General features: G+C 38.4%; 4 protein-coding genes across 6 annotated transcripts in view; 1 reads left to right on the forward strand and 3 right to left on the reverse strand.

Annotated features, from left to right (window-relative positions):
• OTOP1 (otopetrin 1) overlaps nucleotides 1-5,357 on the reverse strand; it is a 13,393-nt gene extending 8,036 nt beyond the window's left edge. Inside the window, exon 1 of the mRNA XM_010402197.3 lies at nucleotides 5,072-5,357. Coding sequence (XP_010400499.2) covers nucleotides 5,072-5,357 — 286 coding nt within the window. The remainder of the gene's footprint in view (nucleotides 1-5,071) is intronic.
• Nucleotides 5,358-6,661: 1,304 nt separating this feature from the next.
• TMEM128 (transmembrane protein 128) lies at nucleotides 6,662-14,224 on the reverse strand. 2 transcript variants are annotated; one of them, XM_039551480.1, is made up of 5 exons: nucleotides 14,107-14,224; nucleotides 12,878-13,019; nucleotides 10,921-11,082; nucleotides 9,731-9,839; nucleotides 6,662-8,389 (listed from the first exon to the last, which is right to left on the reverse strand). In XM_039551480.1, the coding sequence occupies exons 1-4, from the start codon at nucleotides 14,222-14,224 to the stop codon at nucleotides 9,740-9,742; spliced, it is 522 nt and encodes a 173-aa protein (XP_039407414.1). In that variant the 3' UTR covers nucleotides 6,662-8,389; nucleotides 9,731-9,739. The 2 variants fall into 2 exon arrangements, with proteins under 2 accessions (XP_039407414.1, XP_039407415.1); XM_039551481.1 differs by lacking the exon at nucleotides 6,662-8,389 and adding an exon at nucleotides 8,396-8,775.
• Nucleotides 14,225-22,450: 8,226 nt separating this feature from the next.
• LYAR (Ly1 antibody reactive) lies at nucleotides 22,451-32,594 on the reverse strand. Its single transcript, XM_039551214.1, has 9 exons — nucleotides 32,534-32,594; nucleotides 31,529-31,694; nucleotides 31,119-31,233; nucleotides 29,083-29,190; nucleotides 27,600-27,683; nucleotides 25,395-25,731; nucleotides 25,029-25,127; nucleotides 24,051-24,136; nucleotides 22,451-23,737 (listed from the first exon to the last, which is right to left on the reverse strand). The coding sequence occupies exons 2-9, from the start codon at nucleotides 31,648-31,650 to the stop codon at nucleotides 23,603-23,605; spliced, it is 1,086 nt and encodes a 361-aa protein (XP_039407148.1). The 5' UTR covers nucleotides 31,651-31,694; nucleotides 32,534-32,594; the 3' UTR covers nucleotides 22,451-23,602.
• Nucleotides 32,595-32,696: 102 nt separating this feature from the next.
• ZBTB49 (zinc finger and BTB domain containing 49) lies at nucleotides 32,697-51,153 on the forward strand. Of its 2 annotated transcripts, none has more exons than XM_039551284.1 (8): nucleotides 32,697-32,747; nucleotides 34,145-34,318; nucleotides 36,342-37,447; nucleotides 42,908-42,954; nucleotides 46,775-46,848; nucleotides 47,588-47,670; nucleotides 47,759-47,920; nucleotides 49,790-51,153. In XM_039551284.1, the coding sequence occupies exons 2-8, from the start codon at nucleotides 34,167-34,169 to the stop codon at nucleotides 50,458-50,460; spliced, it is 2,295 nt and encodes a 764-aa protein (XP_039407218.1). In that variant the 5' UTR covers nucleotides 32,697-32,747; nucleotides 34,145-34,166; the 3' UTR covers nucleotides 50,461-51,153. The 2 variants fall into 2 exon arrangements, with proteins under 2 accessions (XP_039407218.1, XP_010400201.1); XM_010401899.3 differs by lacking the exon at nucleotides 32,697-32,747 and adding an exon at nucleotides 32,754-33,124.
• Nucleotides 51,154-52,197: the final 1,044 nt, after the last annotated feature.

The following is a 52,197-nucleotide window of genomic DNA, read 5'->3' on the forward strand; positions in this document are numbered from 1 at the left end:
CCCAAGTGACAGTGGCACTGAAGCAGCCACACAAAGCATGAACTACTGCCCTGGCAGCCCCACAGCAAACTGGGCAGTCCTGGGCAGCTGAACAATCCCCTTACAGTCTCCCAGCCCAAACCTCCAGTGGGAAATAACACAATCACTCGGTGTGCCCTACCCATGGCTCAGAGGGTCACACTTTAACCCAGAGACCACAACTACAATGAGCTGTATGGTTTATTCTCCTAGAAAGGAACCAAAGCATCTACATTTCACACTCACACAAAAATATCCTAATATACTACTCTAAATATCCTAAAGAACTTTGAAATACATTTCCCCTTGTTTATTTTTTTAAATGATTATTATTGGGTTTGTACCTGCATGACTAAGCACAACTGGCAACAAGATTACTGAACCAAACTCTAAGGCCTTAATTTCCTTGGTTTTGGTTTGTTTTGAGGGTTTTCTTTGTGGATTGGGGTTTTTCTAATTTTTTTAGGTTTTTACTCAAACAAGCTTTCCCTGGATTTAATTTGGACTTACTTGAATGAAGACTAGATAAAAATTTATTCACGGACCTTAACCAGACCTTAAGATATAAACCAGCATCAGTATCTCAATTGTTCTTTGCAATTCCTCACAGAGTAAATAACACCACTAGTGTTGACTTTGAAGAATATTCATCTTTTATAAGAGGCACAACCTCACTTCCATATAAGTACCACATGTTCCACTTGACTTGCGACAATAAAAAAAGAACACTAAAATGAAAGTTCATTTAATTAATAATACCTTTATTGTCAAAGTTGCAGTGATACAAAGTAAGTAGAAATTATATAAGCATGCTGTAATTTTGTTTATTATTTCATTGACCCTTTAAAATTAAACAAAAATAGACTTCAGAAACCTTTTCAATCATAAGGGTATGAATTCCAGTAGGATTTTATGTTTCTGTTTTACAATCTCTCTATAACAAAAACAGTGTCAAATTACCAGTTGAGTGTAATTTCTACCAAGAGCTAAAAACTTTTGCTTTAATATTGCAAAATCTAAAGCCTCAGATCTGCACTTCATGCATGTGCATAATCCCATACAGTATGTTAACTTACATTTCTTAGGTCAGCTAATTTGTATTCTAACACATGTAATGGGACTAGAGCCCACATTTAAATAGATGTGCCATTTTCATTATGTATGAAAGTAAATGTTACCACAAAATGTGAAGCCATAGGCTACTCTTGAGATCAAATTATATGTTTCCTTCCTTGTCTAAAGAATTTAAATAATTCTGAAATAAATTAGAATTGCTAATTCTGAAATAACTCTGTCTGAGGTAACTAGACATGCTCTGAGCAAGATGTTAGACTAGATGACCTTCAGAAGTCCCCTCCTAACTGAATTATTCTATAATTGATTATGTGATTTATGGTTTATTTAGAAACTATGCAGGAAACCGCCTGTTTGTCTGAAATACATCTGTGTTATGATTGTTTCAATAAGAAGGCAAAAGCTATCTTCTGAAGTAAAAAGATATAAATCACTGTCTTCCAGGGACTAGAAGACTTTATATGACTCTTTTGATGTTAGATTGTTTCATTTATTCAAATGGTCACTACATGCTTCTGACAATTACTCAGGTGGTAATACAAGTGTATACAAGGTCTCCAACATGCTTATTTATGGGCTTCAAAAGAGAATGATTGTGCTAATTTGCTTAGTCAAAAGCCAAAGCACAACCATAATGACCATGCACATGGTATGTTAATAGTTTTTTTGTTAACATTTTGTGATGGAAACTTCAGTAGTATGTGCTAGTACTAAACAGACACCAGTAATTTCAAGGAAGATAATTCCACTGCTTAGCTATTTCCATTTGAAATTTTAAGAAATGTGAAATGATTGCGACTGAGTGCTGTTTCATCATTTTTCCTTTTTGAACATTTGTTGAAACCTGCATATCTTAAGGGATTAATAATAGGATTTTCAATATTGCTAAGTGCTGGCTCATTTCTTCCTACTAACCATCAAGAAGAACAAAAACCATAATGACACAGTTGCACAAATACTACTCTCACCTTAAAATATTGTTCAAATAATTGGCAATCCAATGCGGGCAGTAAAAAGATACAAGTTGAAGTCTGTCAAGAGCTTTTTAAGTTGACTCGTTGTCAATATTTTAAACAGAAGCTGTGCTGATAAAGAATGTGATAAAATAAAGCTGTTTGTGAGGCCAACTGATTTTTGTTTTGAGTTCTCTGGCTCACTTCACTGAACTTTCCCAAAAAATGATCAGAGAGCTTTTCCTAGCAGGAGACCATACTTAGGGGAATAACTTTTGGGTAAGTCAAGGGAAGACTTCCTGAGGTTCCCTGTGGTTTTTGGGTCAGGATAACTGTGTTGTATTAAAGACAGAGGTCTCCCACAAACTTTCCCCACATTCAGACTAGGAGTGGTTCTTGGTCAACCATGCAGGCGGGAAGAACCGAGCTCAAGGGTTCACACAATTGACACCTTGGTGCAGAAAAGCTTGAGGAAACCTTCCTGTGAGCAATTATTACAAACTGATCATCTGTCCTTCTAGCATTGCTAAACATGTACAAGGAGTCAGTTACAGGAGGTTTTTGTTAAATCATTCCATTTCAACATTTGTCAGAGCAAAACGGTCTAAGTAGGCAATTGCCACCACTTTTACTAAAATTATATTCACAGTTTGAAAGGATTCATGAAAATACACTCATTTTATACTGTTTAATACAAGGACATTTGCTCTCACAATTACAGCAAGGAGATGTTCTTCAAAAGTAGCTGAGAGCGCTAGTAAAAAATTGCAGAAAGCTTTCTGTGGAAAAACTCAAAAAAATATGTCTGTCCCACTCCACCCTCCCCTTTCGTTTGGACTTTTAATCTTTGAGATAAAAGATTTCTATGACAAAAGCACTGATAAAGAGGAGGGCAAGGGGTATCTTGGCAGAGGAATTGCCACCTGGGTTTTTCCTTAGCTCAAATAAGTTTTCTTTTACCAATAGAGGATAAAGGAGTTGTACAGACTTGTTGTAACTACAAGAAACTCCCAAGAATAGGAAAGTGTAGGCCATTCCCTAAGGGCAAATTTGTTGAATTGCAGCCTAGACATCCAAGAGAAGCCATGGAAGCCGCACCACTTGAGAAGCCAGTACAAAGAACCATCCTGTGCTGGTAAAAGAAATGGATAAGGTAACCAGCAGTTCAATCCAGGATCTTATTTCTAAGTTTCTGTGACTCCTTATATTCTGTAGGACAAATGAAATGCTGTGAATGCGGCGCCAAAAGAAAGAGGGCAGGGGATCCTGCTATACTTACCCATGCTAGGCAGTATTTATTCCATATTTAGGAGGGGAAAGCTACCCTCTGTGTAACAAAAGCATAGCTTGGTCCAAGGTAGGATCAAATTAAGCCTTGCACGAATTTCAGGAGGTTGTAAGCCACATAAGCTAATAAATGAAAAATGCCTGAGAGATGAATATTGACTTAGAAATTATTAAATAATCAAGAGGAACAATTCAACACTTGGTATGTGAACTCCATTCATTTCAGGAAAGAGACTACAGACCATGGCTGTACATTAGACATTAAAAAAACCCAGGTTTTCTGTCAGCAGTTCATACACAAATGTCAACAGTTGCAAAGAAAATAAACAATACACAAGCACCAAAATTGAGAACAAACTACACTTCCACAGCACAACCTTACTTTTCAAAATAATCAGGTGTCAGGTGTTCTTGGAATTTTCATTTAGATACTTCATTAGCTGTTGTGAAAACTAACTGTTGTGTCATTGTTAGGAATGAAACATTGTTAAGAAGTCAACATTTTATGGAAAAGTTTTCTTATAACATTCCACTTAAATACTTTCTGATCTATCATTTACAGTGCTGAGACTGAAAGAGGAAGAGGCTGGTAAAACTGGGGTTGCCTATTATTCCACAAGCACTGATGTATGCTGTTTCTTTTTCTTGGTACCCAGAAACACAGCATTCCTGTCACTACGACTCTGTGATGTGCTCCCCAAACACCTTCTCTCAATATACCTTTAGATCCTTACTCTGGTATGCACCTGACTCTGCAGACAAGGGCCAGCACATCCCAGCACTACCCTGGCAGACTTGCATACTTTTTTTGCAAGTGAACGGTCATTTTAGATTCCTTGCTTAACTGCTTTATGTTCTAATCTACAAACTGATCTGGTCAGGGATTTTATTCTCTTCTGTCTAAGTCTAGATGTTTCTTGTAGATAAAAAAATGCTGCTAGCAAGGATTTTCTTGCTATTTTCTAAGTCTGTGAGAGACTTTTCTCTCTCACAGAAGAGGTAGCAGAGCTATGTAAACACCCAAGCCACCTGCAACCTTGAAAAGTCTTGTTTATGGTATAGTAGAAAAATATTTTGACAATGGATGTTTTAGGATTTTAGCCAATCGCCCCAAGGGGTGGCTGGTCCTTTGTCCAATTAGACTATGAAGAAAAAAGTCTATAAAAGAGTTTGTAAAATAATTAAATAAATCAATCTTGCTGCACAATTCCTGCCTGCTGGATCTTCTCTCCTCCTCCTCCCTATGGCTGCGGGACATGGTGATATACCCTAGGGCCCAGGCCTGCAGTAATAGTTTCTAAAGCATCACTGTACACATATAAACAGGAATCTCTGTTATACATTGGTATAGAGAGCACTTGAGGACCTTTCTGACTGGAACTACCATAAAGTAAGTTGCATTATACCATCTGGAAAAGGTGATAATTGCCTCTTCCACTGGCTGTATTTCATTTTTCAAGTTTCACCAAACCAGTCTGGTAAGGAAAAAAGGCTCCAGAGCTTTCAGCACTATAAATGGTAGGTTGGAAAGTGAGGATGTTTAACAAACAGCTTCCCCATGCAATCTCCTCGTATGTTCAGCTTATGCATATATTTACTTTAGAGTGCACTGCATGTGCATTGAGTCTGTGATGCCTCCCGGTAGGGATGGAGAGGGTAACAAAGAGGTAGCAGACACAGGTGATGGCACAGGTGTCTCTTGTGCAGTACCATCCTTTGTGCCATCGGCCCGTACTTACACTTCAGCCAGCGGGCTCCGGCGTGTGTGTCCTTGTCCCGGATCAGCCTCCTCTGCGTGCAGCTCCTGCAGAGGTACCACAGCATCCACAGCAGCTGGATGAGCATCAGCGTGATGAGGTAGGAGAGCAGGTGGCTCTTGCTGATGCCCACGGCATGCACAGCCCAGGCGAAGGTGAGCAGCAGCCCGGCCAGGAAGAGGTTGATGCCGTACTGGCTGCTGAGGATCTCGGCGTTTTTCTGCGGGTAGCTGCCGCCCACCGCGGGGCACCCGGCGGCTTGCTCCATCTCCCACGGCGCCGGCCAGGTGCTGCACCAGGCGGTCCCGTTTCCCCCGGGGAGCCCCGAGGCCGCCGCTGGCCCGGCCCCCATCGCGGCGGGGGCGGAGCGGGACCGCCGGCCCTGGCCGTGCCGTGCCCGCGGGCGGGGGCTCCCGGCTGCCGGGGCAGCCCCGCGCTCCTCGCTAGGGGAAAGGCTGCTGAGGCTTTTGCGGGACAGTCTTGCCTGAGGCTGACAGCAGCTGGGGTCCAGACCAGGGTAAGGAGAAGTCACTCGGACGAAGGTTAGTCCGGAGCCAGGCAGTCATGTTCCTTGCGGAGGGGCAGGTGAGCCCTGTCCGGCTGGCTCTGGTGAGGGACATGGGGTTATGTCTTTGTTGAGAGACCTGTGCGGTGTAACCCATTCCTGACAGGGAGATGGGAAAGACAGCGTGTGTTGAACAACCCCCCGGCCCGCTGGCTGGAAAGCCGAGGAACAGCCACTATCTGGGAGCGGCGCGGCTGCAGCCTGCCCTGCAGCCCAGGAGCCACAAGCTGCGGCTGGAGCTCCTTCGCACGGTGCGGCAGAGGGACCACCCACGTGTTTCACGCTCTGGGCCCCACAGGCCATCTTCTTTTGGGCAATCGGTACTTTCACTGGTAGTACAGAACCTCGGTTTTCAGGAATTTTCTAGACCTTTCAAAAGAGGCAATTTACCTTTTTTTTTTTTTTTTTAGGAAATCCCTTCCTGACATCACAGTATTATAGCAATCGCTAGCTGGAGAAGCAACTACTGAGCTCAAAGTAGCAAAAACTTCTGCAGAATGTAGTCCACTTCTTATATATTCATTTTCCCAATATTTATACACACTTTCAGTATCGACCCTTTTCTACTTAAACTAAATTCTCTTAATTTTAGGTATTTGGGTGCCGAGCATAGGTTGGAGGCCAAATACCAAGACAGACTGGTCCTTGTTCTGGCCAAGTAGGTCTTATACTTTCCTTTTGAGCATGTAGTGAATGAGTATTGTGTTGGATACTCAGAACTGTTACTGAAACACTTTGCAGGACTTTGTACAACGAGCATATCTACCTGGGATTCTCAGAAAGACATCAAAGTACTCAGAGGGCAAGCAGCTCTCCAAAGATAAACAGAGTGGAACACTTCCAATAAACCCACTGAGGGGGCATGAAAGACAAAGATATTTCGAGTCAAGTACAGTATTTAAAATTTACATGAACATCTATTTTACAGAAAAAGCAATAGGATGAGCTGAAGTCTCCAAGAAAGTGTAATTAGACAGTTAAACAATTAAATACTGAACAACAATTGATCACTTTTGTACAAAGTTTATTAAGATGTTCAGAAGAACAAATTTGAAAAATCATGTAGGAAAGAGTAATTTTAATTCAAGATCACAAAGCAACTTAAAACACCAAGCTGACAAATAAAAATACAGCTATAATAACCATCCCTGAGCAATACTGCATTTTAAATATTATAATAAAGTTATTCAAATGTACCTGCATATGCAGACAAAAAATTGTTAAAACTTTTTGAAAGATGAAGACCTGAAGATAAGCAACTTGCACTTTGAAGATGCGAAGCACAACTGGTTTTGGCAAACTTAAATATTACATTTTAAAAAATCAAGCTGTTAACTTACTCTACAAACTACTTAAAGTAGTGCTGAATGCACTTTGTTTTGGTTTGTCTGATCCTTTGTATTACACACTTATTAGGATGCAACCTTTTTGCTTAATGGAACAGCCAAAGACAATGTGTATCTTTTTCATTACTAAACATTTCAGGTGTTCAGCAATGGTGTGAATTTGGAAGTCAGAATGAAGAACACAGTATCCTTTGACAGTCCAGACTTTAAGCAACAGTCACAAGGGGTAGATTTTAACAAGTTTCAATACCCAATTTCTACATTCTCCTATTTTCCATAAGGTGTGGGTGGGAAAGTATTTACACAAGGATCTACATAAAGTGGTCTAGCAACTAGATGGTGCCCAGGTCTTCAGACAGTTAAGTATCTCAGCCAACATGAACAGACACCTAATAAAAATAAAATGCTATTTTATTTTCCCAACTGAGTATAACTAGTAGCTTTTAAGTTAATATCAGCCTCTTCATTGCTGAGGAAGAAAAATGGTAACTTCATTTACAGGCACTGCTAAGAATGAAAAGTTAATTTACAGAAGAAAAAACAACCTGAATACTGAAAAACAGTGCATACATCAAAATAATTTAATGTGTGCTCCAAATCTTTTGTGTAGTGTTAATATTGTTCATTGTATTGCTGGTTATTCACAGCTTGATCATCCATTTTTGGCTGTGGACAAACTGTATGAGCACAAGTAGAATTTATTTGTTTCATTGATGGCACTGCCAAATGTCAACCAGCTTTCCCTTACCCCTATCCATACTTTATTTTTAAACACTAGCAGATCTGAATTCAAGACATTAGGTAATAAAGTATTTCCTACAAGGTAACATATATAACATCAGAAATTTAACAGATCAAGAAATGTCTCCTATAAGTAAGTTTACAAGTACAAACACAGGTTCCAGATAACAGTATTTTACCTGTCAATTCAAATGGAAAGAATATAGTATTAAAACCACACGACACTTGATCTAAGTATCAATTACTTCCAAATCAAACAACATGATTTGAGCAGGAAGCTGGACTACGTGACCTCTGAGGGCCCCAGAGATAATATTTAAAGGTCCCTTCCAACACTAACTATTTTATGTTGCTATTACTTACTACCCATGTGCTTAATATTCAAATATAAATAGAAGCTTTACAAAGCTTTACAAAATGAAAGGCCTCATGTTACTAGGAGATGTAAAACCTATTTATCTTTCAATTATTCAGTAATCAGTTGCTTTTTCCTATGGTTATGTCCATTAATCTATAAATCAAGTAGATTAAGAATTATTGTATCAGTTAGAGCAAACAGGCAGTATTAGAAACAACAGAAGTACTGGAATGTAACAAAAGTGACATACACTTTGCAGGATTACAGTTACTTGAGTCCTTCACATGAAGCTGAAAGAAAAGAAAAGAAAAAAAACCAACCCAATTTAACAAAAATCTTTGAAGGTTCTAAATACTGCACAAGCTGTATCTTGTACTAAATAAATTAATGATTTTGCAACCAAGTAATAACATTATTACACCAAGTAATAACTTGGCCCTAATTTTTAGGCAAGTAATTATTTGACCTAATACAGAATTTTCCCACATACTTCCAGCGCTCAGATAGAACACAGCCAATGATAGAACAAACAAACAAGAATAAGTTTGTATCAGCAAGTGTGACTCAAGTTCCCACAGTAAAGAGGTTCTGAATTAAGTACTGTATTTTTCAGAAGTCTGTGAGTTTTGTCAGAATAGAAGTTAATAACTTCCTTAAAAATCAGGCTTCTTGATATCTAGGAAAAAAAAAAATCTGAGTTTCACCATCCCGGCATTAAACACTTTTTGCTTACAACTTTGTCAGTACAAGAGGCTACACTCTAAATCCAGCACAGTCTTCTTGCTGCACTCCTAAAAATGCTGAGGGATCTGCTCACCAGAAAGGATTTGTGATGGCAAGCAAAGCCAAACAGGCTTCCTCCACATTCCCTTGAGAAGTACAACAAACAAGACCTGCTGAAAGAGTAGCTTCCTTGGCTGGTATGAGACCCCTGTGATACAGGGGACATCCTTTACCCCATTTACTGACTTGTCTTTGATGTCTTCCTTAGCTTTTCACATTTCACAGGATTCATTTGGTAAGTATAGCCTAACAAAAGATGTGGGAACCCACTTTCAATGTGGCAGTTATTGAGAATGTGTTTTTCAAGTCAACAAAACAGATGGGTTTGCCTTTGAAAAGTTCTTTTTAGAAAGAACAAAGAACTTCTCATATCTGGCAATTTTCCAGATAGCAGGTTGATCTGGACTGTTCATCACAGAAAATGAATACAGCATATTTAAAGACAAAGATATGACAAAGATTTTGAATTTTAAAAAATAAAGAAGGCACTTGCACACAAATGTTGGTATCTTCTCCCCTTTACTATCAGGTCAAGCAGCTTTGCTAAGAAGTTCTCCCAGTAAAAGCTGCAGGTTTTTGGCCTATACCAAACCCAGACCATACACTCTCACTAATGTTTCTTTTCAGCGTCTTGAATGGAATCTTAGAGAAGTGAAAAGGATACTCTTCCCCTTTGGATAATTGCATGTTGTCTGGTTACTCTATATGCCACAAAATGTGAAAATGCTAAGAATGTACACAAAACATAGAGAAGGAATCCCTGAATGGTCATCCAATCCTTAAATGTCTAACAAATCAGTTCCCACGAGATAAATACTTTTATGTGCTTAGGAAATTCAATTATTTACCTGTAGGGCTTATCCCAGGAGTGATACAAGCATCACAACACCCATGAACTGAATGAAGAGCAACACAGGTGTCAAAAATGACCAGACAGGCCACAAGGCAACATTGAAACTGGGAATAAAAGCAGAAATTATTTGGTAAGTTCAGTTGTCATATTACGGAAGCATCAGGAATACAAAGAAAACATGTCACAAGAGGAAAGAAGATTTAAATTACTTAATCTGGAAGAATACTTGTTTGTTTCTGAAAACAAAACCCATCAAGGGTAAAGGGTAAAGATACCTTTTACTTTCAGAAAATCTGTATCTGAAGCCCCTGAAAATGACCTACTCTTTGATTTTTCCATGGGCATACATGGCAGCTGAGAGAAGCCTTGATATAAACTTCCATCCAGACAGATTTCAGTTAACTGAAGAGACAGGGGGAAAACCAACTTATTTTACAACTGAATTACAAGAATTACAGATTTGACTAATTATAAACCATAGGGAACCTTTATTTTCTTCAATCTTCCTTTTTTTTCACCATCGCAACAAATGCTGACTGATACTCTGATACAACAGCAAAACAAGAGGAAATCAACTTTCAAAGGGAGAGTAAATAAATACTTGCACAATAAATAAAAATACTGGCACAATGCCTGTAATTTTCTTCATTCACATGCAGATTTGCTCAGTTCGGATGCATATAACCTCATAAGTCTCTTATTAAAAGTACCATTCTCAGACAAAATATAAAACCTTAAAGCTTATATAGCAATAGTCAGAAGTTTAACATTTTGTGTATGTTTGCTACTTACAGATTGTTTGATAATTAAGAACTCTGACAGAAACTGATCAAGCTGAATTTTTTCTCAGATGGAGAATGCACCTTTGTCTTAATTTGTAAACTGCACAAGTAGTTGTCAGAGTTGAAAAATTTACACTAACAAAGATAACTACTTCAGTTTTCCCCTAAATTTTCAAGACAAAAAAGATCCAGTACATCTCTAAGTACACAATATACAGTTTCAACTGCTGCAACTCTTGCTTTGTGGATGAAAGTTGAAAGTGCAAGAAATTATGCTACACAGAACTGGTATCGTCACCAATACACATAGTAGAATTACAGAAATTATACTTATTAAATGAGCCCATTAACACACAGGTTTTGCACAGGTTTAGCAAAGTTTGTACATGGTGTTTGAACTCACCAAATTGCTGCTGCTATAAAGGTAGCTGTTGTGATAGGAATCAGTGCAGGGTACTGTTCATCATAGTCCTGAATTCCACAGTACCACTCAAGATACAGTATGCAGTAAAAGGCAACAGATAAACATGCAGCCAGTAAACAAGAGCCACAGGCAAGCCACCAACTGTGGGAAGAAAAGCACATTAAACCATGTTTGGCACAGTCACATTGCAGTTTGCACAGTAATCTTCACTCCAGTCTACAAACAGAACAGACAGTATCTGTTAGATACACAGATTGTGGCCTAGAGTTCCTGTAGGTTTTACAAAATTTAATTTTACAGAACACTTCTTGCACTTCAAAGCTGTCTAATATAAAATAGGCTCCACTGCAACTGTGCTTTACACTATAAATTAGACTGGTGATCTTTGTGCAACAGAAATATTGCCAAAAGCTTTAATATGGTTTCTGTTTGTGAACTCTCAAATTTAACAGACAAGAAGCATGAAGATTTTTCTTTATAGCTGCTGAAGAAAACCACGGAGAAATCCAGAATTTTAAACTGAGAATCATAAAAACACAGGGTATGTGATTATTTGGGAAGACACTTTTGAGCCTCTTTGAGGACATACTTCAAGAATAGTTCAGGAAAGGCAACTTGGGAGGAAGATGCACTTTAATAAAATCTTATCTGAATGTGTATAACAAATAAAAATTTTGAAAAGTGAATTCTCATTACCATAACTTGATTACTAAATTACAAAGGGTAATCAAGGATCTTTCTACTCAGGTAACATTTGCTCTGGAATGGTACAGCGAACATAATGTGCTACTTTGGAACCTTGGTACTGCTACTTGAGAGTTCTGCACTAAGAGAACTGTTGTCATGGCCTACCTAGACAAACAGCGCAGGAAGACAGGGTCCTGACCCCAAATTTTGATTACATCCTGGAATCACCAGTTTTGCTTTCACAGTCAGCTGTGTGAAGGGTGTAGCCAGCCTGGGAGAGCAGCTTCAGAGAACCTCACAGCACAGAGCAAGGCCCTGTGCAGCTTCCACGTACTGATATAACAATGACAACAGCAATGAGAGTTTTAAAAGCACCTCCAGCTGAAGCTATCTAAAAATATTTAACAAACATCAATCCCACTGAAAATAATTTAACAGAAAAGAAAGGCTAGAAATAAAAATTACTTCTGAGAAATTATTTCATTAATCTTTTGCTAACCTATTCAAAGTCATCCTAACAACTTTTAGAGAAATGAACTTTTGTTTGACATTTAAATATTAATTTCAGGGGTTTTTTATTAAAATAAAATCAAAACCCCAACACTTCCAACAAAAGTGGCTGCTATTTCTTGGCCTTAAATGAAAACTTGAAGGTACAGTATTAAAATGTCTGGTATTAGAGCAAACTTTGCATGTACAAAGATGGCTCAGTAGAGTTTATAGAGAAAAAAACAATTATAGCAAATATTAAGCATTGTATTTACTTTAAAATTAGTTCAATAATATCAGCTTAGGTGGTCATCTGGTCCAGCCTCCCTGCTGAAGCAAGCTCAGCTACCGCCAGTTGCCCAAAATCATGTCCAGATGGCTTTTGAGTATCTGCAAGGATGGAGACTCCACAACCTACCGGGGCAACCTGTTCAGTGCTCAGTCACCCTCACAGTAAAAAAGTGTTTCCTGATCTTCAGAGGGAACCTCCTTCCAGTTTGTGCCCACTGCCTCTGGTCCTGTCCTGGGCACCACTGGAAAGAGCCTGGCTCTGTCTTCTTTGCATCCTCCCTTCAGGTATTTACATGCATTGAAAAGATGCCTCTGAGCCTTCTCTTATTCTGGCTGAACAGTCCCAGGCTTCTCTATTCCTATTGTGGATCTTGTCTATGCACAATTTAAAATACAGTGACCAGATGTAACAAACTGAGTATTATTGTAAGACTAAAACACAACCCTCTTGTAAGAAAAGATACCTTACCTATCTGCTTGCATAGTTTCTTTAATATTTTTTAAAAAATCAAAGTAGTATGTCACAGTTATTGATGCCAAAATCCAGAATGCAGAATGAATATTCAGTCTGGTATGAGGCCTCATTGTTTTCTCTACAGCCGTAGACTCTTCTGTAAATAAGAACATAATTATAGCACTAAAGCCAGCCATTAAATGGAATATGATTATCGTTAGGTAAAGCATGATGCTTTATCTTTTTAATTATTTTATCTTGGGAGATTATTATACTAATCATAATACACTTTGTACTACAAATATTCTAAAAAGCTCTGAAGATTTACTGAAATGAAAAGGACTAAGCAAGGTACCCCTTGATAAAAAGATAAAGCAGTAACAATCAGCACAAAACTGTGTCTGTATACCTTTTTAGGAAACAGCTGACTAGATTTTGTAAGCATTGTTTAACTAATTAAAAACTTCTGGTGTTATTAAAGCATTTTTATCAATCCACATATAGAATTTCAGGTTGTTATTTCCAATTAATAATTTATTTGTACCCTTCTTTACAAATTTTAGAATTTGCAGAACTATTTCAGGCATAAATAATTTTCTTGTTCTCAGCTGCAAATAATTCACAAATTTTCAGCTCCAGTTTCGGGAGCTAGCTTGACTTACACTGCACACTTTCAGCAGGTAAACTACAACTATCACTGTGCGGGAAAGTCCCTTCTCTTTTTCCCCTCATCATCACCGTTTTAGAGAAAGTGAGACATCAGAGGGAGTAGATGAGTAAGCCTCTTTTTGTGCACGACAGTAACCATGTAACACAGTATTTATACACACTGTCAAACAAGGTGTCAGAGGTGATTTTTATGTCTCACACTCCGAAGTGTATCACACGCAGTTCCTGGTGGCCTCCAGCAGTATCACACGTGCCCGCTCCTCCACACGCACCGCCACCAGCCGAGCGTACCGACAGCTCCGCTGGAGCTTACAAGCAGCTTTATTTTTCATTTCCTAGATTCCTCCTCCTCCTACTAGAGCTTGGGCCTGGAGCGTTCGAGCGCTTCATGCGCATCAGGCAGTGCGCGGCTACAAGCCCCTCGCGTCTCCCACACCCAGCTCGCAGTCAGGAGCGGACACCTGAGGGCAGGCGGGGCCGCGCTCCGCGCTGCGCTACCCGAGGCGCCCCCGCTGCCGCCCCAGCGCCCGCCCGGCGGGGCCCGGCACCGCTCCCCGCGCTCCGGCAGCACCCACCGGCCGTCCCGCCGCCCCGGGCAGGCGGCTGCGGCTGCTGCGGGTCCCGGGGCTCCGGCCCGCGCCGCCCCGGGCGCCGCAGCCTCGGCAGCGCGTCCCCGCCGCCGCCGGGCTCCATGTTGGGCCGCTCCGGCAGTGACGCGACGGGGCGGGAGCGCGGCGGCCGCGACCGCCCCGGCGTGAGGGGCAGCGGCAGCGCCCGGCCTCGGCGGGCGGCCCGGCGGTACGGGACTCATGAACAGCTTCGGGAACCGCACTGCCCGCCCCTGAACAGAGGGAACGCGCCGGGTGCAGCCGAGTGCCGCAGTGAAGGCTGTGCTGCCGAAATGACTCAGAAAAAAAAAAAAAAAAGATAAAACTCTGTGCGTAGAAATGTTTCCCTCAACTGACAACCAGATGTTCTCGAGGGCAGGTGTTAGGGAAATCTTAATTTTTGTGACACAGAGCAGTGGTGTCGGTGCAAAATGGTTGGAGCATGGTGCTAATAACACCAAGCTCGTAGGTTCTTACTGGCCTTACTGGCCATTTATTTAAGAGTTGGAGTCCATGATCGTTCTGGGTCCCTTCCAACTCGGAATATTCTGTGATTCTCTGAAATGCAAAGCTCTGGGAGCTTTCGAGAGCCACGGGAATCCTGTAGCACTCGAAACTGCACCTCGTAACTGGAAATAATAAACATATTTGCAAGGCAAACTAGGTAAAAGTTAAATAAACTAATGAAATGTTTAAATAGATTGTTTCAGTTCTGTAGTTGACTTCTGCATAACTAGATGCAAAGTCACTTCAGCATGTTTCTGCAAACAAAATCTTGAAACGAATTATATTACAGGGGCTTTCTTGTTTATTCTCATGGACAAATTTAAAACTGCTCACTTTTGCTGGTAGATTAAACTTAGGTCTGGTCATTATAAGAATATTGTGAATATTAAGAATACTGTGAATATATGATATATGTACTGTACCTTCTGGGGTGTGTTCAGTGATTAGGCCATTGACATGGCTTTTAAAATTGAAATTTGTTTCTGATAGTAATGGTTCATTAAGTTAATTAGATGATCCATGTAGTTGTTGCAAATCCTGTGCTTTCTCAGACAAAATTGTGTGGCGTAACATACCAACTAAGGCAAAAATCCTGCTGATTTCAGAGAAGGTGCCTGTCGGATACAGCAGCTGTTATGGATAGATTTTCAGCAGCTGTTATGAATAGACAGTTGGATTAAATGTAGAAATATTCAATAAAAGCTCTGATTATTATAAGGGAGATTGAAGAAAAAAACCTAATTGCAGTATGTGGGTTTTACTTACCAAAATCAAGTTTAGAGTCCTTCTAGCTGTATATAAAGTTCAAAAAACCAAATGTTTAATAACCTGATAACACTGTTCCTCTCAGCGGACACAATATTTTGTATGAAAACAATGCTTATGAGAAATGTGTGAAAGTTTCACTTACCAAGTGCATTCTTTGCATATTGTCCAGCATTTATTAACAGAAAAGCCTTGCAGATACTTCCTCTGTAGTTTTATGTTGAGAAAACAGGAAAATCAAAAAGAATGGAATGTAGGCTGTGGTTAAATAATTAAACCTTAATAGTTTTAGGCCATCCTAAGGGAAGAAACTAACTGGTAGAAACTAATTAGGGTAAAAGCTAATCTTTCTCTGACTTGCAGTTTTTAAGCAGCTCTAAATATGCTGGATAACTACAGCTATATTTTCCTAAATATACTGTTTTATATATGAGTGAGATTCTAGGGATGAGGGAAAACAGGGTTCTGGTTATTCTTTATTACTGTGCATCGAGTTTGAGTAAATTCAGCCTAAAAGATACAAGAACAGAAAAAAAAATTTTTTTTCTTTCTCTGCAGAAAGACAGGCCTACATTTACATCTGAATTTCACGTGAGACATGGCATAGTGAGTAGAAATTGTTCTCCCAGCCTTAGAACATGTCATGTAAGTGCCAACCACATCATAGTCCTTAGTGACTACAGGGATTATTCTTTATGTAGTTCAGTTGAATATTTTGAAGTTAACAGCTCATGGGAGATCAGAGCTCTGCTTTCTTATCAATGAAATAGAGGTTTCTTTGTTTTATTTCCTTTGAGTGAAATGACTACCTCAGCCTTCGCTTTCATCTTAGTGACTCAAATAAGAAACAAAGGAAATCTTCATGGACTTTCTTTGCAAAAGCTATTCATAGGATATATCTTTGATTTAAGCATAGCATTTAAATAAATATGTATGCTTGGAAAGGTTAAGATCTGTCAGTGTTGTTAAACTGAACACTTCTGTCTACCTACAGAGTAGGTATTGTGCAAAGAGCTGAAATAAGAGCTTCCCTTCCTAGACTCACTATTGACCTTAACTGAGGCCGCTCATGTTCAGTGTTTGTAGAGCTGAGATGTTTTCTGTGATCTTTTCACAGAGCTTCTCTGATTCAGAAATTATTAATCTGCCAAAGAATAGATAGTGATCAGAAGCTGTACTGAGACTGTTACAAAATGAACAACATAATTAACAAAGCATCTAATCAACAGGCCTGTTATAATTAATTCTTCCAAGTTAATGTTTAAGAATCCCTGCACAAATCCTAGGAAGTATTTTTAAATGTGGTGCTTGATGTGATAACTTTAGTTAAAAGTCTGTGAAATAAATTTGTGAATTTGAAGATTCAGTGAAAGAAATGTACAAAGGGAAGAGTTTGCCATAATTTTTTTTGTTAACTGTATTCCTGGTCTCTCATGTGATTCTGTTTTCACATTTTGGGAACTGAATTCAACACCTTCACATTCTTTTATTTTACGTAGAAAAGAATGCTTTGTATGTTAGTTGAATGTCTTTAAATATTCAGGTTTTTCAGTTATAAGTGAAAGCTGAATTTTGCAATCTATTTGCATATGTTGAATTTTATTTTCTTGTTGCTAGCTGAATATTTGCTGCTTAGTGATTAGTTGGTTATATGTTGATTTACAAGTAATTTTTAATGACACACAAATGTGGTAGCTTTTTATGTCTCTTGACTGGGTAGATATAAAATTTATAATTGGAATTCCCAGTTAAATTCTCACTTTTAGAAAGTCAAATTAGTTTTCTAGTATTCTAGCAAATATTCATAACTTTTTCCCTATTACAGAAATCAATAGCTAAATTAGCCCAAATGTTATCTGTTCACAAAAGACATGGTTGGAATTTTCTCCATTCCACATCTAAGTAGGGTGGACTCCTTCCCATGTTAATTTCCAGCTGAAGTAATTTGGATACAGTATAGACATATTCTTTCACTTTGAGGAATGATAGTTCTATATACTCTGTGATTTCTGTTCATGAACTAAGTAATAATAAAGTGAGTAGTAATTTGCTGCTTATCTTCCATTATCAGGAGTAAAAGACTGGATAGGTAGAGATTCTCAATCCTTTCTGCACCTTGTCCTTGGACTAAAGAATTGTGCGTCCTCTCTTACACAGGGTGAAAAAGTAAATACATTGTCTGACCCATCTAGGTAACAAAAAAGCCTCCAAATAGTACTACAGTTCCCTTGCTTTCATCTTATGTCCCTTTAACTATTTTAAATTCAGTACAACGGAAAAGGACTTAAAAGTACTTGGTGTGAATAACTTAATGCAGATCTGAAAAACAACTGCAGGGTAAAACTCAATTGACTCTGAATGTGGTCCATATACAAACTCCTGAACTCAAGCTGAATTCTCATGCTAGTATTAAATTGCAATGCAGCCTTGGATTGACCCTCTAGGAAGGAAACAATACATAGAATAGTGTGTTGATACCAAGAAGGCACTATATTTAAGCATGCAAGCATTTGAACTGGATGAAGAAAAAGAAAGCAGAAAAGATAAAAGCAGTTTAAAAGGTGAAAAGGGAATCTAGGAGAAGAGAAAACAAAATGCACCACATAACGACATCTGATTTTATCTAGGTATGTTATTCCTCACCTTGAAAGTTGTCAGCAAATTATAAAAAAATAGCTGATCCAGAACATTACTTTAATCTGAAGTATTTATTTGATAGAAGACCATCTTAACCCTCAGTTACCCTGATTAAAAATGTTAGAAAGCTTCAGTGTCTGACTCTTGCCTTTCACTATAATCAGCAATACGAATATAAAATAAGAAGACTGTTCTGTTCATTCCATCTTCAAATATGCAAATAAAACCATAATATTTATCCAAATTTATCCAAATATCCAAAACTCATCCTATTTATCCAAAATAAATCTAGATAAACCATTCTCCTTGAAGTGGCTAAGTAAATTTTCCTTCTCTCTCTCTTCTCAATCATTTGTTGAGTTTAGTTTCACTTAACTACACTTACTTTCTTGAGGGAGTACAATGGCTCTCAAAATGTTTTCCCAAGACTACAGTTTAATGATACAAAGCACTTGGCAGCAATACTCCAGCTATAATTGTTCTTGACTACTCAATCTCCAGTAGTGGTATATAATACCTCGCAGTTTGAGGATTTGATCTGGTTTTAAAAGCCTGCGAAAATGCAGGGGGTGGTGGAGAGGCAAAAAGAAATGGCCAGATGTGGGAGGGTGGGAAAAAGAGTACTTGGGAATTATTAAAACCAATTTCTTTACTTAGGAAAAAGTCTGTGCAACTTTGCATCTGTAACAATAGGAAAATAATTTCATACTTGGGGGGTTTAGGAACATCCTAAAGTTCTGTGTGGTTTTTGAATAATGAACATCAGGTCTAGTTCACACAGAAAAGACTATCAATTGTGAGAATGGGCATTCAAGTGTATCATTCAACATTTACTGTACAGGAGTGTTGGTCTCCTTTAGTGTGACACTTTATTTCTCTACTGGTAGAAGTTAGTATTATTTTAGGCTGTGATAGAATATTAACTATTGCTTTGGAGATGTCTAGTATCACCAATGTCTGTGATTTGACTGATGTACTAAAGCAGGGACAAAGCTTCTTGGGCATGTGGATCTCACTGTTAATGAGATTGGAAAGTACAGTTCAGCCTAGCAACATCTCATTGCAGTGTACAGTGTGGGATTCAGCTCATGCTGTTTCTGTGGAGTCCTAAAAAAACTAAATACAAAACAAAGCTCTTAACACACTTTATTCATGGCAAAGGTTTCCTTTGCTATTGTCCTTTGCAGTCCATTAGCACTTACATATTCTGTAGGGTCAATTTTTCATGTATTTTGAACAGGTATTGTAATTAATTGGACAACAGAGTTAGAAGGAACACTGACTGAGTGCTAAACTGTCCAAGACAGACAGGAAAAGGAAGATGTTTCCTTCATGAAGACTGAATTCAGCAGTTTGAATTTTTGGCTGGAGGATGATAGCACAATTCCCATTATTGTTTTGGCTAATCTGCATAACATAAACAGGTCTTTAAGAACATCAGCTGAGCTCAAATTTTTTCTTCTCATGGAAAACTTGCTCAATGCTATTCCAATGCTGAAACCACTTAAGTTCTGAAAGTTCACCAACAAAGCTGAAACTTTGAAAGGTGTAATACCTGAGACAGAATTGAAGGAGCAAGAAGGAAGAGGAAACATATTTTCATGGTGTAAGACATAGTAAGAAAGTCTAGGAAAAAATCCTGGTCCTGTCTCATCCACAGAAAACATGACCCTCTGTCATCTAAGGGTATTGTAGAGTCAAGAGCTGTGTATTCTGCCTGGAATACCTTCTTATCAAGAGAAAAGGCCAGCAGAAGAGCAAAAAATCGAAGTATAAAAGTGCACTTTGTGCTTTGTATTTATACATTAATGGCTGGATGGTGGAGGTTCATTGCATGGCTACTGCAAGGAATAGAATGAAGGAGTAAACACAGTGTGGTTTGAGCCACCTGCAGTGCAGGCAGAATTCTGGTTCTTTTTTAATCAGGTTCTTTCTCTTTTTCACCTGAGTGAGCTGTAGTGATCTGAATACTTTCAAGTGGATTTCATGCTGCCTAAGAGGAAGATCCCATTATGTTTAAGAAAAAGATTTGTTCTCATAAAACAAATATATGTGAGTTGAGCTTGACTGCAATCGGGCCTTAATTAGGCTTTTTATACTAATTTAGTACTAATGCATTCCACATAGAAGTTTGAGAAGAGGGGTTTAGTGGGTGGGTAGGCATACAGACACCATTTCTGGTTTTCTGTGACTTTCAAGTAATTTCAGGAACCAAAAAACTACTTCTGTTGGAAATCAGTATTTTACTTCTGCTGTAGCTCAGGTATGAAGTTGCATAGCAAGAGCAGTTTCTACTAAAAGATTCTAATGAGAAGGGCAAAACACACAAAAGACTGGACAATTCTAAATCTTCTAGAATAAATTTTAGAAGGAAAGATAAAAAATACATGTGTTCTGAAAGGACTAAGATCTATGATCTGCAGTCTTGCAGAAAAAAGTCCAATCTAAGCAAAAAGCTTGAAGGTTTTTCAGCCTTTAGTGTCTGAGAGCATAAAAGCATGAAGATTCAGGTGGAAAAGGAATTACACCTCAGAATTGCAAAGAAAAGCAGTAGATTACACCAGCAAAAGGAACTGTATCTTAAAAAGTGCAAGAGAAAGTTACAACTAAAACTTCCTCTAGTCCGAGTGAAATTTAGAATTCAATATAAAGTAACACTTCCTGTAAAAGTACTAATGGGAAACATAATATGCAGCTTTTCTTGGCTGACAGAGCAGAAAAGAAACTTAGAGGACTTATTCTTGGTTTTTTTCTTGAAGGCTAATCCGGGAGAAGAAAGGGGTAAATGTTGAATATATTGACTGAGATATCTTGTAACCTGTGAATACAGCTCAATGCACAGAACAATATGCCTTTTTTCACTTATCTTGCACAAAAAGTTTAATATTTGCTCTCTTATTTCCTTAATAAGGGTGAGTGTTACAGCCTTAAAAGTTTCCGAATGAAATCATGTATTGGGTCTCTATATCCTGTGGTCATCAGCTATGAGCCACTACTCATGTCGGGCTCTGACTACATTGCAGTGATACAATTGGATTATAGCACCAGGTGGGAGGATCAGTTTTCACTGGAGAAAGAATGAACTACTCTAATGCACCAGGACAACGGAGGGCTGAGCACAACAAATAAGTAAGCTGTCCTTTGAAGCTTTTTTTCTTCCAGTGATTAAAGTCCCTGCTTAAGTGCTTATGCTGTACTTATAATGGAAGCCACTAGCTTTAAACTATTTTCTAATTTACATTGTTTCTTCCTTCCCCACCCTGCCACAAAGACACTCAATTTTCAATACACTATTTTAGAAAGGAAAATTTTAACAATAAGGTATATTTTATTATGGAGCTATGTTATGCTGTTTAGAAAATCACCAAAACATATTCTGGATTAAAAAAAATACTGGTAAATATGCTGCTTAATTACTGATCTAACTTAGAGAAGTCCTGCTGTTTTTCTGTCTTCTTGAAGGATTCTCAATGATCCACAAGGGATTATGCCTCCCTCCCTCTGAAACAATTACCACCACAGTTGTAGTAACATCAATCTGATCAAGACATCATTAGTTGCAAGGAGTAAATTGAAGTCCAGATCTTCTGTAAGGGGAAAAGCCAATTTCAGTCCTCTGAGTACTTTATTAATTGTCTGATGAAAAAACATTGAAGTTTTTACTGGAGAGGTGCATGTCAATAATGCTACTATGCATGGACTGGAACAGCACTTAAAAGTCTTCTATACTTAGAGGCACAGACTCATCTATCATACTACAGTATTCCCAGGAACACCCAGAAAGAAAAATACACCTACAAAGCATATTGCTCCCCCTCCCCCTCTTTCTGCTAACAGAGCAGGAGAAGGTAATACTACTGTAGCAACATTTACTGAAGTTATACTATTGTAATTGTAACAGGGCTTACTTACAACAGACTCCCACTAACAACTGTCAAATAGAGGCATGCCTTTGATTCACGTCTGCCAAGTCATGAGGGAAAAAACTGAACATCAGCTGGTGCTGCTTTACCCTTTACACAGAAAGGGGAAGAATAATTTACAATATGTTTACTACTCCACACAGGCACCACTAACCCAACCACAGCAGTGCACAGGGGAGTACACAGCTTGAACCTTTAAGAATTGTAACAGTTAAAGCAGGAAAAAAAATTACTCTGTCAAATCCTACTCTGATAGCTCATCTGCATACTGTTGATTCGATATTCCTTATTTTCAGCTTTCAACTGATCCATGGTGTTTGAACATTTAGCCTGCTGCTTTGCTTCATTCAGTGATCACTGCAGTAAACCCTGAGCATAAGACACCAGAACTCTACAATGACAGGAGCCAATAATCTGGTTACCTGTTAGACTGAATAAAAAAACCTGTTGCATAGCTTTAACAAACAACAAACACTCACTGAAGAGATCTTAAATTTATTAGGTGCTTTTCTTGCAACTTTTATGGTAAGACAAACATACTCTGAAAAACTGGACCTAATGTATCACAGTTAATTTTTTAATATTTACACTTTTAATATATTCAGTATTTCTATAAATTCAGATATTTTTACTGTGGAGTTTTATATAAGTGTATCTGCTTGAAATCACTAAGCAATTTTTAAAAACATCATACCACCAACTGCTTTATAACGCTGTTTTTAACAGACTATGTCATAATAGGAAACTTCCTACATGGAAGTAATTTTGCACATAAGCAAAAACCTATAAAGCTTCAAGTAACTTCCCCCAGGCAGCTCTTTCTCTCACATACCTGTAACATTTCTGGCCTAGCTAAATTGTTGTGGCGACTGCAACACAACAGCCTCTTCAAATTATGTATAATTTGTGGATTTATTATGCAATTGTAAAGTGACAAGATTCATTATATTTAAGGTTGTATTTTAAAGTAATCTATTTCATCAGTCAATTTTTAGTCCATGTAACCACTTCTATTGAAGTCAGTTGCATTACTAATCAAGACTTTCAGTAGCAATGCATATACAGGTAACTCAGTCTTTAGATTTCCACTGAATGTGCAATACTGCATACACAAATCTGACACTTTAATGCTGCATTTTATAACACAGAATCAACAGTTTATTAAAGGCTGCACACACTATCCACAGTGTGTAAAGTCATCAGTCATAGCATTTTGAATTTTAGTGTAACAAAACATTCATTCCACAGTGGGTTTTTGAATATGAAAATCCTGTTTGCTCTTAAAATAGTTTCTGCCAAAAGCCACACAACCCAGGTCCTGAAAAATATTCATGCCTATAAATTATATTACTGGAAGAATTTTAATACCGTAGGACAGCAATTATTTTCAATGCCTCTTAAAACTTGTACCAAAAAATATACATTTTCCATAAAATCAAAAAATAAAATATCTGAAAATGTTCTGTGATAAGTCTAGAAAAAGGGGAGGAATCCAGTATTAAAAATTAAATTCTGCTTTCACATACACAATTTAAATTGAGACCAATGCATAGTATCTGTACAGCTGACAGAAGAGTTTGACTCTGTCTGCAAGATTAAAATGCAACAGCTATGAAAAGTATGCAAACTGTTTATTTCACAAGTTTCACTTTGTCCTTCAGAACTCTAAATTTGGGATTGTTATTCACTTTCTTATTGAATGTGACTAGGATCTCCTCTTCTGTTTTGTGACATTCACCAGCTACTGCATAATATTGAGCTATCACCTGCACAAAGACAGAAAAATGGTTTTTAGTTCGTGAAGATAATTCCACTGTAAGCAATAATACATTTATGTTACTGTATTAAAAGTGGCATGGAAGCTGTTGAGCTATTGTTCCTTTGCAGAACTAGCACTGAATTTCTCGTGTAACTCAGTAAGCAATAAAGAATCTGTCCTTCAGCTGACATTCTGTTAATTGATATTCCGTTAAAAAATGTCAAACTTTGTTTATGCAAGCCAGAATTTTCTGAACTGCAGCATTACACAAATTAATTCACAAGACCAAAGGAGATTAAAAAAGCCATGTTGTACAGTACCTTTTTTCTTAGTTTTTTAATTGAAATTTCATTGTCTGGAGCCTGTTTCAGAATAGCTTTGATGGTTCCCTTCCAGTTGAATTTACCTACAAAATAATTAGGTGTACAACATCATTAGTAAAAGTAGATATTCTGTGTCGAATTCTCTACTACTAACCAGCCTTCGAACTCCTAATTTTGGAATCAGTTTGGCTACCACAACACTTGTTACCTTACTGACCCTACAACAGGAAGGTGTCTTAAGCATAAAGTCATCAGCTGTTCCTGAATATATAATGGAATAGAGACGAAGAGTCAACACAGTACTTGAACAACAGGGGTCAGAATTGTTTTTACTTAACTTCTGCACTTCAGCTATCAAGCAGAAACTCCTAAATAATGCAGGAACAGTTACGACCCTGTCTCCTCACACTTAAGGCACAGGCAGTCAAATTTAGACCATACCACCTTCAGAGGTCATTAATTGGTGGTTTCCAAATAAACAATCTTTGTGTTCAAACACAGGCATTGTACAGTCAGTGTGTCAGGTGATAGGCAGAGTAGGTTTATCTAAGCAGAAACTAAGGTCCAACACATCTGAAGTCCGATTTATGATTCATGGAGCACAACTGGGGATATGAGAGATACCAAGAGGTCTATGAGTTGTTACCCTTTTGGCTGTGCTGGCTAATGTGCATGGCAGCAGGGAAGAGACCCACTGTGGCAAAATCTCAGTGTCCACTGGAACCAAGCATAGCCAAAGGCTGCCAGCACAGCAGAAACAACAAATGAGAGAAGTAATTCGTTATCAGGTGTTAAGTGTAGCACAGGATACTTACTCTGGAACAGATGTGTATACTGAATATACACACATTTATGCACACTGAGGCACAGTTTATTTCAAGGCTTGCTGCAGAAGCACTGTATTTATATCCTGCTTAGGTCTTTTGCAGAATAGTTTTGTAACTACCTAAATTGTCCCTTTAAAAATACCTCTACCTGTTCCCACATTTTCTTCATTGTCATTGATGTTTTCTGTTTCCATGTCTTCTGAAATGCTTTCAGTTTTCATTCTCTTTGTTTTGGTATGAGGTTCCTCTAGAGATGGAATTGGATAAACATACACAAAAAAGATTTAAAACTAGAAGTACTGACATGACTTAAAGTTTTTGTTCTTATAACATGAGCTTATATTTGCAAAGTGGTTCAGATTTTATAAAAGAAATGTCCAATCACTGTTAAAAATAATCTAATTTGTATATATAATGCACTACTTTAAAATTCTACTTAGGTAGTTTATTGAGCTTTGGAATTGAGAAAAAGCATCTTCAAAACAAACAAGAATATAAGTTGTATGGTGGATACCTTCTACATGTTTATGTTTGCGTTTCTTTACATTTGTTTCTTCTTCTGTTTCACTGTGATTGTCATTTCCATTTACTTCAAATTCATCCTCCACGCTCTCCTTTCCTTTTTTGGACTTTTTATTCTTTTTTACTTCTGCCTGGTTTTCTAATTTCAGATCTTTCTTCTCCTTCTTTTTGTTCTTTTGTCTCTCCTCTTTTCGTTCTCTCTTACTCTTTTTTCTCTCTGTTTTTTCATCTGTAATTCCATTTTCTTCTGCCATTGTTTTTTCCCCAGTTTCTGCAGACTGATGCTCTTCCTTCTGCTGTGGTTTGTCTTGTTCTTTTTCATTTGAAATCTTTTGTTGAAAGAAAGATTATTACAGTTTTTACATGTGGTTTTTTGACATTGCAACTTTCCTCTACTAGATCATTGGTAACTGTTCAGAACACTGATATCCTGAAATCAATTAAGTTGCTCACATGTGATGTCACCGGTTACCTGAGAAGTAGCACTCATAAAATAGTGTGCCTGACTCTTCTTTTAACTTAACAGACTAAATGTTAATTAACACCACAGAAGAAATGTTATCTTACAACATATATAATTTCTAGTTGAAGTGTCTATTGTGTTTTAAATTATTTGCTACATGTAGTTAAGAAAGTGACAACTCTTTATTTACACAAACAAAACTACAGCACATTATAAAGCAAGATGCAGAACTTATTCCCAAATACACAGCCCCTGAATAATAATCTCTTTTGCCCTCCACTTCCCTGTCTTGGATGTGTCTGGGACAACAAACCATTATTGCATGATGCTAAGAAAGGCACCCCTGGTTGTTTTAATTGTCCTTTTCTCAACATATTTGGTTTTCTTTTAAGGTACCTGGGCTTATAATGATTTTCTTGTCGAATAATTAATATATTAATGAAAAATTTAATGTTCAATTAAAACTTTAATTTTAATAATTACAAGTGGAATACAATTACTGAAATGTTAGTGAAGCTATTTAGAAAGAGAACAGATCTTTATACAAGCAATTTAGCACCAGCATGTTTTTAGAGTTACTTCAATTAAATTTGAATTCTACTTAAGAATTTCCATTGAGTGTATACACTTCAAGGTGCATTTAACAAATCGTATCTTAAGATCTGAGAATTCTTAAAGGTGAATTGAAATCACTGAAGAAAGAAAGCTGTGTTACATATTTTACTTTTATGCTCTGCTGTATGGACAGTGTAATTGTTTAAATTTGTGTTTAAATAAAAGGTTTTCAGATTGAAGACTTTCTTAAAAATTAGTTTAAGTCAAGAGAGAACTGCTTATGACTTCAGAGAAGTTGTATCAACTCAGTATTAATGCTCCAGCAAAAAAGAGTTTATGTTATGTTCCTAATCCTTAGTAAATGTGTTTCTTTCTTTCCTGGCTCTTAAATTTGGATTCCTCAGAAAAACTGCAAATAAGTTTAACTGGAATCATCAAATTAGAAACATGAAGCATAATCAACAGGAGATTAACGCCAGAGCTATGCCTCCACTCTTCCTCAGAAGAATGTGGGGGAAAGGGGGGAGAGCATCTTTACATCAACTGAGAAATAAGCTTCTCTAACAGCTTTCGAGTAGCAGCAATAGCTGCAAACAAACAAACAAAACAACACCCTACCAAAACACAATAAGCTAGTAATGACATAGCAAATAATTAGCCACGGACAGAAAGGTCAGAGTGAGTCCACAATTCGCACAAAGAAATGGAAGGAACTTGCACCACAAACTGGAGGATCCCTCTCCCCACTAATAAACTAGGTGAACTATGTGCTGTTAATTTCCCACTCCAATACACATAAATTTGAGGCGAATAATGCTCTGAAAGATATTTTATTCTTAGTGTGCACTATAAGACTGGAATTAAAGATAAAGGTAGTGTATTTTCCTTTCTTTATGCACTAGTAGCATAAATTAGCCTTCTGATTTTCATGGCATAATCATGTCACCATGTCCAAGTTTTCCATCACAACCTACCCAGTACGAACAACTACTTCAGCATGACTTTTGTGTTCCACAAATAAGCAATTTAGTCAAGAAATACCACATTGTAACATAATCCATTGGAACTATGGCAGACAATGTTTCTACTAACACCTACAAGAGGAGTCTGAAAGGTTTTCCTTCCAACATTTTGGAGTGTGTTCCCATTCTATGATGATGTACCTCCAGTTAAACTTACGTTTCTGGTTGCTTCTGAGAAAACATCCCACACCTGATCTTGCAAAGCGCTGTCATGAATTCTCAAACTGTTCTTGATCCAATTCTGCCCATGGAAAAAAAAACAGTAACTGAAAACACGTACCTCTGATTTTCTTTCTTCATTACCATATATTTGGTTCTTGGTTTTTGTTTTTCATTTAAGAATCTAATCATTGCTTTTGACTAAGATCTGGTTAGAGGTTACTCCTATGAATCTCTCAAGCCTCCTTGCTAAATTGTTGCACATTATGTCTAGATACTGTTAGGAGGCTACACCATATATCTCAATTGCCTCACCAACAGCCATCCCCAAGTGGTAAATGTATACAAAAGATAATCCTCAAGTGTTTAAATAAAACTGGTTATGTTAAACCTCCTACCAAACCTTCTGACTGTTCCCATGAGTTAAAACATTAATGATCTGATCTTATTTATTTGTGTACTGGACATATGGTCATGCTCCTAGATGGATACCTTAGTTTATTACAGGAAAGTAAAAATTAAGCAAATATCTCAATGCAAACATTTGAAAGTTGTTTGGGTTATTGCAGGTGTTCCTGGTGAAAATGAAAATAAAGCCATAGATTACACTGTTCACACTATCTGCAACAGATCAACTTTTAGAAATGTGGAATTCAATGTTAAATGTAATGTAAAGGTTTTTGCATTGCTATGAAAACCCCAGGAAAGGTGCATTAATAAATTGGAACAATTAACTGCAAAAACTTTTGATCTTCCACTGCAGTGTATCTTATCAAAAAGAGAAGCTTCTTGAAAATACCATTTTTCCTGCTCAGAACATTAATTCTGTAGGGATATATTCTAACCTTCAGCTTGCTAGCAGCAATTTCACAACAGCTCTACCAAGTTCTATTTGAGTGCTTTGGAAGCAAGCACGATCTTCTCTCAGCCTCACAATCTGAGGCACAGAACAGAGAGGGGGAAAAAAAGGCCAGTTTGTGAGTAATTCTTTACTTTTAATGAAATTCTTTACACACAGTAAATTCTCCACATTCATAATTTAGTTTAGTGAAGCATGCAGAGTGGGAGATTCTGTCAGAATACTGAGTAACAGGAAAACTTTCAAAACAGCATCTTGCCTTCCACAGGAAAAAACAAAGCCAAAGAAATAAGAAATCTTTAAAAGTATGTCTAAGAATTTGGACATTAAATAGGAATAGCAAACAGTCAAAAAAGAAAGGTATTAAAAACAGAACAAACCTACATATGGAGATTGAGCTTAAACGGTAAGTCTCTGGTTTAATACCTAATTCAAGTGGTACACCAAGAGTCCTTTTAAGCAAATAAATGTATTTTACAACCACTGCCTATTTGAAATTCAGTTATTACAGAATCTACACAAACACTCAAATAAGCAATTTGTCCCACCTTTGTTAAAATAGAGTGGCATTCCCTAGAAAAGTCTGGTTTTATGCTCACTGCAAATCTCTGTTAAAACATACCTGAAACTTTACTTTTTTTCTTGGAATGTTATCAAAGGCACGCATTTGCTCCAGGATGTTCCGCACTTTAGGGGTTATGTTGGGCTTCTTCATTACTTCATGAATTTTCTGAATGAAGAAAAACAGAATTAAATCAGCAAAGCAGCATAAGGATGAAATGGTACATGTAAGGTGTGCATGTCTGAAACACAATGGGCAGAAATCACCCAGCACCCACAGCTGGTATGTGTCCACGATGTGTTCCTACTCATAGGAAGCATTCAAAAAACATGAGAAAAACACTGATCTTTGGTTCTATCATAGCTCGTTAGATGTGTCAAAATCATCGATATAAGCAATTCTACCTATGTAGTAAGCAGAGGCAAGCAGGACTGCTCACCAGTGCTTTCTCATGAACAAGTTACAAACTAAAGTAACTGTGTCATAGAAGGGATTCTTGCAGCATGAAAAATACCTGCATTAAGAAAAGCAGCTGCTTGGTTTTGGCAAATTTCTGGAGTTAATTATTAGAAATCAGGCTTATTTTGATGCCACAGCTGACATGCATTTCTTCTGGCAGCAATGCCAGCTTCAACAAGCATTAATACCTGTAAGACAGCTCTGGATATTCCTGTGCAGTGGGTGTCAGCATGAGAGAAGAAAGATTACACCAGGGTCTCACGGCAGTCCCTCATGGCACTGCTGTTTGTGGGGGGAAAAAGTCTCTGAGCTTCTCAGTATTTGAAGAGGGTAGCCACTGGACACTGGAGACCCTTCTTTGTACTTCTGAAAATCTGATGACTGAAAGGCTTGGTGAATTTGTTAAGACTATCAGAAAAGGGTGTCTGGTAATAATCCCCACCTTTCTATGTAGGAATTACTTACTATTGAGGCAGGCTACCAATGTTCATAAGCAAAAGCACTCACATCATACTGCCTTTACCAATGTCCTCAAACAACGTTCAATCTCAACAACAGCACTCATCTCTGACGTTAATGGTATTAATCATATGCTTCAAGTATACATGTAGCTTAGCACCTTGTTAGGATGTGTTCTACACAAGATAGAAATCAACAAATCCATACATAATGGATCTAACTTATTACTAATGGGTTTTAGAGATGTGTTTGAGGTCCTTCCAAAAACCTTTGAAAGACAGCCATAAGAGGGTAGGTTCTTGTGTAAGACAGAAAGGGTAGGAGATATTTCTATCCATGCTGGAGCATTTCCTGTTCAACATATTTACAAAATATATGACAAGAGGACAGAAAATTTCCCTGATGTTACGAAGCTATTCAGGATGAGGACTATGAAGATTCCAGAAAGATCTTAAGAAAATGAGTGACTACGTAATAAAAAGGTGAAATACATTCAACACAAATTCATGTAAAGCAAGAAGAAAAGGAAAAGCAATCCTAATTTCACATCTAAAATGGCAGACTTTAGGTTGACCGTTGGAGTTTAGATACAAGATCTCAGGGTTAAAATAGCCAATTCCATGATAATGCCAGCACCATGATCAACAGCAGTGAAAAACAACCAAATAAACCACCCAAAAGTAGATTAACTGACAAAAAGGTTAGAAAGGAATAAAGGACACAGAAAACATAGTTATGACACATGGTAAATCTATGGTTCACTCATATCTTGAACAGCATTTCACAAGCATAACAGTAGAAGTGGGAAGACTTTAAAGGACCAAAGGTATAACTTACATATGAAGAACAGCTAAGCAGGGTAGGATTTTTGAGCCTTGCACAAAGACTATGAGATGGGGAGGGATACCTGACAGAGAGGTCTATAAAAGCATATATGGCATGAAAAGGATGGACAACTACCAATGTCTCTTTGTATGCAGCTGGGAACATTACACTAAATCAAACCAGTAAGAGACAGATTCAAAAAAAAAGACACATTTCTTACCAGGATAAACACAGACCTACCAAGGAAATGCCAGAAGACAGCTGGGGATATTGGTAAAAATAGACCTCTGGTTTGAGCCAGTATAGCCTCTTTTTTGTCTCTGATGATTACAGACAATAGTTACAAACTGTACCTGAATCCACTCCTGCTGTTTAGCATCTCCTTTGTTAGTTTTGGCTTCAAAGCCTTTTCCACCATATTTCTGGTCTTCACTTACACACTTCACATGTTCTTTATAGTCATCACCCCTGAATATAAGAGATTTTTAACCACAGGTCACTGAAATGCTTCAGTCTTCAAACCATGCAACACTTAACTAATCAACAAACTGAAGTAATAAATTATTAAAATGAATGGATCATTTAAAACTTATTCTTGCCAACGCTTAAATGAGTAAAATCTGATGTGCTTAAAGTACATGCTTGTAAGACCACACACATTTCTGTCATGCTACAGCCTTCAGTGAAAATTTCTGGCTTGCATCTCTTGTATTTGTGACAAACCCTGCAGAGTGAGCAAGGCTACTTCCCATCCTTTACCTACCAGAAATCCTTGCCACAATCCATGCAAGACAGGCACTGACAGTTTCTGCAGATGTTCACATGCTTTTCAACCTGTGCTTTCTTCACAGCTTCTCCACACGCATTGCATGTGAAAACTACCATGCTGGCGAGTGTTCAGGAGCCACTTCCTTCCCACAGAAGCGCAACTGTAGGAATACAAGAAGGAAATCTTAATTTACAGCTTGAAAGAAACACTTGGAGCGCCGAAGAGAAACGCACCTGCGCGCCCACTGACAGATACGGCGAGCAGCCCGATGCTGCACGTGCAAGAGCTCGTTTCGCCTGAGGCCCTCCCTGAGGGGAAATCAGTACCCCGGGAACCAGCAACGCCTGTACCCGCCAGCCCAACAGGGAACCAGTAACCCCCAACCCAGGAACCGGTAACCCCCGTACCCATCACCCGGACTGGGGAACCAGTAACCTCCGTATACCTGCTGCCCCAGCTGGGGGACCGGCAAGCCCGCACCCGCCACCCCAACCCCGGAACCAGTAGCCCCCATACCCATCACTCAAACTGGGGGAACCGGTAACCTCCGTACCTGCTGCCCAAACTGGGGAGCCAGTAAGCCCCGCACCCGCCACCCCAACCCCGGAATCAGTGACCCCCGTACCGCGCCCCACGCCGATACACCTCGCAAGCGGGCGTTTCCCGGTCCCCCTCCCTTCCCCCGCGGGACCTCGCCGCACCGTCCCGCTCCCCGCAGCTGCAGGACCCGTCTCGGCCGGGCCCCAGCCGAGCGGCAGCGCTGGGGGCTGGCCGGACACACCGGGCGGGAAGTCGCGGCGTGGCCGCCACCCGCGCTCCTGGGCGGCAGCTGGCTGCTGCCGTGCCGTGCCGTGCCGTGCCGTGCCGTGCCGTGCCGTGCCGTGGCGCCTGACCCTGACCCTGACTCCGATCCCGATCCGATCCCGATCCCGATCCCGATCCCGATTCCCGATCCCGGCCCCGGCCCCGGCCCCGGCCCCGGCCCCCGCTCCCACGCACCTCCACGGCCGCCGCCGCCTCCCGCAGCCGCCCGCGCGGGACGCGCCGCACCCGCCCCTCGGTCCCTCGCCGCCCCCGCGCCCTGCGCAGTCCCCGCGCCTGCGCTGTCCCCGCCCCGGCCGCCGCCGCGCAGCGGAAGGAGAAGGGGAAGGGGCGGGGGCGGCGGCGGAAGGGGCCGCTGGCGGGGATGGAGCTGGGAGGTTGGCCGGAGCCGGTAAGCGCTGGGCTGGGCAGGGCCGGTTCCTGCCCCTCGGCCGCTCTCCCGCCCGTGCCAGGCCGCGCCGCGTTCCCTCCGCCCAGGGGCTGTGTGTCCATGTGCTCCTCCCGCCGCAGCGGCTGCGCTCGGGCCCGCCCGCAGCCCCCGACCCGCCACCGGCCGCTCGCCCGCCCTGTCCCCGGGCAGCGCCGGCCCGCAGCGAGGCAAACCCTCTCTCCGTCCTTTTCTCCTTGTGGCACCTCTGAGGGGAGGTTAACCATAAATAGCGGCTGTGTTGGAGAGGTTCCCCCAGTTCGGGAGCTGCTCCCCGTGCCCGCCGGTCCCGTGGGGAGACACGCACCTGATGGATGAGAGGCAATTCACTGGTTGTCAAAGTAATTGCACGATGCCGTGGTGGGAAACGTTCATAGAGAAAGCAGTTACTTGTCAAATTAATGTGCTTGCTTTATTTTAAAGCCTGGTCAAAACATGATAAGCATTAATCGAGAAAAAGCACAATAATAATAGCCCGCCGTGTAATACAGCAGGAGGCAGTGAATCACAGAGTAAAGCAGGATATATTAAAATGTGGAACCTTTGTCTTTCATGACATCTGAGAATGGGGCGACCACTGTCTAATGCTTAACATAAGGTGGTTTTCCTACTTCATTCCTTGGAATAGGATGGTTTTCCTCCTTCATTCCTAGTTAGAAGAGCAGAAGTTCTGATTATTCTAATAGCTGGAATAGTCATGTTTAAGTGTGCAGGGGAAGCGTTACATTTTTGTAAAAATATTTTTAAGAAAGGAAGTATGGAATTGAATGTAAATGTGTTCTGAGGGAGTGTGACTTGTCTGTTCAACCTGTTCAGAGGGGATTTTTTCATGTAGATATTACATGGTATTAAAAACAATACCATACTAATGTGTCTAATCAGATCCACAATGGAAACGTGCATGGCTAGAACAGCAACAAATAGTACTAGTACTATGTTCTCCCTTCTGAGTTTAGGGGCTGAAGAAACTGAGGTTTTCCTCTACAAATGCTACTGATTTTGTACATGCAATTTGTTTTTGCATTAAGATCTAATTATAGTGGAAGCTAGCTATATTGGGATGCATTTTTTTGTGGTTATGGAGTTCAGCTTATTGGCAGCACCATTAGATTTTTGCAGAAGCTCTTTGTTGTAAGCAAAGCTCTGTTACAATCAGTATTTCTTATGTGTATTGCTGTGTATCTGTTGATGAGCAGTACTGTAATTCATCTTTAATCAGAAAAATGTTATTGGAGCTCATATTGCAGGTGTAAACTGAAGTCTGTTTCCTTAGAAAGCTAAAACAAATTGTAAAAATGTTCTTAATATTTTAAATTAATTTTGCAATTTAATTTTCACCTTAGCATTTTATTTCATTGTAGGTAATTTAAGTGGTTTTCTAGCATGGACACTGTTGCTAGCCATAGCTGTCATCTTCTCCAGCAGCTACATGAACAGCGCATTCAGGGGCTTCTCTGTGACTGCATGCTGGTGGTGAAAGGTGTCTGCTTCAAAGCACATAAAAATGTATTAGCTGCTTTCAGTCAATATTTCAGGTATGTGAAAAAAAATTCTTCTATTTAAAAAGTTAACTAAATGCTGTTGGCTGAGGGTTTTTCTGAGAAGTGTATTTTTTTCTGTTGGTTGCAGACTAAGTAACTCTTGTGAATATAAGAAGAAGAGGGAAATTGTCCAGACATAAAGCTGTGTCAAACATTCACAGTATGCTCTTTGATTTTGACATTTTTGTGATTTACTTGCTTACAGGGCTTCATATAATGTTTCTGGCAGGGACCTGCATTCAGTATTTCACTAGAAAAAGATAACTGCTTGCAAGGAACGTAGTAGAGTGTATTAACAGACCCAGATAAGGGATATAATTGATGAAACGTTATCCACTTCTGAATAATGTGACTTGTTTCAAAAATCATATTCTAAATAAAATTTGACTATATAGGTTATTGCTGAATCTCTACTTTCTCAGATTCTCAGAGACAACAACTGTGTTTTAGAGTATACAGGTGGCCCATTAGGCCACATCACTCTTTTCTTCCCCTTCTGTACTGCCCTCAGTTGTGCCTCCAAATTTTGGAGGGTGCTGGATCTCCCAACTTAGTGTTTTATATTAGTTATGAGTAAGCTGCTAGATCTGGCAGTTTTTGAAACATCTTGAAACATCTCTAAAGCTTGACTGCTAATTCATTTGTAAGAAACGTATTTTTATGTTATGACCAGGGAAAAAAGATAAGAGGTTCCTTTTTCTCCTCTAGTGGTGTACTATTGATGAGGTGCAATTATGCTCAAAGACCAAATTTTTGAAGTAGTTAAAAAGAGCTAAGTGCTCAACTCCTATTAAAATTCAATAGGATATAAGTGGCTAATTAATTTAAACTCTCAACCCAGATCTGTTCATTATAGTTCTGGTTTTAATTTAGATAAGATGGTTTAAATTGATGAAAGAATTTGGATGTGGGCACTGGCTTCAGAGTATCCCCTTCATTTCTAAAGTTTCAGCATAGACTCACATTTTCTTAGGATTTAGAGCTCCTCGATATTATGCCCACCTTTAAACAAAACCTAATTTGAGATTTAGCCTGCAAATGCCCGTTTGGGGCATCTTCTAGTGTAGGTAAATAACTACATATGAGTGACCTGACCCCATTTGTATGTCATTGTTTACTGTGGGAGTATCAGGATTTTAATGTGAGGGTATAAAATTTTTGACTGAGAGAGAGTATGAACCCACTTAATCTAGGACTGGTTGTGCACGTGAAGAACTACATCTCTGATGCTGAGAATACTTTACATCAAATAGTAAGAAGTTTTTTGAATTCATTTCACTTTAAAGATTCAGTGAAAATTCAGTGAGTATTGGTTGCACTGCCATTTTAGGATTATGTACCTGTACTCTTCCTTATTCTTTTAGTTGGTTCTCATCCAGTACCAGTAAAAAAAGTACTTTTTTTAAATATGAGAGAATAGATTGAAAATAAGGCCATTATCTTGTTTAATATTGCCATCCTCTTGTGTATTTGTGGAGAAAGAACTAATGCTAAGAACTTCGATAGGTTTACTGATAGAGTTTGGTGGACAAGCTCAGTTGCCAGAGGAGAATAGTTTAGCTGACTTTGAGGTCTGTCTTCTCCATTTTACTAGAAAATTTCTCATGTCCTGTTTGATTTGCCATGATGAAAGGAGAAAAACTGTTCTGAGTCAACCAGTTTTGCAATTTTTCCACAAATACACCATGGCACCTAATATGTGAAGAACAGTGCATAAGAAACCACAAGGATAGGGTGTTATTTGAAAGCATGAAAAAATACAGAATTAAAGTTAGATAAAGGATCATTTGCTTTGATTTATACTTCAAGTGCACTAATGTAGGACTAATATATAGGACAAGTAATTGAGCAGTTCTGAGAAATTCATCTTCAAAAATACAACAATCTAGGTAAGACCTTGGACTACAAACTGTTGTTTCATACCAGACAGCCTATTTGAGGTGTGTGTGTATTTTTCTTATTGCAGCGTTTGTGAATTATTTGTGTTTGTATTTGAATATTTGTCTTATTTTATCAGGACCCTTTTCCAGAATTCTTCAGGCCAGAAGAATGATGTGTTTCACTTGGACATTAAAAATGTAGGTGGTATAGGCCAGATCTTGGACTTCATGTACACCTCCCACCTGGATCTTAGCCAGGACAATGTACAAGCTATGCTGGACATTGCACAATGTCTCCAAGTGCAAAATGTGCTGAACATTTGTCACACCTTTTTAAAGTCTTCTACAGCTGTGGAGCAAGCAGCCAGCATGCCATGTAATAGTGTATTTTCACTGCAGAACACTTTGGGTACGGATACCAGCTGTGCCAGTGATGGCTATGGGACAAACCTATTGCCTGAGTGCTCAGCTGACACACAAACTAACAAAGTCTTGGCTGAGCACCACTCACATGCATCACAGTCTGTTAATCTTCACACCCCCTCGGGTGATGGACAGAAACAACCACAAGACTCTTTAGATGGCAGCTGCACAGATCTTCCATTTAAACAACCAAATTACTACTATAAACTACGCAACTTTTACAGCAAACAGTTCTATAAACAAAACACTTGCTCTGATCATGAGAGAGGAGCAGAACCATCCTTTTCTTACAACACATCCACGGAAATAAACACAGTGGAGAATAATTCTTGCACTGTCAATCACTCCGAGTGTATTCTGGAAACCTCTGATCATTTACCATCAAACTTTCTGGTTCAGTCTGCGAATGAAGCTGCTCCAGACCAAGATGCAGAGAGCACAGTTATGCAGCCCACCAGACAGATGCGGCTGAAAAAGGCAATACACCTCAAAAAGTTAAATTTTCTAAGATCTCAGAAACTGGCAGAGCAGCCCTCTGAGCCCCAAAGTGATGACAATAGAATAACAGAAGTAATTGAACCTGTAAATGAAAGTACCACGGGCACGACAGATGTTAGAGTTACTGATGAAAAAGAAGCTGAAGATTTAGTGAATTCTGAGAATTTTGAACAAACTGTTGAAGTGGAAAGATCTCAAGGTCCTTTGGAACAAGAAGGACAATCACAGACTCTTCAGTCACAGAAACAATATACTTGTGAGTTATGTGGGAAAGCTTTCAAGCATCCAAGCAATTTGGAGCTACACAAAAGGTCTCATACAGGTACAGTTATCAGTTATTTGGTCTGCAGACCAAATATTTAAATTACAGAGAATAACTTGCAGTGTCTTTTGACTGAGAGATGCTGGTTAGGGGTCTACTTTCAAAAGGTTGTGGTTTGGTTTTGTTGGTTTTTTTGGGTTTTTTTTTGATGGATATTCCTACAGGAATAAAGAACTGTAATACTGAGTTTTGCTGGGAGTTGTAGAAAAGATTTCTCCTATGTATTTGGGATTTTGGGTGCTTTTTCAAAGAACATTGTGGGAATTCAGTGAAAATGAAATTTCAGTGAAAATTTTGGTTTTGTCCTGCACTTAGGTGAGTCATTTCTAGTCAGTTTGTCTGGTGGCCCAGATGTTTGAGCCAGATAACAATAAAAAGTGTAAACAAATAAATGGTACTATAAGTATACTAGAATACCTCTGTTCTCTGGTCATATATTCATTGTAAGATACAGGTGATTGGGCCTTGGTGGTAATTTTTTTAACCTGTAGAAATATGCTTTATAACAACTTTAATTGTGTTTACCTAGAGAGTAAGGCTCTTGCAAGCTGCAGAGTAAATGGGAATTTTGAATTAATGTACTTTGTTTTAAAAACTCACAGGTAATATTTTTAAACCTAACATAGATTTATTTTTAAGTATCTTTTTATTCTAGTGAAAAACAAGACCTAATTTAACTTCAAATTAATTAATTTATCTGTTCAATTTAAACAGCATGTCCTATTATTAGGACATTATTATTAAGTTCTTTAGAAGAGTTTTTAAGAATTACCTTTGCTAGTCAGGTAACACCATTGATTAAAGTCCTTGAGATGGTGTTACTCCTGATTAAGCTGTCGAATTTTTTTTGGTTTTCTTTTCCCCTGTATTAAATACACAAATGCATCTCTCTCAATCGTGTCAAATAAACATCACTTTGGAAATGATCATCCACGTATTGGTACTTTGACACTAAATATGAAACGCTCTTGGCAGACATTAATTTATTTTCTTAACTGATCCTTAGAATTAAAAGTTTACTTTTCCATTTTATTCATAGAAAAATCTTCCCAGAACCTGAAAATATGAACATTTTGCATTAGCTTCCTGAATATTCAATTGTTAGCTTTAACTGCTTCTGTATGTTTATGTTTCTAATATTTTTTTTACATTTTTTCTCCTGTGAAGGAGTTCCATATGCCTCTTACCTAGATCCTCTCTTTGCCTTGTATTTTTTTGAATCTTATTATCTGGTTTGAGCTGGTATCATCAGGTATATTTTAATATCTTAGATTTTCAGGAAAATAGATGATCAGATAGAAGACAAGAGCATCTAGAAAAGTCCCTGCTAAGGGAGAGACTGCAGTAACATGTGAGTTTGTGCTAGAGAGACCTCAGGATTCTGGAATTCTGTGCTGCTTTTCACACACCATCTTCTTCCAGTAGTTTTCAAAAATTCCAGACTTGAGTGCTAGTTAATTTGGCATTAGCATTCTTCTATAGATGTGCTAAGATGACAAAAGTGTAAGAGCCTAAGTTTAACAAATAATAAGCACATCAAAGGATGGAAAAACTGAGGCAAGGCTATGACTAGAAATGCCTGTTTGCTTCTCTGTTATTTTTGGGAATTATTCCCTGTTGTTTTGCTGTTATTCATGTTAATTTTTTTTTAAATACCCAACTAGTGCAAAAAGAGTGTTTGGAAAATTGCAGTGGCTAGTGAGTAGGATGTTAATATTGGGAAGATCTTTAGTAGAAGGTACAGGGCACATTTGTATTGTTATGTTAGATACACGGGTAGTTAAATAATAGAAGTGTATGCTAAAAGCCATTTCTATTCATCTGCCACTTCAGAAAGCATAGCAGATTGCTAGCTAATCAATTTTATTTAAAAACATTCATTTTCTAGAGCTAAGCAAAAGGGTTAGCAGGCATTTAAGTATTACAGTTCACTGAAAGTCCTCCCAATGCAGCTTCGCAGAAGAGATAGAGGAAGCTGAAATGGACATGTCACACTGGCAAACCTGTTTTTAACCCACAAATGACAATTCTTTCAACACAAGTGCTGTGGTGGCCCAGTTGTCAAGAAAAAGCACTTGCGAAAGTCTCTGTCCCTGAACACTAGGAACTACTAAAGAATTTGCAGGTTAGCATGGGTGCATTGATGAGTTTTCTATGTGAAGGCAGCCAGACTGTGTTCAACAATCATTGTGCTGGCATGTCTGGCTCTTCTAATTGTATTGTAGTGGACATTTAAAGGAGTCTCTAAACAGAGCTTACTGCATTGACTTTGATTGATTTTGACTGGATGTTATAATTTGTTCTTTATTATATTGACCTGTCTGAAAAAAAGGAAGCAAGTATATCTCTCTTATATAGTCCATACCTGTCCAGGAACATCCAGTGGTTTTGTTGGGGTATTTTATGTATTTTCAGGGAACATCTCAAAAGAACAGCCCCAAATAAACCCAGGCCAATGGAAAGAACTCTTGGCAGGATGGAATGCAACAGGAACAGAGTAGCACTGCCATGTAATACATTGTTGATCCTCAACCTTTTCATTCCCAGCTTTGCTTGAGAAACTTCCAGCATTCCATGCCTTAGTGAGTACAGCTCCTTACCTTTGTGATTTCGTCTTATGCCTTCTTGCCTTTCTCCTCTGGACCTGACACAACACTGCTTTGGTCACTATTGTGTACTTTATCTTCACCTCTTCTTGCAGAGTGTTGAACAAGAACGATGCAACAGAAGATAGAAAACACAAGGCAGCCCAATTGGTTCAAAAGTAAAGTCCCCTGGATGTTTGTTTAAGCATTGTCTAAATTGTATTCAGTTACTACTATTCCCCAGTTTATTGCTGTTGATCCAGCCATGGATCCCACTATTGTGTACTTTATCTTCACCTCTTCTTGCAGAGTGTTGAACAAGAAGGGTACAATCCTGGTGTTCTCAGATCAGGTTTTTGGTTTGGAATTCATTGACAGTTGTAGAATCATAGAATAATTTAGATTGGAATGGATCTCCTGAGGTAATCTACTCCAGTCTCCTGCTCAAGGCACATCAAATTACATCAGGTTGTTTTGTTCATGACCTTGCGTAGTGAAAATTTTGGACATCTCCAGGGACAGAGTTTCCACAACCTCTCCAGTCAGTCACTCCCAGTGATCCCTCATGGGATAAAAGATTATTTTCATATGTCTAATTGGAATTTGTCGTGATCAAACTTGGGTCTGCCACCTCTTGTCCTAGGACTGTGTACCAGGAACAACCTGCTTGCCTCTGCCTTCCCAAGCCTGTAGACAGCAGTGAGATTTCCTGTTTGCCTTCTTGTCTTAAGGCTCCAGTTATGGTCTCACCAGTGATAGGCAGAGAAGAATAACCTTCAGCTTACTAGCTGTGCTCTTACTAATACACCCTCAGGTACAGTGAGGCTAATTGCTTCTGAGCAATGGGTTACTTGATAAGCCCAGTGGTTTGGAATTCTATGCAAGTGCAAAATTGTTCTCCAAAAACAAATTTGATATTTCTTTAAAAAAAACCCTTTTGTTTTCTCTTTATCTTGGGGGAAAAAACTTCCAATTCTTTGTACATCAGTACAGTTAGGATGAGGCTGCATGCAGCCTACAACAATAGTTTTGAGAAATTTGAGCCTCCACTTCCTTCCCTCTCCCTCTAGTCGTTTCAGAGTGGATTCCTATTCAGATACTGTTCTTTAGGTCTACAGTCACTTTTTTCTTGTATGGGTAATTTCTGCAAAAATTGCTACTAGTGTTTTTTAACCTCCATTGCATATTATCTTGATGCTTTTATGGTTTTTAAAATTCTTCCCAGTTGCTACAGATCTGGGTCCCTGTTGGTTTCATTTACATTTGTGTTGTCAGTATCAGAATTTTTAGTGTTTTGCAAGTTTAAAGCCATAATGAAATCAAGCCTCAGTGCTCTTTATAGTTGAGTTACTTTATAGTTGATTTACTGGTTTCATAATTTTTATGTTTAATTGAAGAAAATTTTAAAAATTTTAAAAAATTTTAATTTTTTAAAATTTAAAAATTTTAAAACTGCCAGATTTCCATTCTTTATTAAGTAGACAAAGCAGATAAAGCCTCAAGTTGTCAGACTAACTGCAGGGTTACAATCTGTGAAGTAACATAACTGTATGTTAACTCTGTGTTTTAAAATCTAAAGAGAACTGCATTTAGTCCTTGATCCTAAAATATATTGAAAGAACTTAGTCTGTATTTGGCAGGAGGAAAGAAAAATGGAATTTCCACACCTGGATATGATAGATGTTGCTTGTAACATTTCTGATGTAAAGAATACTTACTGGAAGAGTAGCCAAGAGGTTTTCTGTAAAGTCTGGAAAATTACAATTAAAGAAGTAAATAAAAATCTTAGACAGAATTTTTAATCACAGCCAAGATGAAACAGTGTAAGAGCTCTTTTTCCCTTTGGAAATGTTCTGTTTTTAAAATCACATGGATTTATACCAGTTTTGTTGCCCTGCACATGTGGGACAGTTATAAATGTCCTTTAAATGTATAGCTAGACTCATGAAAGATGATGAGAAGTGTGACTGTCATTGAATCAATGGCATTTGAGCATCATTTTTGTTTTCAAAATTCTAAAAAATGCCCATAGAATTTTATCAACAGTGCAAAAACTAGGAAACCAAGAACTAAGCAGGGGAAAAAAACCCCACCTTTATGAAATACTGTAGAGGAGGAAAAGTTATAACGAAAACATATTTGTCTTAAATTGACAGCAAGAGAATTGTTGTGCAGTCACATTCTAGATTGAGAGTCAAGTTATTTTGAAAAGCTGAAGTGGACTGCACCAGTTTTTGCTAAAGCTGCTAATCTGTTTTTCAAGGTTCAAGAATAACAGTTTTATATGTATGAATTCAGAATTTTGGAGTAAAATACTTGGGTTAATCTTCAGATAGTTTTATATAGGATGAGAATTTGAAGGCAAGTATGTATCTTCTGGAAGTGAATGGCTATGTGCTGAGCAGAGATGTATGGTAGACACTGAAATCAGAAAACACAATTCTTCCAAATTAGCTTCCCTTCATTCCTCCTTCTTTTTAAGAATGTGTCTCTGTCTGTGCAAGTGAAAAAACAGGTACACTTCCCATCACAGTTGTTGTTGGGCCTTATCATCTATTCTGTTCTTTCTGGTGATGTGATGCCCCTTTCATTTCAAATGAAAAGCATTTAAAAAAATTAAAACCTGCACCCATTCATATCAAAACTCTTCTACTTGTTTTGAAAGATAAATTCTGTTTCTGAGCAAGTCTGCCTTACAAACTTAGTGGTAAAAGCTGTGTTTCCCTCTTGAATTTCCCCTTAAATACATAGGTAAGTGTCCTTTTGGGAATATTTTTTACTCTTACATTACATGTTTTAAAGGAAGTGTACCAATTTTAACCATTTCTGTTCTACTGCAACTATTAGAAGTTCTATGTTCTGTTTCTTCTTTTAGGTGAGAAACCTTTTGAATGTAACATTTGTGGGAAACACTTCTCACAGGTGGGAATATTTTAAATTATATGGTACTTACACTTGAAATGCATCTCTGTGTTGATTCTAAAAATCTTGGGTTTAAGATTAGATTTTTTTTTTTTTGTTAAAAGACAGAATTCACATTAGGGATAAATTATTAAAATGCCTTATTTAAAAATAACATGTTGAATGTTTTGGATTTCTTTGATGCATTCTGTGTCTTTGATTCTGTCTGCTCTCAGTAGATGTGTTATGTATTTTACCTTCAAATGAATGTTTAACTATACAGAGCCACAACTATATTTGAAATACAGAGAACATTCATTTCCAAACTGTTCTTTTGCTTTATGCTTAGGGGTAAGTTGTGAATAGCATTTTTACAGTGTCTGGAAACAGTGCAGGTTCATGTTTTATGTAGTGTTGTATTCACAATAAAGTTTCATCTTCCTAAATGGCATAAATTGTTAAGTAGATTTGAGTCAGATAAAAAAAAATTTGTATCCGTATAATTGGTCTGAGTTTCTTTCAGTGAGAACATCACAGTCTGTCTGAAGTGACAAAACTCAGCTATGATTTAAGAAAAACTTCTTGTGAAATTCCGTACTTACATACAGGGCCTAAGCTTAAGCTGCTCAATTTGCCCTCCAGTGCTTGCTTCCTGTTCTGGGTACAACAGCTAATATGTATTTCTACAAATTTGGTGCCTAGTTGTCTCACTATGTATGCCCATTTCCTTTCTGATTTCGTGGTTGAGGTGTGCACATCTAAGTACAGCAGACAGTAAACAGGTGCATATTTTTATATTAAGATTACATAATTATTGTTGAATAGCTTTGGCATTTCTTATGGGTCCTGGTTTAAGAATTAGAGCTACATGCTCTTTGCCTGTCCACTGGTTGTGCTTGTCTCAGTTTCACAGCCCACCAGTGGGACTTTTTTGACCCATGAATCTGATGCCTTTGTGTCCTCCACCTTGTTGCTAAATATCAATATAAGACTGCATCCAGTGAACAATACTGTTTCATCATGCTTATTGGACAATTTTCAGCAAAACTGGGTCTTATTTTTAGGCAAAGAAGAGCATTTTCATTCATTTTGAGGGCTGAGCTTCTAGTTATTAAAAGAAAAACATGGATGTTTCCAAATTCCATTAAAAGTACCTTTGGCAAATGAAGTGGTATTCTGTACTACTACAGTGGGGGAAGAGGGGGGAAGTGTCACACACTCAGAGTGTATGACAGGCATGACAGACTCCTCATGCAACACACTTTGCTCCTCTTTAATTACAGATTCAAACAAAACCCCTGACAAGGCTGGAGATTTTTGCCTTTTAATTAAACACGCCCAAACAGCTTCCCTTTGCTCTGTGTTACCACACTTGCCTGAAGGTGTAGGTAGATACATATTGGTGGACAGCCCCTACATGTCCAGCATACAAGCCAGAGCATTCAGCCTCTGTGCTGCAGTTCTTTCTCTGGTCATAAAGTGGTCTTGCATATTGCTGAGGTATTTGCTTTTGAATCCTGCAAATAAGTGAGGTTTCACCTACAAGAAAGTAAGATGCAAGGATAATTACTATCTACTTCTTGCTTAAAATACCATCTCTAATCTTGGCCTTTATCTTCTCTGTCTGTAGGCACAGAAATAGAAACACTTTTCTCATTTAAGCCTTCATGATCTGTGCTTTTGAGACAGTGCAGCTGTTGGGCATGGTGGGATGTCTGCTCCTGCAGATAGTAGCTGATGTGCTGCATGTTGGAATGTGGAGCAGAAAGTGAAGGAAGTAGGGGAAATTTACATGGGAACTCATAGGGGGACAAACAGCCATAAATGTCTTTGATTTTTTGAGGAAAACAGTCATTTTTTTTACTTCCAAGCCTGCATCTTCCCTTACTACTTGTACACAGCTTGTTGTGATGTGAAGCCTCTCTGGCTGGTGATCCAGGATATTGTGTTTTACCTCCTTCTGCAGAGATTCTTTTGGGAGCCCATGTGCATTAGTTCCTTCATGTTCAAAGCTTGCCATTTACAGAAGGACTAAGTCTGGCATATCTCTCTGGTCTCCAAATTTGTGAGGAGTTCTATGTAACCATTAAGGGGATTCTTCTGAGCATTTTTTTTCTTGCACTGAAATGCAAGCAAAAGTCCCCTTAAGTTTTTTTCATTGGGATGGCATGTGATGCTTTAACCAAGGTTGTGTGCCAGCTCTAAAGCTTAAGAAAGGATACAAGCCAATGATGTTTTTACTGTTTTTTGTCTTAGCACAGTTAGTAACAAGCTTTGCCCTCATTAGGAGGAAAGGACATAGGCTTGTAATAAAGAAATTGATCTACCTGCTGCTTTATGTAAAATGTTTTTATTCTTACTTAAAATGCCTTTATGGGAACTATTTCAAAATAGTTGTTGCACTTCAAATTTACCTTCTGTCTTTATCTGGAATAACTTTCAAATGCCCATTATAGGATTTGTTTGTGACATGGATAGAAGTAAAGGTTCTGTCTTTTTTTCTGTATGTTTTTCTAAAATGCACTGCTGCATAAAATCCCTTGTCTTTGAAAAGCAAAAATTATTCCCTGGTTCATCTTCTTCTTCCCCAGAAATAAGTACCTAATGCCTCTCTTTGAGTGGGTTTCAGTATTAGAAAGTTTGGCCTTAGAAAACAGTGGTTCAGTCACACGGTTGTCTGAAAAAATTTGCAGGGGTTAAAGAAAGCTCTTTCAGGGTTCAAACACTGATCCATTTGATACTGTCCTCTGTTTGTGTGTGTCTGCAGTACTTGAGTTCTGGTATATTATCAGGTCTGATTACAATGATGGATCTTAACAGGTAATTTATTATCTAAATGAGTCAGAAGAAATTACTCTGGGTCTTACTTTTGTTGTCTTACTGTGACTGGTGGGACATGATAATCTTTGCATCTCAAATTTTCTTTCCTGGTGTAAAGGACTTAATGTTTCTTTATTGCACTCAAATAAAACCAGGCAGATATCAGTCAAAGGGAGTGGAAGGGCTAAAAACTGCCTATGGAAGTAGGCGCAATGTCTGGAACATCTGCAGCTCTTCTACGAGGTGTGTCTTGTGCTTGTGAGAGCTGGACTCAGGGGAGTAGCCATTTAGAAGGACCAGAGGCTTTAGAACATTTTAAAAAAAAGGTGGACTCAGTAAGAAGGTTTTATCTAGTCATAGTCTGGTTTGCCTGCTAGACTAGCATGATTTTTAGAGGATTGAGAGAGGAAAGATATGTAATAAAATAGTTACTAGTAGTCCAATTTGTTCTTTTCTGTATCACCTGTTCTGTTTTATTTTGGTATGAGTAAATAATTTCAGGTTTGAAGCATCTGAGTATTTTATGGATAGAGGAATGCTCACCCTATTCTTTTCTTTTTAACCATCTGGTAGGTGAATTCAGACATACTTGTGTAACAGTAGTTTATTTGTAGGACAGGGAAAGTAAGACTAACATGAGCCATATTGCTAGTAAGTTAGTAAGTTCTCTTTTTCACTGCATTCTAGATAGTATAATTTTAATTTATCATTTGATGTGCTTTCAATTATAGGTCTTTTTTTTCACTTAGCATTTGATTTTAGGCTTCTTGTTTTTATTTTTTCCCCATTTCTGTTCTTGTCAATGTATAATTACATACATAAACAACTTGGTCTTGAAGTCCATGGTAGTCTGTCTTTACTAGAGCAGAATGCTTGAGTTCATACATGCTTTGTAGTCTTCTTAGTCTGCCTTTGAAGTAGGAATAAAAAGCCAATCTCATAGTTCCCATCATTGGTTTTTTTTTAACTGTATACAACAACAGGCAAGCTGAATTTAAATGCTTAAATTACTCTTCTTCAGGCAGGTAATCTCCAGACACATTTACGTCGACATTCTGGTGAGAAGCCATACATTTGTGAAATCTGTGGGAAAAGGTGAGGAGAATTGTTCATCTTAGTTAACGTGAAAAAATTTGTTCATGTTTTCTGCTAATCTTTGTGATAAACTAAGGGCCAAGAGCTAAGGCAGCATGCTGCTCCATTTTATTTAGAAGACACTGGGTTTAAATGTGTGCTAATGGGATTAAAATACATAAATGTCTGCAACTGACTTGTACTGAGTAAAGTAATCGTGTCACCAGAGCTTGTGGTCTGAGTTTTTTGTACATTGGTATGTAGATAAGAATAGCTTTGAGTGTATTTTGTTGTGTTATATGTATTGTGTTGTATATTGTTGCATATATTTTGAACAGTGTGAGTCACAATAAATCATGCACATTTGTACCTTTCCCTCACATTTTTTTCGTTATTTGATGATACTTTTTTTAACATTTTATGGAATTCTGAAGTATGGGAAGTTTGAAAAATTTAAGCAAAGCATTAAATCTGCTAGCTAACAGGTGACAGAAAATACACTAATGCAGGAATAGCATAAAATGGAGAATGAATTGGTAATATTAATGGTAAAAATATTTTTTGGAGTTTTTTTCCTAGCATAAATTTAATTGGACATTGTCAGTTTAAAAATGTTTTTCTTAACTGCATCCATTTATCTGTGTATTAGGTCTTTGTTCAGAACATCAGGCATTCATTAAAGCCAATTTCCATATGAGACTCAGTTTAGGGAAATAAGGGCCTTATAAAGACACTGATTGGGTTTTGTGTTGTGTTACAGATTTGCTGCTTCTGGTGATGTTCAGCGCCATATAATTATTCATTCTGGAGAAAAGCCTCACCTGTGTGATATCTGTGGCAGAGGTGTGTAAGAACCAAAATTTCTGCCTCAGGTTTTTTGACTGAAATGTGAGGAGTCATTTTAATCTCAGTGTCTGTCATATTTTTCTAGGTTTCAGTAACTTCAGTAATTTAAAGGAGCACAAAAAGACCCATACAGCAGATAAAGTATTCACCTGTGATGAATGTGGGAAGTCATTTAATATGCAACGAAAATTGGTAAAGCACAGAATCAGGCACACTGGAGAGAGACCATACAGCTGTTCAGCTTGTGGTAAGGTTCACTGTGCATTGCTTGGTTGTGTCTTTGCTTTTCAAATAATAAGTAGAAGTTCCTTTGTCAGCAGAATAACAATTAACCAAAATTGTTTTAAACTGAAATGCCATATTGTGAAAGTTAGTCACAAAATCTTCTGTCTTGCATGCTTCATAGTCTTTAATTTGGTGTAATAAACTCCTTTATTTCTCATAGATTTAAAAGAGAATTTCAGTTGAAAATTAGAGAAACTAAGAGGAATCAACATTGTATTTGGACATGTTTGCTAAAGAGCTGCTCATAGTAGCTGCTTCAAAAATAGATCTATTTGCAGAATAGTCCTTTCTGATGGAAAGTTAGGTCTGACATTACTTGGCTATTGATGGGGTCTTTTTTTTTTCCAGTTGCATACCATTTGATTTTAACTCCATTCACCCACGGAGTTTGATAATAACAACCCTTTGTTACTTTGCTTCAACCTCTGGAATAAAATCAAAACTTGAGCAATGTTTCAGAACACCCGTTTTCAAAATCTGTTAGGCCATACTGCCAGGTGGTCTGAAAATGGCTTTTGATCAGGTCCATCCTGATCTCATAGATTACATAGATTATGCATCCTGCATACTGGGGGTTTTTTTTGCCATTATGTGCTATTTTGACAGAATTTCATTCATGTTCTGAGGAATCAGCTTTGGAGGAGGGTAGCTTCATACGTTCAAATCCAACTGCAGTATGTTTAGAAAAAGCCAATATTATCAGGAGGTCTTGCATTAGAATGAGGGGATAGACGTGCAGGATATGAAAGTACAATCAATCAGTTGTGTTGCTGTCATTAAACAGGCTTGTTTTCATTTTGTCTTGTAGTGGTCTTTTGAATATTTTTGATTTTAGCCAAGTCATCTTATTCTGAAAAGACAAAAATTGTGCAAAGAGGCTCTGATGAAGCATTAAGAAATCATTCACATTATGCAAAAGATCCACATGTATTATCATTACTGTTTAATGGCTGTTCTGAAGAGAAATCTGTGCAGCAAAGTAGAAAGTATGCTGCTGGAAATCGAGACTGCAGTTTTATTGGGCAGTCATTTAATACAGTTTGTTTTAGTTGGTATCTGTCCTCACAAAATAAATGAGATAAAAATCACAAGCTTACTTCTACTGTTTTAAAGAATGTGAGGTGTCTGAATCATGTGGCAATTCTGGAAATTAATTTTCTCTTTTTCTGCTTGTTCTTCTACACTTTGCCTTGGTTCAGCCTCAGACACTTTTCTTTGCAGTATGGTGATTGAGCTTATTTGAGTCTGTAGCTTTGGAGATAGGCAAACAGTGGAATATTTTTCTGTATTCTAATATTTACAGCAATAAAAAATTACAGTTCTCACACATTCTCTGGCTAGGACTGTGGCATTATTTTAGCCTATAGTTAACAAAAAAGCTAACTTTGTCAGCAGTTTGAGCGTTGTTGCTTGGTAATGAACAAACCATTTCTTTCTATGATGAAGCTTTCACTGGAAGAATATATTTAGAAGCTTATCAGCATATTGTTTTTCCAGACAGACAAATTAAAATGATAGTTTAAAATTATTTTTTTTCTCCATGAAGATTGAGACAAACTAAGAGCACTCACAGCTTTCGAATACTAATGGATATTCTTGTCTCTGGAGACAAAAACTGAACCCACTCATTGGGAAACACAAGTTAGAAAATCAGATCAAGAAGAAGAAACAAGTTAATGGAATTGTAAAAATAGATGGAACTTGTTTGAACCTGTTCTAGATAAGAGACTGGGACATATGATACCGTATCACTTGATAGTTTCTGTAAATAAAACATGTTTATTCACTTGTGTTAAGAACAATATCTGAATTTATCACTTGTGCCTCGTAGGGAAATGTTTTGCAGGCTCTGGGGACCTGCGCAGACACGTGAGGACTCACACGGGGGAGAAGCCCTACACCTGTGAGACGTGTAACAAGTGCTTCACTCGCTCGGCCGTGCTGCGGCGGCACAAGAAGATGCACTGCAAAGCCTCCGAGGAGGGGCCGAACGCACTTGAGGAATTCGCTCAAGGGATCGAAACGCCCGACCTTGACAAGTCCCAGAGTTCTGACTCTTTTGGCCAAGAAATGTCTGTCACGTTGTTACCAGTGTCTGTTAAATTCCCTGTTCGCCCAGCTGGAAACTCGGCTGAGTTTGACGGTTCTGCGGATTCATACTGTAAGTTGCGATCAATGATCCAACACCACAGTGCAGCAAACCCAGAGAAACTCGGTGTGGATTCTGCTAAACTCCTGAAAGCCCAGGCACAGCAAACTCCACCAGCAGCATATGCTTATGCAGACGCAGATGTGTCTTCAGCAGAGGGACCCTTGCAGTCTGATAGCATTCCCATGATCCGCTCCTCCGTGGCTGGCCTGGACAGCCACTGCAGTGACCCCCTGGGCAGCCGGGCCTTGTCTGCCACTTACAAGAGTAACGAGGGCCCCTTCTTCTCTAGCATGACCCTCTGGGGCTTAGCAATGAAGACCCTGCAGAACGAAAGCGAATTGGAGCAATGAGGGCTCAGCTGACTGTACCAAAACTTCTTAGAGGCGTTTCATGCTAACGTGATTGCAATTGCACTGCAGCATAGGGAGATCACAGAGAGTTTAAGCCAGGTGGCTTGGACACTGACAGGAATCAAAGTGCTCATTCCCAGAACCACGTGTAGGCTGCCTTTATTTACACTGCTTCTCAGCAAAGTTTAAATGCACTGTTGGGGACCTTTGTTGTTCTGTGACTGCACTGTGTAGCTCCTGTGTTATTGCCATGATATACTAAAATTTTCTGCTGACTGAATTTGCCATTTAACTTAGAATTTTTACCTGACAATGGAGGAAAGGATGGCCAGTGTCTAATTTCATGGTATGGATACAATTCCAAGTATGGGTCATCAAAGCCGTGTGAGGGTGTAGATATGGCAGGAGGAAAATGCTTAACCAGTCCCTAGTGAACCTGAGTTTCAGTAGTGGCTTTCTTACCAGTAGGGTCATTGGTTTACAGGACCTGAGCATGGTGACATTAAATTTAAATGTTAAATACTGGACAATATTTGTGATAGTGCAAAGTAACTGTATATCTAGAAACTTTATTTTTTTACAATAAAAGCGCTTTTTTTAGTATTTTATAAACTATTTTGCACAGCAAATTATTTGTACAATGAAGGCCAAGATCAAGTCGTGAATAAAGGGAAGTTGTTTTACATTGCTTGATATGTTTTGTCTTTCTGTGAAGGATTTTCAGTAACAGTTCCATCTATTCCAGATCTCTTTGCAATGCTAAAGGGGATGCCACCACGAGAAGAGATGCACTGTAAAATAAATGCAATCAATACACCAGTGGGTTGTCTTGTGCTTGAATGAGTATAAAACATTGGCTGATTAATGGAATAAATAGACTGTTACAGGATAGAAACGTTGCTTAGAGGCCTGTTTCTGCTTTGGTGCTTTGAATAGTTGCTGCATTTCAAACTGCTTGCTACAGATATATGACATTCTGTGGAAGTTTAAAGCTTGGAAAATACAGTATGTTTCTATCTTTTTAAAGTGCTCACCAATTTTTTCCCCCAAGAATTCAAAACTAGTTGTTCCATCTCTTGTTGTGTTAACCACCATACGTTACAATTTGGGGCTTCACTTCCTTACTTCCTTTACTTGGTCCTTGTACCTTCCTGTTTTTAACTGCTTTCACCCAGAGTTAAAATGAGAGAGTGTTTCTGGCCACAGCATAGGATGGCATCCTTCACACAAAAGGGACAGCCCATTACACTGTCTGTGTGAGTTTCAAAAGATACACATTTCTCTCAATAGTTATTTAATGTTATAAAAAGCTTTTTTACTACATTAACAGACCAGTTAAAAAAAATTCAGCTGCACTGGAGAGCAAATTGGAATTTTTTTTCCTCAGCTTTCTTTTCTTGTAATGCTCATATACTAAGAAACTTAAAAACTCTGTTTTTCCAGCCAGTGAAGTCAAAACACAGCAGCTTTTACACGGTGTGTGTTAAAAATAGCACATAGTCTAGCTGAATACAGTCCCATATGGATTAAGCAGGGAACACTTTATACATGTGAATCCTTAGCTCTCCCCTCATTTTTTGCCTTTTGCATTATTTGCTTTGGAGCACTGCAGTTCCCTGTGGGAACTGTCCACATGCCATTCTACAGTCCAGGTATTACAGTTCTGTCCCTGACCATGTGTGCTCATGCTCCCTCTCACTCTGCTTTCCTTGCAATGGTGCCTAAGGCAAAATGTGG

The sequence above is a fragment of the Corvus cornix genome, chromosome 4, assembly GCF_000738735.6.
Source record: "Corvus cornix cornix isolate S_Up_H32 chromosome 4, ASM73873v5, whole genome shotgun sequence".
In the NCBI taxonomy this organism is placed as follows: domain Eukaryota; kingdom Metazoa; phylum Chordata; class Aves; order Passeriformes; family Corvidae; genus Corvus; species Corvus cornix.

Excerpts from the sequence above, each read along its gene's own strand:
- TMEM128 (XM_039551480.1), bottom strand. The coding sequence starts at position 14,224 with ATGGAGCCCGGCGGCGGCGGGGACGCGCTGCCGAGGCTGCGGCGCCCG. Across the intron at positions 13,020-14,106 it reads CCGGGGCGGCGGGACGGCCG|AAGAGTCTACGGCTGTAGAG; the intron begins GTGGGTGCTGCC and ends TCTTATTTACAG. Across the intron at positions 9,840-10,920 it reads TTTATAGCAGCAGCAATTTG|TTTCAATGTTGCCTTGTGGC; the intron begins GTGAGTTCAAAC and ends TTTTATTCCCAG.
- LYAR (XM_039551214.1), bottom strand. The coding sequence starts at position 31,650 with ATGGTAGTTTTCACATGCAATGCGTGTGGAGAAGCTGTGAAGAAAGCA. Across the intron at positions 29,191-31,118 it reads AACAGCAGGAGTGGATTCAG|AAAATTCATGAAGTAATGAA; the intron begins GTACAGTTTGTA and ends TTCTTCATTCAG. Across the intron at positions 25,128-25,394 it reads CAAACATAAACATGTAGAAG|AGGAACCTCATACCAAAACA; the intron begins GTATCCACCATA and ends TTCCATCTCTAG.
- ZBTB49 (XM_039551284.1), top strand. The coding sequence starts at position 34,167 with ATGGACACTGTTGCTAGCCATAGCTGTCATCTTCTCCAGCAGCTACAT. Across the intron at positions 37,448-42,907 it reads ACACAAAAGGTCTCATACAG|GTGAGAAACCTTTTGAATGT; the intron begins GTACAGTTATCA and ends TTCTTCTTTTAG. Across the intron at positions 47,921-49,789 it reads ATACAGCTGTTCAGCTTGTG|GGAAATGTTTTGCAGGCTCT; the intron begins GTAAGGTTCACT and ends TGTGCCTCGTAG.